The sequence below is a fragment of the Pleurodeles waltl genome, chromosome 6 (assembly GCF_031143425.1).
Source record: "Pleurodeles waltl isolate 20211129_DDA chromosome 6, aPleWal1.hap1.20221129, whole genome shotgun sequence".
NCBI classification, from domain to species: Eukaryota; Metazoa; Chordata; class Amphibia; order Caudata; family Salamandridae; genus Pleurodeles; species Pleurodeles waltl.
In genome coordinates, this window is record NC_090445.1 from 146,029,907 (window position 1) to 146,101,995 (window position 72,089).

Genomic DNA, 72,089 nt, shown 5'->3' on the forward strand with positions numbered 1-72,089 from the left:
ATGCAGGAGGGTTGGTGGATTGGTCTGGCTATAGGCAGGACACTGCGGCCAAACCATGCTCCGCACCACCAAAGGCCGTGCGAGGTGTTGCTTATATTTACGTCTGCGCATGCTAAAAAACACAGAAATTCACAAAAAAAAGATTACAAGGATGGTATAGTTAAGTTCTGAATTTTTCTCACACAAAACATAGAAATCCAGTAATTATAACTCGCACCCTAAGGTAACTATAGCGCGAGTTAAAGTTACTTGAGTTAACAATAACCATAATTGCTGAATTTCTATGGTTTCGTGCAAGGAAATTCAGAACCTAACTATAACGTCCCTGTAACCTTTGTTTTTTTTTAGTGGGGAAAAAAATAATATATATATATATATATATATATGTATATATATATATATATATATATATATTTATACATATATATATATATAGATAGATATAGATATAGATATATTTTATTTTATATATATATACATATAGATATATATATATTTCAGAGTGCACCAATAGTCTTTTTTAAAGATTGTAAATGGGTATCATTTCTGTGCATTCCAGTGATAGATCTGGCATTCAGTGCTCAGTTGCCCACTTGACCTTTAGCTCTGTTTTCATTTCCCTCCATCTTTTTTCATGCCTCTGCCTAAAAGAATCCCTCTTCGCCTGTCCTTGTGGAAGGTTCTTGGTCAGCACTGGAATCAGAGAACAATAAGCAGTCTGAAAACTTGATAAATCTGGGGTGGCATCTGTCCGTAAATATGACCATAGGAACCCAGTGATTTTTAGTTTGGCATAAAAATTCAGGTTGCAGATAGGGTAAGGTCCTTTATATTTTAACATTGGCTATGTCTTTCTGCAGTATTTGGTCTTCTCAGCCTGTTTTCACTAGCAGAGCCATTCCATCAATTAGGGCTGTGCTGTGCTCTTTTTGTCCCTTCAAATCAGTTAATTGCTTCTAGTTCCTTATTACTGATCCTGTCTGTAGATTTCGTTGATCGGAACATCATATTTCTGGAACATTTTGCCCTTGTACTGCTGACGTCTGTTTTGTATTCAGGAGCTTCATTCAATGAGAGTTACAGATAAGTTTTATCTTTAGGCCTTGAAGAATGGTATTTGACTTTAAATGCTCCAGTAAGACTTCGCCATGTTCAACACTTCTTTCTTAAGTCTAATTAGTCTCTCTGTTTGTGTTTGGTGTTGGATACTTGTGCTTGTATTACATTTGGAAGATCTGAGTAATAAACTACTTATGTCATCTTCCTGAAAACATTTTTGATTCTGTCATGACACCACAGGGATGTAGATGCTTTAAGGTCTGTTGTGTTCTATCGCATTGAGCACACACTGAAATATTAGAAAATAAATATGCAGCCTTGTTGTCGGAACAACTTCCACTTACAAAAAATAAACTATCTGAGTATTTATGATTGTACACAAAGGAAGTGTGAATGCCAACATATAGCACCATCAGACTACATCAGTTTTGCAAATAAACCATATGCACATGTGCACACTCTAACATACAATGATTATTACAGGCTTGGTCCATTTCAGACCTCTGGGGTGGGGACCTACTATTATGAAAAAGACACACAATACCACAAAAGGTCATAGATGCACATTGCTTTAGAGAGAGTAAGCAGAGGGACAAATTGTAGTGCTTATGTACTCAATCCTTACATATGATTTGCGCTATTATTAATTGCAACACGACCATTAATTCTTTGTATTCTTTTTCTCTTTCTGAGACTCTCTGTCACCTCTCTGTTCTGTGTGTACCTGTGTAAACCGCATCAAACTATATACATAAACCATTTAACACGAGTTTAAAATGCGCTTGATTGTGCCAAAAGTCTATTTTTCTGGCATTCTGCATGTGAACATCCACATTTTAGAGGGCTTTTTAAACATGTGTATATAGTTTAATAGGCCAGTCTCCTATGTGACACAGATCTTTACTCACTCTATAATTTATTATTATTATTTGCAAAGAGCAACAATCAAGAAACAGCACATATCTGGCGCAATGGCATAAACATTGACGGTCCCAAACCCCAGCCTTCACTAAATGCCAAATACCTTGAATTCACCCTGGACATCAAGCTCCTCCTCAATTAAAAAAACAAAGATGGGCTGGTTCCAGCCCTCTCTTCTAATGAAAGTAAAACCATGTTTTCCTGAAAGCAAACTCAGCTCTGCTGTTCAAACCTTCATACTCCTGCATCTAGATGGTGGTAACTTCCTGCTTTATGGCCTACCAGACATCACACTGACATGCTGTAAGGACGTCCGACATGCCACAGTATGTCTCATCCAAAGCCTGAAGAAATATGATCACATCGCCTCCACCCTGATGGAACTCCATTGTTAGCCCACACTTTCTTCAAAATCAGCTGCATCACAACCAACTTCTCTGCCTATCTTACAGACAAACACTATCTCTGGTGCTCGCAGCAGTCCACAGCAAGGAACCATCAGACCAAGAAGTCTAAAAAACAAAAAAAACAAGGCAGCTAGCCTTTTCCATCTATGCAGTCAAGATCTGGAACAACATCCCTGTATCACAATGCTGCTCCTATTTAGGAGAGTTGAAAATGCTACCCTTTAACGCACTCTGCATCACTATGCATTAACAGCCCATTAACAAGCTACCACTCCTATCTTTTGTTGATTGTATGCTTGCCGTTGATCTTGCAGAGTGGTTTACTGCCTCTTGGCTACATTTATGTGACAGATACCACCTAGATACATACATGCATACATACATACATACATACATACATACGTACATACATACATACTTTCTCAAACAATGGTAGAAAAAGAATTGTAAGAGCAATAAGGGTAAGAAAAGTTACTATGACTTAAGATCCTAAACTCATATGTGAACATATACTACATAATCTTCTGCGTTGATAAGTTTCATGAGTTTCCTGTCTTATTTCGGTTTGTGCATACACCATCCTGGTACACATAATTTCCCCAATTTAGAGTTTCTGATTACCTTAGGCCATTGAGATATGTGGCATGGCTTTTAATAGATGTTTAAATAATGTTGCATACCTCACAAGCTTTTCAGTATGTAAACCTGGTTGTTAATGCATGAAATGCATTAAGGTGCCTGTCAGTAGTTTAGGGCTGAGTAGACAGGTATTTTCCTTACTATCGTTAGTCTCTGGGCTTTACCCAATAAAACAAATTAGGTATGATCAATTTTCACATATTTTTCTCTTGCTCACTTTAATAAGCCAGAGAGATCACTTTACATTTCACAGGACCTGGTTATTGTTTCTACAAATGTTAGCAATCAGGTCATAGGCCCTGTAGAGATATAATAGTAACAGCTTCTGTGTGCCTCTTGCAATCGGAACAAAAGCATTGTTTACAGTCCTATGTAATAAATACCAGAGCCAAACATGAGCAATGCCCTCCTTGTTCCATAGGCCACCTGATATGATAAAAGTGTTAAAGATTTTGGTGTTTGATCGATTGGTTGCCAAATGGATGCTAGGAGGTTGGTCTCCAACTTCAGGCCTAATGTTGTAAAGCTATGTAGGGGCTTTACACAACTGAACTAGAGATTGAGGGTAGGTGTAACTCATGCAATTCCAAGTGTCATAATCACGCTGAATTACCTAAGAATTCCGTAAGATTACGCAGAATTATGCAAGAATAGTAATTCTGTATTTAGCGCTATTACATAGAGCAAATAGGCTTAAACCTTAATTGCATTGTATAGCCTGCCCCATTGAATAACTCAAGGCTCCTTTTTGAGCCTCACACTATTTAGTATATATGTTAGCTCGCTGGCTGACATAGTGGAGAAGCTTCACTTTTCCCTATATTCCTATGTGAATGATACACTAATTGTGATATCACGCCCCACTATGGACAATGGCACCTCTCCCAGCATGGTTCTTTGCCTCAAGGAGGTGGCAGACTGGATGTGGTTCAATTGCCTGAAATTAAATGGTACTAAGATGGTGGTCATAATACTGGGCAATCAACCCTATTTGTAGGGTCCCCATTGTTGGCCAGAGGGGATCAGTAACTTTACTACTTCTAGTCAGACAGTTAAGGACAAATGTTCCTGGCTCGATGACAGACTATGGCTTGGCATATATGCAATGTAGTGGCTTACTGCTTTGGTTTGTTTAGATGGCTCATTCAATCAAATCACCTGTGAAGGTATCCAGGCTCTTGGTACAAGTGCATCAGTAGAAGAGGCAGCTCTTGAGTCCTCTTCTGAAATCCTGGAGAAAGGGGGAGGTCCTGAGGTGGATGGGGAGGCTATTCCATGCTTTAGAGGCGAGGTACGAGTAGGATGGGCCTCCACTGTTGGAGCAGCAGATGCGGGGAGTGTAGGTGAGGGAGGGAGAGCAGGAGCACAAGGGCTTGGAGGGTAGGTGGAATCTCAGATGGTGGTTGAGGTATGGTTGTCCATGGTTGTAAAGGGCTTTGTAGGTGTGTGTCAGTATCATGAATTGCCATCTTTTGTGTATAGGGAGCCAGTGGAGTTTCCTCGGGGGAGGTGATATGCGTTTATCTGGTGAGGTTCAGGATGATTCTGGCCACTGTGTTTTGTAGGACTTGAAGTTTCTTTCTGAGGTGTAGTGTAATTCCAGCATAAAGTGTGTTACCGTGGTCCAGGTGGCTGGTGACGATGGCTTGTGTAGTGTTGCTTCTGGAGAAGATGGGGAGCAATTCGAAGAAATGACAGAGCTTGCATGGGATGAGGAAGCAGGTGGAGAATACTGCAGTGATCTGATTCCTCATAGTGACATTGTTGTTGAGGATGATGCCAGGGTTTCAGGCTTGATCCGTTGGAGTGTGGAGGGGCCCAGGTAGGCGGGCCACCAGGAGTCGTACCAAAGAGAGGCAGTGGTCCCTAAGATCATGACGTCTGTTTTGTCTGTTTGAGTTTGAGGCGGTGGTCTTGCATCCAGATGGTGATGCTAGTCATGCAGAGGTGAAAGTTAGCCATTGTGATTGCGGGCGCCTTTAGATAGTCAAAGGATGAGCTGGGTAGGTGATGATGTTGAGTCTGTGGTTTCTTATGTTGCTGGCCAAGGGGGGCATGTAGGTGTTGAACAGGGAAGGGCTGAGTGATGAGCCTTGAGGGACGCCATAGATGACATTCTTGGTCTTGTATGAGAAAGGTGGGAGGAGGACTCAGTTCTGCAGGAGAGGAAGGAGGTGATCCATTTGAGAAAGTTGACTTGGATGCCTGTCTGGTGGAACCTCTTGCTTAGAGTGTGGTGGTAGACTGTGTTGAATGCAGCAGAGAGGTCTAGAAGGATGAGGACAGCTGATTCTCCTTGGTCAAGGAGGCTTCTGGTGTCATCTATGGCGGCGGTAATTGTGGTTTCAGTGCTGTGGCTGGAGCAGAATCCTGATTGGGATGGGTCCAGGAGATTGTTGTTTTCTAGGTGGTCTGTGAGTTTCTGATTGATGGCTTTCTTGAGGACTTTGGCAGGAAAGAGGAGGAGAGAGATCCGTCAGTAGTTTTTAAGTTTCTTTGGGTCGGCAGAGGATTTTTTGAGAAGGGGCTTGATTCCGCGGTGTTTCCAGTCATTGGATTAGGCCGTTGAGGTGATGCATGTGTTGAGAATGTCCGTGAGTTTGCTGCTGATGGTGTTGCCACTGAGGTTGAACATGTGGTGAGGATAGGGGTCTGATGGGGATCCTGAATGGATGGAGCACATAACGTCGGTGGTGTTTTGGGTGGTGAGTTGGTTCCATCTGGTGATCTTGTGATTGACAGGGGTGTCTGTGAGGTCTAGAAGGCTGTTGGCGATGGTGGGTTGAGGTGCAAAGCTTCTGTAGATGGTGGATATCTTGTTGTGGAAGTAGTCGGCAGTGGAGTCACAGAGGTCTTCTGAGGGGTGATGCTGTTTTCAGCAGCAGAGGGTTGGAGAACTCTGTTCACCACCATGGTCATAATCTGGCAGTCCACCACCGACACGCCGTCGGCTGGACCGCCAATGTCATATTGAGGGCCATAATGTTTGGTGTCAATGGTGTGGGAGGCGATGAATTCGGGGGTGACATCACAGAGTCTGGGTCCTGAGGGTCTGTAGGCGGAGGTGCACTTGAGGGTGGTTTGTCGTCTACTCTGAGCTTGAAGTTGAGGTGTTCCATGATCAGTGTGTGATCTTCTGTTGTGATGGTGCATTGGATGGATTCCTCATGGATGATGGCAATTCCACCTCTGTGTTTGTTGGAGGGGTAGCAGTGGACAATCTTGTAGCCAAAGGGTGTGGCTGCAGCGATGTTGGGTGCAGAGGCAGCCGTGAGCCAGGTCTCTGTGAGGAAGATCATGTTTGGGGTGATGGTGGTGATGGTGTCCCAAATGTCAGTCATGTGCATGAGATTGGGCGTTGAGCAGGGGGCAGTGAGTAGGCGGGGGAGTGGTTGTTGCAAGAGAGGTGGTAGAGGTATTGTCTGCTGATGTGGCAGCAGGTGAAAGGTGCTGCTGTGGAGCAAGGTGAGGTGCAGCAGAAGTCCTTGTTGTTGAGTCTGGAGATGAAGGCAGTGTGCTCGGATGCGGAGTAAAGATGGGTAGTAGGGAGCCAGGGTTCCTGGGGTCCAGGCGCAGATGGGCACAGATGGGCTTGCCTTTGGCAGTGGCCTACATAAGTAGTCCTGGGAGGTGGAAGTGTGGGGATGGGATGCTGGAACAGACATGAGTGGGAAAGCAGACAAAGAAGCAGTAAACAAAAATACACCAAAGAGTTACAATCACCAAAGTACAATCACCAAAGTACACTTGTAAAGCTAAAAGATAGGCAGATGTGCCAGTGAAACTCAGAAGGAGGGAATTTGCCAAGGACAGTGGAGCGTCTCAAACTGAGGGCTCATGGACTGTAACAGAGACACCATCCTGGGGAGAAAAATCAGCAGAGGCAGTAGCAGAAGGGGGTGCGACAGCAAGACCAGGCAATACCAGGGGGTCAAGAAAGATCCTATGGTTCTTACCTTCGGGCACTGTAAAAATTGTTGTGCAGGCTTTAGGTACCTCTAGAGTGGACTATGGGAATGCGTTATATTTGGGTGCCACGCAGTCCTGGCTAAATCGGCTGCAGAATGTTCAGAAGGCTGCAGCTCGCTTACTTTGCCACACCCCACACAATGCCTCAGTCTCCCATCATCTTCTCCAACTCCATTGGCTTCCAAAATGTCGACGAACAAAGTTCAAGCTGCTATGTAATGTACAAAAAGCCATGCACCAGGCCAGCCCTTCATATATATGCTCTCTGATCCATCTTGTACCCCAAAGTGGGAACTCCGCTCTGGCAATTCCAACCTGGCCATGATCTTCCATATTGTTAGACTGGGAAAGCTAGGCAGTCAGTCCTTTGTTTTTTTGGGGGCCAAAGCTATGGAATGCTTTGCCACTCAATCTGCATCTATACAGTTCCTATGTTTTGTTTAGAAAGAAGCTTAAGACTTGGCTCTTCTGTAACCTAAATCTTGGCCTTTCTGTGTTCTGCTAGTTCTGAGAAACTGCCTCGAGGTAGTCATGTGCTTTACAAATGTTTGAATTTTAAATTTGAATTTAAATGTGCTCTTGTGGTAGGAATTTCCTCCAACTTACTTCCGGCATTTAACGCTATTTTGTCAGCAGAAAATGCACCCTTACTTCCAAAATGGACAACAAGGTGCATTTTGTGTTAAGAAATAACACTAAGAGCCAGATGTACAAAGCCTTTTTCTAGCCCAAACAGGCCGATTCTGTTTGCGACTAGAAAAATGCTTTTTGGGATGTACAAAGCCCAAACTGCGATTCGGTAAATTGTTACTGAATTGCAATTTGGGTTTTGCGATTCGGTATTAGGAAGGAGCGTGTCCACAGGGCGTCCCTTCCTAATACCGAATCTAAATGGTATGTATGATTGTTTTGTGTTGCAAAACAATCGCACTTAGCACCAATTTCAAATTGGTGCTATACCATTAGCAAAGGGGAATGGGTCCCTAAGGTACTCCTTCCTCTTTGTGAATGGATGTAAAAACGTTTTTTAAGAGCAGGCAGTGGCCCCGCGGATCACTGCCTACTCTTAAAAAATGAAACTGAAACATTTCAATTTTTTCTTTTTAAACGCAGCCTGTTTTCCTTTAAAAAAAGGATTGCAATATTGTACAATGACCTAGATATGGTGAACTAACGTATGAGTCTTGCTGCCACATCTCAGTTAGCATTTCAGTTCCTGCAGAATGTGCATCATTAACTGAGTTCTTTTCATGCTACTGTTTCTGATTACGCCAGGTACCAACATTAGAAATTATTCACAGTTGTCCTTTCATCCATTTTTTATTAATTAATTCATTATTATTTTTATTTTTATTGACTCCACTACCAGACCATTTTTTTACTGCAATACATCATCATGACACCTGGAAGGAGGAGTGAGAGACACCTTAAAGTTTCACGTTTCCCTGATAAGGTTCCACTTTCATTTGGGGACTTAAGAAATCTTCTGGGTGCCAACCCAATAATTTAAGAGACACAAAATCACTTAGGGGTGATAGAGATCCCTGCAGATCAAATATGATCTAAACATTAAGGCTCTTGTGTGATTTAAAAGTTTGATATAATTCTAAAAACGATTGAGGAGCTGCATGGGACATCATCAACCACACGTTTTCGAGAGATCTCTAAACAAAAATAATCTCAGATCAGCATGTTGATTGTTGAACATCCTTGAGATCCTCAATTCTGTTCCTCCTCCGATCAGGACAGACCGCTTCTATACAGGTTTCACTAAAGACTGGCTTCAAATCCTCCAGTCTCCTATTCCGCTAACATTTTGAAGTGTGATCTTTATCTGTAATGTGTGCGCCTCAATGATATGCATATTTGAATATTATTCTTATTTTTATATACAATTTAGTACTAGCTCCTAACTTTATTCTACCCCCTCCCCACATCATTTCATATCTACGTTCAGGTTTGTCAATTGTAAAGTGCTATGACCATAATTTGGTATCCCTTCCCCTTTATAACCTGTTAATACATACATAAACACATTCTCAGAGTCCTAGTAACCGAGATGATGTCTATCAGAGAGAAGCTATTCATAATCGTCTGCTAATTTCCAATGCAGACAATTAGCAAATTGAGTCACATGTTTATACCGCTAGCTTGCACAATTTGCAACACTATTGTCTAATTTGGAAATGTTTTCCTCTGAACTGAAGGTGGGCTGGCACTGCAATGGCAGATCAATAGCCCTCCATTACTGTGTTGGTTCAAGTTTTAAAGGTGGAAATTGTTCATTACTAAGAAGCTACAATATTTCCTATTAGAAAGAAGCAGAGTTTCAACATTCACCAGGCAGTTTATGAGAAGGTGGGTAATGTTACAATGATATTACTGTGAACTCTGAGGTGAAAGCATCCACATTTACTCGTCTATTTTGTGTTACTATTATTAGTACTGCATTACTAGTGTTTTGTGTTACTGTGTATAGTCTCCAAAATCATCATCCCCTGCTTTCAACTGCTATGGAGGAGCATAGGAGTAATGGGGGAGCCATACATAACATAGCCTCTTCTCCCTGACCCAGATGTGGAAAAGAATACCTTACCTGCCCCAATTAGCCAACCTCACCACCTTTTCTGGTTTCCTTCCACTCCTGCAGCTGTGCTTCTGCTCTCAGTCAAAGCATGCAAGCAACTTTGCACTGACATGCTGTCAGAGAGCCCTGTCAGCCTGCCCCTGAAGGTCTTTATGATATAGCAACAGTGGGTAGCAAGTTCTGTTATTAACTATTGATACGTCACAACAGTGAGTTACCAGATTTAAGCCTATATTTAAGGAAACTTAGCGCTGCCTTTGCGCTATAAATTTTGACTCAAAAGTGGCGCTAACCTAGTGCCATACTTATATCTTCTCACTAGACCTGTCTAGTGACAAAATATCAGAGTTTGTGACATTTTTCTGGGAGCGCCACCTCACTTTGTGGTGCTTAGCGACAAGGAAATTCAAGGTAGGCATTCCCTCTCAAAAAATGACGCGGACCCTCCAGCGCCATATTTACTGTCCGACGCAAAAACTACGCCCACCATATTTTGACATACCAGACCACCAGGATTTCCGGGGTTTTAGCACCACCACCAAAAGCCTAGCGGAAACACATCATATGAAAGGAGACACTCACCTCCATGAACACAGAGGAGTGAGAGGCCGCCATAGAACCCGAACTGGAAGTCATCCTGATGCTGGACCACTCGTGGCCATCCAGGAGCACCAACGAAGACGACGACGACTGTGAGTACAGCTTCCTAGCACACAAGGGAGGGAGGGGAGACACACACACACACAAGACACACCACACACACATGCCACACACCCAGAATAATCTTCAGAGTAAACCAACAGCAACATAACCCAGGAGCAAAGAAAGCCAGGACACACACCTGTAGTCAAACCACTGTAATTAGGTGGGAACAGCAACCCCAATTGTAACTAGAGAAAAAAAGAAATATACATATGTACAGAAAGGGTCATTGGCTGGTCCAAAGTTATAAATGGCCACAGGGCAACGTCCAAGGCCCAAATTGACTGCTAACAGCCTAAGCACACCACTGAGCAGGGGCATCATGGAGATGGTAGGCAGGCCCCTCAGGGGGCAGGGCTGGGTGGGGGGGATGCAGGGACATTTTCTTGTGAGGTGGGTCCTTGGGCTTGGGCTTGGGTTTGGGAGGGGGTGGGTCCTTGCCCTTCTGTGTAGGAGGTGGAGGAGTGGCTTTGGGATGGGGGAGCAGAAGTGCCACTCTTGTTCCCCTTAGTGGCGGGTGAACTCTTAGGGGGAGGAATAGTACTCAAATGGAAGCTGAAGGAACAGGGCTGGGGGGTCTTTCTTCTTATGAGCAGGACGGAGGTGGTGGGGTAGGGAAGAGGTCAAGGTGATAAAGGAATCTAGGACCGTTGATGCAGTGCATGCAGGTGTGAGTGGTGATGTGACTGTGAGGGAGGAGGAGGATGGGGAGACAGTGGAGGCAGTGGCTGTTGTTGTGTGTTCATCTGTGTGTTGGCTGTGTGTGTACCTGTGGAGTGAAGTGTGGCATGCTAGCTACCTAGCAATACCTAAAATGAGGGAGGTCAGACTCCGAAGGGCACCCCTCCGTCTTTGGGAGGCTGTCCCTAGCTGGGCCTCTGTAGCCTTCCGGGCCCAGCATCTCAGCTCCTCCCACCATTTTCTGCAGTGGGTGCTCAGCAGACTATGGACCCCCAGGGTCCACACATCCTTGGCGTTGGCAACGCCACAACCCCTTCTTCTGATGGGTGCTGGCCTGCAGAGGAAACACAAACAGAAGGACACCATGAACCATACAATCCAGCCTGTCACACAGATGGCCTACCTACTGCATTTCCCCCTAATCAAGCACACACTTGACCCATACCTCTGACTTCTCATTGCCTGCAGCCATACTCCACCCAAATGACACACTGCTAGCACACACATACATCTACATGCAGCCATGTCGCATGCAACAGACCCATGATGTACTCACCTGTCGGTCTGGAGGCCAATACAACTGCCCATACAGGGGTAGGACCCCATCCACAAGCCTCTCCAACTCCTCTGATGTGAAGGCAGGGGCCCTTTCCCCTTTAGCACGAGCCATGGCAGTATCCAGGCACAGGTCACAGCAGCACACGCAGTGGAGATGTCGTTGAGTGGAAAGTCAGGAATCAAGTGAAGTGGTAGAAAGAAAATTGGCGGTCACGTCCGCAGCAGTGAACACAGTCACCGCCGGTGTTGATCATCCTTGGTTCCTCTACTCCATAGAGCCTCATGTTAGCCAGTGAGGAATTGCACGACGGTGCAGATTGCCTTCCACCACGACAACTAATGCTGACGGAGTGAGGTCACTTCCACCTATCTCTGCATACAGGACAGGCGGTTGCCATTACCTACTTCTAGTACCCATGATTTAAATTTATATGTGCGTTATTGGTGTTGACTGTACACACCTAGACAATTCTAGTGTCCTACATACATACATGCTCTGTGTACTCTGATGTTGTGTTTCCGTAGGTCCTGTTGTCGCACCCATTTTACGTTTGGCTCACTTAGATACCAACCACTGTGGAGGAATAGGAGGAGGAGGCAAGCACCCATGTACAGACCCCTTTATGGACTTGGCTATACTGGAGGACTGTCACATCATACTCACCTGTTGTCTGGACAGGGCCACAATCACAGAGCTGTGTGCATAATTGGAGCCTGATCTGCTACCTGCTGTCTGTTGCACCACAGTAAATCCCCCTCTTGTGAAGGTACTGTCAGTGCTCCATTTCCTGGCAACTGGTTCTTTCCAAGTGACTGTGGGCTTGGCTGCAGGAATGTCACAGCTAATGTTCTTGGTTGTGCTTGGAAGGGTTTTGGCTGCCTTGCTCAAACACATGAGCAGCTACATTGCATTCCCCCAGGTTGATGATTTTCCCACTGTGAAGGCTAGATTCTACACAATGGGACACATACTACATGTTATAGGGGCCATTAACGGGACCCATATTGCCTTAATCCCTCCCAGGACAAATGAGCAGGTGTACAGGAATAGGAAGAATTTCCACTCCCTCAATGTCCAGGTGGTGTGCCTTGCTGACCAGTACATCTTCCACTTCACTGCGAAGTATCCTGGATTTGTGCATGATGCCTTTGTCTTGAGGAATAGCAGCACCCCACAGGTGATGGCACGACTACAGAGGCACAGGTTGTGGCTTATAGGTGAGCTAGAGTCCCCAACCAATGGATGTCAGTGTATGCTCACTGGAGTCATACCCCATGCCATTGTGCATGGCTAATGTGTGTCCCTCACTAATTCCAGGTGAATCCGGCTACCCAAACCTATCCTGGCTGTTAACCCCTCTTAGGAATCCGAGAACAGGGGCTGAAAATCGATATAATGATGCTCATGGCCATACCAGGAGGATTGTGGAATGCACTTTCATTCTCCTGAAATCCAGGTTCAGGTGCCTCCATTTGACAGGTGGATCCCTATGCTACTCCCTTGAGAAGGTCTGCCAGATTGTGGTGGTCTGCTGCATGCTGCACAATTTTGCCCTATCTGCAGGAGGAGAGGGGTGACAATGCACCTGTGGCAGCAGTGGACACTGAGGACAGTGAGGAGGAGAAAGAGGAGGAGGATGTGGACAACAGGACACATATAATTTAGCAGTACTTCTAATGACACTCAGGTAAGACTGTTGATCTATACATGTCTCCATTTTAATAAAGTGCTGTGTGGTTGTAGTGTTGTGCCAGTCACTACCTTTGCATCACAATTGACTGTCAGCTATGCCTTCCCTTATTGCAGATGTTGGTGCGGTTACAACAGTGAACTGATGTGATGACTACAGACTGCTATGACACATTTGTTGGATGGATTCACACATTACAGTACATTTGCACAGGATCATGCGGTTCAATGCAGTTCAATACATTGCACATTTCTTTCTGATAAAGCACTATTACTCAAGTTGTGTTCAAGGGTGTTTATTTGAATAAAAATAATCAATGGAAAGTGCAATAGAGTGGGGTGATGGCTGGGAAAAGTCCAGTGTAGTGGGCCAGTCTGTTAGTCTGTTTGTAGCACAGGTCTAGTGTACAAGAGGCCATAGGAATAGGAGCAATGATAGTCCAAACTGAACAACGTGACTCAGTAGAACACAAGGGGGACATTCTGGAGGGGCTCATTTCCTTGCGGTGGTCTTGGTCTTGGCAGCCGTCTCTGGTGTCTGTCTGGGTTGCAGGGGACGTTTGCCAGGTGGTTCACCTTCTGTAGGGGAAGGGGTGTTGGTGGCCTGTGAGTCCTGTGGCAGGGCCTCCTGCCCACTAGCTGCAGCAGATGTGGAGGGCTGGTCAGTACACTGTGTCGTGGTAGGGGCTCGCTGGTGTGCTGTGTACTCCCACATGATGTTCACCATGTCAGTCACACCCCTGCAATGGAGGCCATGGTCGTATTCAAGGCCTGCATTTGTTGCATGACCTCCTGGTGGTGTTCCCCCTGCAGCCGCTGGTTCTCCTGCATGATGTTGAATTCCTGAACCATCCTGTCCTGGGATTGTTGGTATGCCCCCAGGACATTTGTGAGTGCCTCCTGGGCACTCGGATGCCTGGGCCTGTCCTCCCCCTGGCGCACAGCTGTCCTCCAACAGTGCCTGGCCCCCTGTATCTGTGTCCCCTGAATGGTGTGCCCACTCCCACTGACACCAGGCCCTTCGTCTGGCCTGTGTGGTGTCGACTCGGATAAGGGTACAGGTGGGCACACTACTGATTGACGTGTCCTGTGGACAGAGGTTTGGGGGCGTTAGCTGGGTGCTGTGGTGTTTGTGTCTTGGGGGGACCCTGTGGTGGACTGGCTGTGTGTACTGCCATTTGATGAATTTTGTTTTGACCAATGACTTTGTGTTTCACCACTGCGAATATTAGTTGCTCAATGTTCACCAGTAGCACATGGTATGTTTTGTTCAGTTGAGCCGCCTATTGGCTTTGACATGGCATTAGCCATTACTTTCTGTATCCAGTTTCGCCGCCTATCGGCTTTGACATTGCATTAGCCATTACATTATGTATTCTGCCTATTGGCTTTGACATGTTGTATCCAGTCTAGCCGCCTATTGGCTTGGACATGATGTATTCAGTTTAGCTGCCTATTGACTTTGACATGCTATTAGATATTCTGCCTATTGGCTTTGACATGATAGTATATATTGCATTTTATATTCAGCTCAGTTGCCTATGGGCTTTGACATGATATTATACATTGCATTTTATATTCAGCTCAGCTGCCTATTGGCTTTGACATGATATTATACATTGCATTTTGTATTCAGCTCAGCTGCCTATTGGCTTTGACATGATATTATACATTGCATTTTGTATTCAGCTTAGATGCTTATTGGCTTTGACATGACACTAGACATTGCATTTGATATTTAGGTTAGCTGCCTATTGCCTTTAACGTGGAGTTAGACATTGCAGTTGAGAATCCAAGCTGTATTTTTCCAAGCTGTGTTTTTGCACAAGATGAACCAAGATGTTTTTCTCACAGTAGACTAGACCTGATAAGAGAGGGTACATGGGTTGTTTTTCTCCGCTTGAGCTTGGGAACAGGAGTAGTCTCGGAGACCTGGCCAGTCTCCAAAAGGCTTGCTCAGTTTTCCCAGGTCTGAGAGGAGGGGGCACACCTTTGTAACGAATGTAACAGGCTGCAGAAATTCAGATTCGGATCTGCCGGACCTCGTGCTGGAGCTTGGCGCCAGCTGGCAGCAATCCCGTGTGGGTAGATGAATCTCTTTCTCGCGGCTGACCGGGGGTCATCAGCTTGCAGACCTTAGAAAGATGAAGCTGTAAATAGTTTCCCACACGGTGAAGTATTTGTTTTGCTTTGCATTCAATATCTTATAAATATAACCTGCTGTGTATATTGCAAACTGATATATTTTGTTTGATTAACGCGGGCTTGAAAGCTACTAATTCGTCATTCATAAATATTGTGGTTGGGGAAGAATTAACAACAATAAAAGTCTTCTTTGACCTCAGAAGTGCATTTCTGGTGTGTTATGTTAGTACTTAGAAACTAGATAAGAGGAAAGCACTACACTGTGGGATGTGGTAGCTGACTGACCAGTGGTCCAGGGAGTTCATCCAGATCAAGACCTCCAGAGTTTCTGTCATCACTGAGGGCATCTTCTGGTTGGGAACTGGGTTACGGTGGCACCTCCTCTCCGCTGACATTGGCTGGGGTACCTTTCGGTATGTGAGTGATTTGTTAGGGTAATTGTCTTGCATTTCTACCTTTCCCAATTATAATGGTGTTGTCATCCCACCTTTGGTAGTGTATGGTGATGGACTGTGGGACACGTAGTTCTCCATGCTGTCAATGCATTGCTGGTGGGTGTGCATGCAGAGCTGGGAGGGATGTGCTTGCAGTGTGTATGGCAATCAGTGGTAGACATTTAGATGTGGTAATTGGGGTGGTGCACTGTGTGGGATGGAGTGGGGTGAAGGGAGTCAGGGTGAAGGGGTGAGATGGCATGCAGGTGTGGGGTTGTGGTAGGTCGGTAATGGTGACTCACCAGTGTCCAGTCCTCCGGCTACCCCAGTGAGAGCCTCAGGATGCAGTATTGGCAAGACTTGCTCCTCCCAGGCTGTCAGCTGTGAGGGAGGAGGTGGGATCCACCGCCAGTCCTCCTGATGGTGAGCTGGATGCAATGGAGCGCACCTTCCCCATAGGTCATTCCACCTCTTCCGAATGTCAGCCTTAGTGCGTGGATGCTGTCCCACGGCGTTCACCCTGTCCACAATCCTCTGCCATAGCTCCATCTTCCTGGCAATAGAGATCTGCTGTACCTGTGTTCCAAACTGCTGTGGCTCTAACCTGACTATTTCCTCCACCATCACCTACATCTCCTCATCAGTGAAACGGGGATGCCTTTGTGGGGACTTGGGTGCTGTGTGGTGTGTGTTGTGCAGAGGGTGTTGAGTGATGAGGTGGATGTGTGGTGCATGACGGATGAATGGGTAGTTGTATATGTGTGCAGTTAACTCTGGGATTGGCGTGACAAGGTGTAGCGGTGTTGTCGTGCTTGCAAAGGTTTGTGAGTGATGTGGGGATGTGTTTTATAGTGCTGTTGGTGAGTGTGTAGGGTGTGTGTATTTGTGACAGGTGTGGGTTTTTTGTTCTGGACAATGTTGTCTTGTTTTGTTTTTGGGCAGCCATTGCAGCCGAGGCAGTGAGCACTGCCAATGGTTTACCGCCATTGAAAATCCGCTGTGGTGATTCGTGGGTCATTATTTGGAGGACATTGTTTTGGTGGCGTAACGGTATGGGTGCTAGTTCCAACAGTTTATCGCGTTTGTTGGGTCTGGCAGATTTGTGGTTGCGGCTGGTTCCTGTCAGTTTGGTGTGTGTATGTCATAATCTGGCGGATGGGTGTTTGCCTCTGTGGTGGTATTTGGTAGCCGTCACCGCGGCAGTATTCGGAATTTACCACCAATGTCATAATGAGGGCTTAAGAGTCGCACTGCATACGTAGTGCAACATGGTAACATGGTGGCTTGAGTATGGCCTTGTAGGGCTACCATAGTTTCAATACAAATGACAGTATTGTTCTGTAAGGAGGTGGTATGTTCCACTTACATCAGGATGCAGCCTCAAATATGGACAACACAACACATAATTTGCATGAACCAACTGTCAGTCCATATTTAATATGACAATCACCAGGTTCCTGATCCATAACCCTTGATAGTGATAACCACCATGTTAGAAATGGGGCCTCCAGTTGGAAGTCAGTTTGAACTTTGTTCCTAGCAGGGACCCTCCCTCTAGTCAGGGTAAGGGAGTTACACTTCTAAGGCAACCCCTGCTCACCCCATTGGTAGCTTGGCAAAAGAAGTCAGGCTTATCTCAAAGGCAATGTGTAAAGTATTTGTACCAACACACACAATAATACAGTGAAAACACTACAAAATGGACACCACACCAGTTTGGAAAAATAGTCAATATTCATCTGAACCAAACAAGACCAAAACGACAAAGATCCAACATACACAAATCAAGATATGAATTTTCAAATTAAAAAGAGTCTTACTCCGTAGAAATCAATGGAAACGTTGATTTTTGACAAAGTACCTGGTTTGCATAAAAAATAAAGCCCCATGGGCAAGCGTGCATCGGAAAAGTCAACGATGCGTCAATTCCTTACTCGCAAGTGAGGCCATGGGTCATTTCTTCTCTGGTCGGGTAGGCGATACATAGTTCTTCTCCCCGGATGCATCGATTTCCCGACAGGGCACTTCGGATCCACGCAGGTTCACAATGACTTTGATGCCCAGCAATGATGTGTGAGAAATGCGGTCACAAGTGGGTGTTGAGTTGTTTCTCTAGCAACGATGCGCCGATCTCCCAGCCGCAATGGAGGTTGGGTGTCGATTTCTGCCGTAAAGCAGGTGGCACGCCATTTTTCAGCTGCGTTGCAGTTGGTGCATCCACATTTTCCCCGCACAGCTTTCTGTGTGTGGATTTCTGTCCTTTTTCTACCAGGTTCACCTTTCAAGGGCCCAGGGACTGGATAGAGCACCACTTGGCATGGCAGGAGTCTCAGCAGAGAGTCCAGGTGCTGGCAGAGGAAGTCTTTGATGACCCTGAGACTTTAAAACAGGAGACAAGCTCAGTTCAAGCACTTGGAGATTCTTCAAAAGCAGGAATATACCACAAAGTCCAGTCTTTATCTCCTTTCACAGGCAGAAACAGTAACTGCAGGATAGCCCAACAAAGCACAGTCACAGGCAGGGGCAGCACTCCTCCTCAGCTCTCCTTCTTGGCACAGGTTCCTCTTGGTTCTGTCCCATAGGTTCTCATTATCCTAATGAGACTACTGGTTTCGGGTGACAGATTCACCTCTACTGTGGGGGACTAAGTCTAATCCCGCACCATGTGATGCTTGTCGGCCTAATCTGGGTTTTTTCTGGCTAACTCGCAGTGCCTCATCTCCACCCAGGAGCAGGGATGATTCGGATAACCGGGCGCATGACATACATATCTCCTCAGGGAAATTGTGGTCACTCAGATCTCAACCGTTTCTTTCAGATACGTTAGTCTCACATATCCAAAGATGGTCAGAGGCAGAGCATAGTTCAATAAGGCTTTATTGAAGTAACTGTATCTTAGATAGTAAAGCATGTATTGCACTAACTAGGACGATGAACCTCAATAAGATTAAAATTGTGACAAGGAGAGTAAAACACAAAAATAACCCTACCATACTGTCACTATGGTTTATAGAGATAGTTCCTACCTAAGCTATAGTAGAGCACAGCATGTTAAGCTCCAATTCTGCCTTCCAGGTTCCCCCTGGGAAGACATCATTCCTCATATCTGAGCAGGAGGCCTGTATTCTAGATAGACACTGTTCCCATATGGGCCAGGAAGCAGGTAGTCTACACAAGCAGCTGCAGCGAAGCAATCAGCATACAGTTGTAGTCATCTGGCTAGAATCTCCCTCTAATGTACATCAGTCAAAGTAGTGTTTTTATAATAAAATATCTGATGTTCCAAGAAAGTATCCCCATGTAAGGGTGTGTATGTTTCTGTGAACATTGGAGGCAAAGCGTACCACTTTTGCCGGCAACCTATCTTACTGCAGCCTTGAGAAAAGCACAGAGTGAGAGAAATGTCTTTTTTAAGAATGCAGAGCTGACCTAGGTGAAGAACAGCTAGATAGAGAAAATAAAACAATACCGCAAATGTGGGTAATGTTAAAATAGTATAACAAAGCTGAATAAAATATATCTAGGTTAAAGTGCACAGCAGCAGCCCTAGTTTGCTAAAATAACGTGTATAAAATTATAGCTAAAATGGCTACACAACACCCTCCCTTTGCCGGTTCAAAGGTGGTTCAAAGCATAATGTAATATATAAAATCTACCAAAATTCACCTTAAAGCAGTAGTTCCCAAACTGTGGTCCGGGGACCCCTGGGGGTCCAGCAAAGCCTCCTCAGGTGGTCCGCGACTACTTAGAAAATTAAGTAATAATAGGTTAGGTCCCAAGCTTTCAGTAATGACTTAATGGGGGGGTCCCCAGATTCCAATAATGATTCAGTGGGGGTCCCCGGGTCCCAGTAATGATAAAGTGGGGGTCCACAGAAGTCAAAAGGTTGGGAACCACTGCCTTAAAGCATATATACAGGAATGTCAATGATGACAAGTTAAAAGACACTTGAGCATGTATGAAAAGGACAATTAAAAAAATTAACTTTGGCGTTGAGAAAGCTGAATTTCAAAAGTCAGAGTCATTTTTAAAGTTGCCAAATGAATCCTGGACAATTCAAGATAGGAAATCTTGCACTTCAGCAGGTGGTAAAGTAGGAAGTTCATTGCCAAGGGAAACCAAGGAGCATTTGTTTTCCAAAGCCTGAGCTCCAGCCACGGCAACAGCATCCTGTGGTGTGCCCCACAGTGACTTTAGAGCTGCATGATCCACAAAGAGCAACTCATAAACAGCTTCCCATAGCAAACGCACCCTCAACGCACATGTCTGGTAATGAGCCCTCAGCAAGAACATCAGCAGATCAGCATCCAATGAAAGCAAGCGCTGCGTATAAAGACAAACTTTCAGTGGACATTCAAGAGGGCACCAAAGGCACCTAAACATGGGCTGCACACAATACAAAACCGGTATGCATGACAGACCAGTCACACTCCAGTCGCTCCAGGAGTGGTGCTCCAAAGTACTGCATCATGCATTCATGACACAGTTGCACTGGTGGAAGCACTTTCAATCCTCCTTGTTGTAAAGGGACAGCCATTACGCAGAAAAAGTAGCAACAGCAAAATGCCACCTATTATAGCCAAAGTGATCAGAAATCCCCAGACAATACTTGAAAATATTGAGTGTATGGCTGAAGGTATTAATCCAAATATAGAGGAAACGGTGTGAACGAAACCAGAACCAACAGCCTTAAAGAAATGTGCGATTCCAGTAGTACTGGATGTGTTAAATATCCAACCCATGAGTTCACCAAAGTGTCTCGGAAAGTTAATACTTAAAAGGGACACTATCTCTTCGGATGAACTTGCAACCTGAAGCGTATAGGTCTCGCCTGCAGATATAAGCACCACATGTTTTTGATACAATAAAGCCTTGAGTCTGCTCAACTTGTCAAAATTCACATTTGAAGTAGCGATATGGGGCCAAATCTCAGCTACTTCCCTCTATAGTGTAGGAGAAAAAAGTACATTCCCGTAGCATGTAACAATTTGGGAGACAGAAACAACATTAACTATTGTAGCTCGCATCCCACAACAGCTCTCACTATTAAGGAGCACATAGCTGCCATTTGAGAGCACCTAGAATGCAGGTCTAATCAAGGGGACTGGGACTCCCTTCAGATAACAAGCCAAGCAAGCACAGCTGTTTACAAACCATTGAATGGCTGACAGACGTCTTGCATTCATTACTGCTAAGAAAGACCTCTTTCATGCCATTGAGACATTTGTAGGAGAAGGGCAGCTCCCACACCTCGTATATGTAACTATCTCCAAGCCTTTCATATCTTCCCACTGGAATGTGTTTTAAGCAGGACGTGAATTGAAGTGTTGAAATAGGCAGAGGCAGATTGATGACCCCATGTATTAATCACTCAGCAGATGGTATTTCAGCCACAGTAAAAGGAAACTATTCTAATTTCTCAATAATCAACATGAAATAAGTTGCTTCCTTTTTAGCTATTAGTTCTTGTTGTCACGTTAATCTAAATGTAGAAAATATGTCCCTCGCGTTGACATGTTACCAGGGAATGGGACCTGCTTTCAGTGTTTGTAGTGTCCAACCTAACTGCATAATGGATCTTAGTTGACTGTGTCCATGGTGTAAAGAGGACATGTCGCTCTGTACTAGGTGTATTGCAGAGGAAACAATGTTTCTTAAGGTGTATATCTGGTCAGACAGGGTATTAATCCCATTATCTATAACAGCTAATGCCTTCTGTAAATTTTCCTGATCTATTTGCCTTAACCAGGCAGCGGCTTCCAAATTTCGTTATAGACTGCATATAAGAAGCACTTTCTGTGTTGTTTTCTGGGGTCTAACACAAAATCCTGTAAATCAGTATTGTTAGACAGGAGACTGAGGTGTTCTTTAACAGCATCTAGTGAGGAACTCTTCAACCATTGCTGGCATAGTTTCCCTACACTGTATGTTGTCACTATACCCGCGTGTTCATATGACACATAGCGAGGGTCAGGCCTACTTGTTCTAAAATGCCCCATGGAGTTCACAAAACGTTTATAACACCCATTGGTATCTATTGGCCTCAATAACCAACCACCAGGATGTGAAAGTGAAGCATTAAACATGCCATTTTGGAGCCATTCATCAAGCTGATCTTCTGTTACATTGATAAACGTTTGCCATTTGTAACATTTTGCAGGGGCAGGCATGCTGGGCACATTCCAATCCTTAATTTTTGCTAAGCCTAAACAACTTGTCTGTTGTACAGTTTCATTTTAAAATATAATTTGAACAGGTATCAGGCATGCTCTAAATAAAGCTTCCTTTCCACTTATTTGCCAATTTTTTGTTCCCCACACACTTTTTAAATTAATCATATTTAACCAATATTCATAGCCTTTTATAGCCAACCGGGAAACAGAGGAATCCGAATAAATGAATTTTGCATCAGTCAATAATATATATACATTTTCCATCAATGGCAATTTGAAATAATATGACCGAGCATTTTTAGCACTGTGCCCAGAAAAATATGCACATTTCTCAGATTATGTTTTAGAAATCTCTTGTGGTAGAGTTGAAAAATGTTCCCATTGTGTGCAATTAAAAATAGTCTTTGGGGTACTTGCTCTGTGAATGAAATGGTGTCCATAATAGTTATGACAGAACATATCTCCATAATTATCTTTGGATTGATAAACGTCCTCAGGTCCAAATACAGTAAAATACTGCAAATCAGATATCATAGAATCAACTGTTTGCACATCCCTGTCATCAGAAACAACTCTGGGTATTATTACATCATTCATAGAAAGTTTAAACACATATAGAATTTGAATGACCACCGTCGGGCTGTATATATAAAATGTGACTTTATCCCAAACAATCCCTTCAGGAATTGGTACAGTGGAAATGTACACGAAAGACAAGTCTCTGCGGACTTTGTGAGAAGAAAAATAGGGTTTCAGGACCTCATCCACCAGTTCAACTGTTGATCATTCAGAAAGGTAATGACCATGTAATAGTAGAAAGAAAGTAAAAACAAAGCCAATCCAAGGGAGGAAAGCTAATATAGTCAAGGAAAGCCACAGATAGTTTATTGGAAGAATAAAGTAATTTCTTTTAAGCCAAATTTTCAGCTTATGTGTTTTTGACAGTTCATATGCAGAAGAGGCAGATGAGTCAGAGAAAGTGTCAGTGATGTCGGCAAAGTACCCAGAAGTAGTTTATGAAAAAACTGGAGCCGTATTTTGAAGTGGAGAACTGACAGAAGTATCCCTCGGTGGTTCGTGATAAATGATACCATCCATTTGTGTAGAATCTGAGAGTAATCGGTCAACATTTTCTGTGTTGCTTGTTGTAAAAGATGTTAGTGGAACTAATGAAAGATCATTTTCCACCCTCCCCAAGCTCGGAGAGTATTCAGCATTGCTGTTCAAAACTTATAAAGGGACATCTTGACCAGTAGTGAGAGGGATTCGGGTACTACTGGTTGTTCCTCTTGGTCTGCTGTGCAGGATCGGCCACATGGTGTAACTTGATATTGTCGATAGCTACAAAACGATTTTGTTTAGGACCAGGCAGCGGTGGTAGAACAACAGTTCTGGTACCGTGTATCTCCAGGACTTGAACCGGTGCACGATAGGAAGGACCAAAATCCTTTTTCACAGCAACTTTTTCACAAACTAGATCCCCAACCTTTGTAATCCAGCCGGTAGATGTTATTGGTACATCTTTAATTCCTAAGGAGACAGCACTGGCAGAATCATTGTCGTCACGGAACTGTTGTCATTCCTGCAAGACACTGACATGTTCATTTATGTCAAAAGGTGTTTCTGATGCCTCCACACCAGGAGCATCAAGATCTGGAACATACATTCGGGTTCCAAACAGACACTCGTATGAAGTACGACCCCCCCAGGGACCTTCTAGGCAGATTATTAAGTGCTCTCTCTGGACTCCATACAGATGCCTAAGCCAACTATGACCCATACCTAGTATTCTGGCTGTTAAGGATTGCTTTAAATCTCAGTTTTTTCGCTCCACAACACTATTTTCCTTGGGATGAAATGGAAATGAGTAATGGAGTTGGACCCCTAATGAAGCCATGGCATCCCTGAATGCTCTTGAGGCAAAAGCAGAACCCTGGTCTGAGTGAAAAGTCACAACTGCATATGTGCCGATAAAGACTTGCAAATCTTTAATAACCGTCCAAGCGTCAACCGAGCGTTGGGCCACACCCATAGAAATCTGTAGCAGGAGTCAACAGCGACTAAGATGTATTTGTAGGCACTGACAGGTGTCAAGGGACCGCAGTGGTCCAAGTACACACATTGTAATGGTTTGTTAGAAATTAGGAGGAGTGTCTGCGGTGAGTGTTTGACCGTGGACCCCTTAATTTGATGGCAGATATCACAACAAAGGACATATTGCTTGGTCTGTTTGTATAGACCTGACCACCAATAATGAGCTTGCAACATTGATATTGTAGCTGCCACACCAGCATGGGCAGAAGCAAGTCCCTCCTGCGCTGCTTTGATCAACTCTGGTCTTAGGTCTTTATAGGGAATCTCTCGAACTCCCACGCCTGGTATTTCTACTTCTGTGTCAAGCATGCCTCCCATCCAGTAGAAATATTTAGTGGGATATGCGTTAGGTAAACGTGTGCCATCAAAATAAGCTGTCACGGCTTGCCAGTATTTCATTGTCCGGATTCGTCCTAGAACGAGTTAATGCAGCAATAGATGCCATAGCTACTGCTGATTTGGCTGCTTCATCAGCCAGTGTATTGCCAGCAACGTGTATTCCAACACAATGGTGTCCAAGTGTATGTACAGCATGGACCTTTGGGTAGCATTTCCTTCAGATCCGCTACTTTCCCCCACAGAAGTCTGTGTTTGATGGTGTTACCTTTGAAATCTCTGAACCCATTCTGGTGCCAGTAATGCAGATATTCATTGAAGGACTGGACACAATAGTACGAATCATAGACAGTCAGCGTTAGCTGTTCAGGATCCGTATGTTCCAGTGCCATCACCAGAGCCTTTAGCTCTGCTAGTTGTGCAGTGCAATCCCCTAGGGTTTGCGAAAAGGTATGTTGTGGATAGAATTTACTACCCTCCATGTAGCCGCTTACGACTGAGCAAGCAGCAGAGTATTGATGCTTTGTGCCTATAGCAGGTTGTGCTGAGCCATCGGTGTACATAACTCTTTGATACTGATCAATAGGCAATGTAGTTGCCAGAACTGGGTATTCTAGTTTATATCACAAAAATTCTTGAGTTTGTAACTTTGGGTCAAAAATATAGTCAACATCAGTGGCTGTCAGAGATGTTGCCCATTGGATCCAACATGGATGCAGTGCTTTAGCGTATGGAATGCTGGCTTTGCTAACAGCCTCGAGGGCTGGGATTGGAGATACAATAATAATGTGTTTCCCCTGGGCTATTGGTCTCTCTTTAATGACAGCCACCTGAACAGCAGTCATAATTTTCTCAGTTGGAACAAAGCGTTGTTCTGCTGTAGAATACAAATGTGATTTGTATGCAATCAGGACTGCCTCACCCTCATTAAATGTTACATAGGTGAAACCGATAGCACCAGCAATTACTCTGATGACCAGATGTACTTTATTGTCCTTTGTGTGTAGGAGTTGTGCTGCAAGCATTTCTTGTTGCAATGTTCTGAGAATGCAAGTGTGTTCAACTGTTTAGAATTTACTGGAAATGTCAGGACATATAAAGTCATATAAGGGTTTGATGCGTGATGCATAATCTGGAATGTAAGTTCTGCCAAAATTTAGAAAACCCAATAGTGATTGGAGTTTTTTAATGGTATTTGGAGGTTGTAGCTGTGCACATTTGTCTAAGAATTGTGGCGCTAGGCTCTTTCCTTAACTTGATAATTCGTATCCCAGAAACAGGACACTAATGATGGATATTTTTTTAATTGAATTTATAGCCAAATTCATCGAATCCTACAACAATGCGGGCTACCCATTTTAGATGTTGCAGTAATTAATCGTCCGTAAGGTAGATATCATCTACATAGGACAATGCTTCAGGGTCAATGGCGTGCAATATTGAAGTTACACAAGCTGTGAATAGTCCTGGACTGTTCTTGTACCCCTGTGGTAAACAACAGAATTTTTGTGGGAGCTGAGCGTGCTAAAACTTGTTAAGTCTCTACTCTCAGGTGCTATATTTTGGCAGAAGAAGCCATTGGAAATATCCAATGTTGTTTTGTATTTTTTGTGCACTATATTGTTCATAAGTGCAGTGCTATGAGAATTTTGTATAGCATAAGTGCGTGTATGACTGTTTAAGTGTCTGCCGTCTAAGACTATTCTGTATGAATGGTTCAGTTTAGCTCTGGGGAATAAAGGATTATTCATTGGTGAGACATAGGGTTAAATTACGCCCTGATACTCTAGTTCTGTGATCATTTCCCTCACAGGTGCTTTAGCATCATATTTTATCAGGTATTGGGGTTGGGATTGGGATTGATTTTTAATTGGAATTACATGATAGGAGGAATCTTTATCCCATCCTACGTGGTTGCGGTATAATGCAGGTGCCTGCGCCAATGCCCAATCAATGGCGTAGGATTCTACGAGCTCTTCGGGAACAAGAAGCGAGAAAGAAGGTTTGATAACCTCTTCCCATATGGGCAAGTCTGGACAAATTCAGGTGGCCAATCCTTTTTGGCCAGTAAAATATCATAAATGTTGACAGCGTAGTCCCAAGAGATTGCGTCAATTGTGCGTTCAATGTCTCCTTCTAACTGTATTGTTACTTTGTACACCCTGTCAGACGCAGAGACCTGCATGTCCGCAGTTTCAACTTGTAGGAAGTCATCAGTTGCTTTCATCTCCAGATGCTCTTGAAGATTTCAGCAAACTATTGTGACCTCTGCTGCGCTGTCTAGCAGAGCTAGTGCCCATGTCTTGTTCTTCAATAGAGCCCTCTTCCTGAGTGGCATGACGAATTGAAACTGCTGCCACTTTTTCCTTTTAAATTGGGGTTTTTGTTGGGGAAGTTTCTCTTCTTTTTCAACAGAAACTTCTGTTGAGTGTTTCACGTACTGAGTTCTCCACTCTGACCGCCCACCTTTCTCACTGCGTTTTTCCAGTGAGTCCTGAAAGGAACGAGATTGGCGTGCATCAGTTTTTTGGTATTTGTCAGGCATTTTAGAATTATCTCAATTTCTGAGATTACATCTACTCTGAGGGGTTTCCGAATGTGGAGATTCTCCCCATTCTTTTCTAGGTGTTTTTGTTTTTTATCCCAGCGTTTTTTAAAACCCTTGGGGGCTTGCTTGGTAGAATCTTTATAAGATTTACTCTGAAATTGTGGTTTTATGGGTCTGGCCCCAGACTATCTCGACCAATACTAGAATAGATCCCCGCGATAATCTTTGGAAGTCCACGTTCTTGATCCTGTACAGGAACTTCCCAGAGCCGCATATGCACTGCTAGTGCAACTGCTTCCCCTTTAAGGTTAATTAATATAATGGAAGAAACAGTAGCAAAATTGCCCAAAAGTTGTATCCCCAAGACCAGGGCCGGGGCAGCCCCATATTCATCTTGAATTTGTTTTAACACTTCTGTAAAGTTGGCAAGTGTAGGTGTAACATGTGCGGTAGTATAGAGCGTAGCAAATACTGTGCCCCAGGTATTGCAGTTATCTACTATGGGAACCATCCCAAATGGCAAGCACATAGTTAATATTTTATGCTTATCCTGAGGTCCCGTATGGGGAAATACTGCTTCCAGTGCATTTGTTTTTTGAGCTAAGCAAAACGGAATGTGTTCCCGTTTGGCAGGTACCTTACCCATGACTGAATGTACATTCGTAGGATTAATACCTGGTGTTGCTGCATGTGGTTGGACTGGGGCAGCACGTGCTGGGTTTGTATTTAATGTTTGCATTACAAACTGTACTAATAGTCTGTATATTGCTGTACGCTCAATATATAAGCGGTGAACCTCAGCTACCGCCAAGGTTGCTGCATCAGGGTGCAATGTATATATGGGCAATGAAGGCCAGGTAGGACCATCATTACTTAGAGGACCTAATCTAACGTGTAGGATTGTATGTAATAGGGCGCCATCAAGCCAATTATTATGGTCTTGATAAGATAGAGGTATTTCTAAATATGCATAAGCTCTATATTGTGCAGGTATGTTTGCAGGTGTATAGTGGTGAATTGTTTTTGTGTTTCCATCAACTGCTGGAAATATGACCCAAGAATAGAATATTTCTGTTCTGTATGCTGCATGAGCTTCAACAACAAATGTAACTTGACCCCTTGGGCTGTTAGTCCATGTGCCAATAAATGTGCAGTAAGGGGTAGTCGCATATTAACTGCAATTGCTACCCGTTGCGGGTAAATATTGTTCAGAGATAAGCACACCAAATGGGGATTATCCTTTTAGGGATCAAACTCGAACAACCTACTGCGTTAGTTTGATACTTCCTTCTTAGCTGAGGAGGAAAAAAATCCTCAATACCACGGATATCTCCATATGTGGTGCTGAGGTGTCTTTTGCCAGTAGTGAGACCCGACAATTAGTGCCTGATCAAACGTTGGGCACCATGCCACCTAGGTTCTCATCATCTTAATGAGACTAGTGGATCAGGGTGGCAGAATCACCTGTACTGTGGGGACTGAGTCTAATCCCACACCATGTGTCGCCTGTCGGCCTAATCTGTTTTTTTTTCTGACTAACTAGCAGTGCCTCATCTCCACCGAAGAGCAGACATGACATACATGACTCCTCAAGGGAATCGTGGTCACAGAGATCTCATCTGTTTCTCTCATTAGTTTCACATATGCAAAGACGATCAGAGGCAGAGTATAGTTCAATACGGTTTTATTGAAGTAACTATATCTTAGATAGTAAAGCATGTTTTGCAATAACTAGGATGATGAAGCCCAATAGGATTAAAATTGTGACAAGGAGAGTAAAACACAAGAATAACCCTACCATACTGTCACTATGGTTTATAGAGATAGTTCCTAACTAAGCTATGTTAGAGCACACCATGTTAAGCTCTAATTCTGCCTTTCAGGTTCCCCTTGGGAAGACATCATCCTTCATACCTGAGCAGGAGGCCTGCAGTCTAGATAGACCAGGAAGCAGGTAGTCTACACAAGCAGCTGCTGTGAAGCAATCAGCAAACCTCATACAGTCATGGTCATCTGGCTGGAATCTCCCTCTAATGTACATGGGTCAAAGTAGTGTTTTTATACTAGAACAGCTGATGTTCCTAGAAAGGATTCCCACGTAACAGTGTGTATGTTTCTATGAACATTGGAGACAAAGCGTATCACTTTTACTGGCAACCTATCTTACTGCAGCCTTGAGAAAGCACAGAGTGAGAGATTTGTCTTGTTTAAGAATGCAGTGCTGACCTAGGCGAGGAGCTGCTAGATAGAGGAAAGAAAGCAAGACCGCAAATGTGCCTAATGTTAAAATAATATAACAAAGCTGAATAAAATATATCTAGGTTAAAGTGCACAATGCAGGCCTAGTTTGCTAAAATAACATGTATAAAGTTATAGTTAAAATTGCTACAAAAGAGTTCCAGAAGTGATCTGACAATCTGGGGTTTTAGGTCCACTACTTATACCCCTTTCTGCCTTTGAAGTAGGCAAACTTCAAAGGAGACTCTCTGTAGTTCACAAGATCCTGCCTTGCCCAGGCGTGGCCCCAGACATATACCAGTGGGTTGGAGACTTCATTGTGTTAGGGCAGGCACAGCCTATTCAGATGTAAGTGGCCACCCCTCCCTCCACTCTAGCCCAGATGGCTCATCAGGATTTGCAGGCTACACCCCAGCTCCCTTTGTGTCACTGTCTTCAGGAGATTCACAAACAGCCCAACGGTCAGTCTGACCCAGACTCCACAAACAGGCAGTCACAGAATGGTTTAAGCACGAAAATGCCTACTTTCTAAAAGTGCCATTTTCAAACTAACAATCTAAAAATCAATTTCACTAAAAGATGTATTTTTAAATTGTGAGTTCAGAGACCACAAACTCCATATCTCTATCTGCTCTCAATGGGAAACTGCACTTTTAAGGATATTTAAAGGCAGCCCTCATGTTAACCTATGAGAGAGATAGGCCTTGCAATGGTTAAAACCGAAATTAGCAGTATTTCACTGTTAGGACATATAAAACACATCAATACATGTTCCACCTTTAGCATACACTGCACCCTGCCCATGAGGCTACCTAGGGCCTACCTTAGAGGTGCCTTACATTTATAAAATGGGAAGGTTTGAGCCTGGCAAGTGGGTACACTTGCCAGATTGAAATGGCAGGTTGAAACTTCACACACAGACACTGCAATGACAGGTCTGAGCCATGTTAACAGGGCTACGCATATGGATGGCACAACCAGTGCTGCAGGCCCACTAGTAGCATTTGATTTACAGGCCCTGGGCACCTCTAGTGCACTTTACTAGGGAGTTACTAGTAAATCAAATATGCCAAGCAGGGATAAATCAATCACCAATACAATTTACAAAGAGAACATATGCACTTTAGCACTGGTTACCTAGTAAGTCCCTAATAACGTGCACTAGAGGTGCCCAGGGCCTGTAAATCAAATGCTCCTAGTGGGCCTGCAGCAATGATTGTCCCACCCACATAGGAAGCACTGTTCTCATGTCTCAGACCTGCCACTGCAGTGTCTGTGTGTGCAGTTTTAAACTGTAAATTCGACTTGGCAAGTGTCCCCACTTGCCAGACCTAACCCTTCCCTTTTCCTACATATAAGACACCCCTAAGGTAGGCCCTAGGCAGCCCCATGGGCAGGGTGCAGTGTATGGTTAAGGTAGGACATTTACTATTTTATTGTATATGTCCTGACAGTGAAATACTGCCAAATTCGGTTTTCACTGTTGCAATGCCTATCTCTCTCATAGGTTAACCTGGGGGCTGATTTTAAACATGATCAAAGCGTAGCTTCCCTTTGGGAGCAGATAGACGTGTGGAGTTTGGGACCTCTGAACTCACAATTTAAAAATGCATCTTTTAGTAAAGTTGTTTTTGAGATTGTGGGGGTCATTCTGACCCTGGGGGTCCATGACCGCCAGGGCCGGGGACCGCGGAAGCACCGCCAACAGGCTGGCGGTGCTTCCTGGGCCATTCTGACCGCCGCGGTCAGAAAAGGGCAACCGGCGGTTTCCCGACGGTTTAACCCTGGCCCAGGGAATCCTCCATGGCGGCGCTGCTTGCAGCGCCGCCATGGGGATTCCGACCCCCTTCCCGCCATCCTGTTACTGGCGGTTTTTACCGCCAGGAACAGGATGGGGGGAATGGGTGTCGTGGGGCCCCTGAGGGCCCCTGCACTGCCCATGCCACTGGCATGGGCAGTGCAGGGGCCCCCTAACAGGGCCCCATGAAGATTTTCAGTGTCTGCTTTGCAGACACTGAAAATCGCGACGGGTGCCACTGCACCCGTCGCACCCCTACAACTCCGCCGGCTCCATTCAGAGCCGGCTTCATTGTTGAGGGGGGTTTCCCGCTGGGCCGGCGGGCGGCCTTCTGGCGGTCGCCCGCCGGCCCAGCGTGAAAGCCAGAATGGCCGCCGCGGTCTTTTGACCGCGGTGCGGTCATTCGGCGGTTCCCTCCAGGCGGGCGGCTCCCGCCGCCCGCCGGGGTCAGAATGACCCCCTGTGTGTTTGAAAATGCCACTTTTAGTAAGTGGCCATTTTCTTGCTTGAGCCATTTTTGTGACTCTGCCTGTTTGTGGATTCCCTGTCTGGGTTAGTTCGACAGTTGGGCTGTTTGCACCTCTCTCCAGACAGTGACACAAAGCGGGCTGCGGTGTAGCTTGCATATTCCAATGAGCCATCTGTGCTACGAGGGAGAGGAGGAGTGGTCACTCACACCTCAAAGGACTGTGCCTGCCTTGGTGTGTCTGAGACCTTGTCTGGGCAAGGCAGGATTTCACAATCATGTGAGACGTTCCTTTGAAGTAAGCCTACTTCAAAGGCCAAAAGGGGTATAAGAAGAGGACCCAAAACCACATACTTTAGACACTTCCTGGGGTAGACACTCTACCTCACAGACACTGCTGGACAAGAAACCTACTGGTGAAGAATCCCTGAACCAGACCTTCCAAGAACTGCCTGGCTCCCCAAAGGACTCACTGGGACTGCTTTTCTGACAAGGACTGCTGCCTTGCTGTTGCCCTGCTGCCTTGCTCTTTCCTGGCTGTGCTGAGAAGTGCTTTCCAATGGCTTGCATAGAGCTTGCCTCCTTTTCCCTGAAGTCTCAGGACCAAAAAGACTTCACTCCTGCAACTGGACTCCTTGTGCGGTGAAAATTCGACACACAGCCAGCTAAAAACAACGCACAGCCTGCCCCACAGTAAGAAATTCACCACATGCCGAACTGGAACGATGCAGCGTGACTTCGCAAGGAGAAGATTTACGCTGTTCCTGCGTTGTGACCGGGACTTCGACGCACGGCACACCGGATCGACGCACAGCCAACCCGGGACGACGCAGCCCGACTTCCAGAGAGGAATCGACACCGCTCCTGCAGTGCGGGAGAAAAGTCCACGCAACGTCCACTGGATCGACTCAGTGTTTGTGACTTCAGTCCGCAAGCCCAGGATTCCACGCACAGACCCCGGGGCGCCAGAAACCCCCAAAGAGGAACCACATCTGCGCTCCAGATATCAACGCAAAGCCTTCCCGTGTGTGAAAAATAATGACGCAACGACGGTGGGCAAAGGGGCGAAACCGACGCACACCTCCCCGTTTTCCACACATCGCCTCCTCTGTGGTCCCTTGTGGAGATTTTAAACGCTCGCCAGGTACTTTGTGCTTGCAAGAGACCATTATTGTTTTTAAGAGACATTTACTTGTTTTTAAAAGACTTATGACACTTTATATAGACTTTACATCTTTGATCGTTTTTGACCTGCAATTATCCAGATAAATATTATCGATTTTTCTAAACACTGTGTGGTAAATGTTTGTGGTGCTATATTGTGTTCTTGTATGATTTATTGCTCAAATACTTTACACATTGCCTTCTAAGTTAAGCCTGACTGCTCAGTGCCAAGCTACCAGAGGGTGGGCACAGGATAATTTGGATTGTGTGTGACTTACCCTGACTAGAGTGAGGGTCCTTGCTTGGACAGGGGGTAATCTGACTGCCAATCAAAGACCCCATTTCTAACAGTTACCATGTGGTCACCTGACATTTATTCACAGTGGATGTCTAGGTCAGTACTTAACCCATTCATGTTTACAACAACAACAACAACAATGTAGTTGCCCATCACATACTATTCTGACAAAAGGCAGTGACAGATGACATCATCTGTCCCTTGGGTCAGAAAACATAAACAAGTTACACTAGAAATACATCCCCTAACCAAGCTGCATATGAAAAATACAAACAATGTATAACCATTTGTGTCAGACCATGCCAAATAATGAGACATGATCCTACACGAACAAGCAGCCGGTCCCCTGTACATGATAGGGCAAGCCTGACATCAAGTACATCAAAGGAAAAAAATAATGCCAAGCCATGGGATTACATTTGTGCAGGTGTCTGTCTGCCGGGGACTGTGCATTGTGCTGCTGAAGAGCTATAAAGATGAGAGGAGATACCTGCCCAACACCCCCTAACTCCCATGCTGAGGATACATTGACTCATGGCACAGCCAAGGCCCTGATTACATGTGCACAGTGGAGTGAGCGGAGTGGAGCACCATCAACCTGCATCAAAACATGCAACCACAGGTCTGTGTCGGCAAACAACGTCCCACAGGAACAATGATGACTAGGGTGCCATCATTGCTTGACTTCAACCCTGCTACACAGTTGTATGCCATTAGATGTAACAGTCATAACAAACATGTGGTCGATTGTATGTACCAAGTTTGTGGCTTGCACACATATGTCTGGATTCTTAGCACCCATGTACCACTTTAATGGTACAGGCCTGGTATTGTGAACTGGAGTATGCACAAAAGTCTATTTTCCACTAATGAACATGTATTTGTGTCACATGATCATACGTAAACTTAAATGACCTTCAGATATGTTCACATATAGGGAAACATAGGTGGCACTGACATGACTACATGGCCATGAAACTATGGCCAACATATGTCCATGCTGGAAGATAGATTTGTGTGGTTTCAAATCACATTAACCCACCACGTTGGGATTCACTACACGTATTACACTACACATGTCATTACACACACATGTCACATAACAGCATTCATTGACACATGTGAGTACACCATCTCCTGCATCATAGATGCATGGGGAACCATTTGTCACACATGTAGCATGCATGAACCCTGAACCATACAACACCATAGTGTGGACAACATGCACTCACATTGCCATGGATTAAGTGAAATCAAGGGTAGTCCACTGCATCCTTTTAGTATGAATCGTCAAGGGCATCACAAGAATGAACCTCTAAAGTGGTGTTGTTGAACGTACATTTGGAAATCAGACATGACAATGTGGTAGACCCACAATTATGTGTTACATCACATATGTACACTCCCAATATACATGTGGTAACATGTATGTAGAAAAAGACTACCAACACATGCACATATGCAAATGATATCAGTCATCACGTGCACCACACACACAAACATATGGTAACACTTTCCAGTGTTACTGTTACAGTATGAATGCACCTGCACACACACGTAGCCATACCATACTGACTAAATACATGCATAGCCCCTGTAACAAGGTATGTGAATCTTGGTGTACTGTCAGCCTTTCCAACAACATCCACGCATTCCCGTAATGCGTCAAAATGTTTGACACAAATGGCAATACTCCACACTACGTTATTTAAAAAAATGACGCCTGGCCCCTGAGCGTCAATCGCGAGTCAACAGGCCTTGCCAGCCTTCATGGAGAGGAATACCACGTGTGACCGTAATGCGTCAAAAACATTTACGCAAACACCAGTACTCCATACTTAGCTAATCAACTAAATGATGCCTGGCTCTTGCAGGTCGACAGGCCTTGTTAGCCTCAATGGGTAAAAAAAACCACACATGACTGTCATGCATCAAAAAAAATGACGCATACCAGAAAACGTGATGCACACACCCAGGTAGTGATGAAACAGGAATTCCTTGCTGCATACATAGTACAGTGATTCAGTTTCACTTTTATTTTACAGTCTTTGTGTCTGTGATTGAGAGAGGGTTTGTGGAGCTGGTGCTGGTCGAGGAGTGGTGTTTTTTGAGAGTTTTGTACTGTGTCCTGTTGCTGTCCTGTACATTTTGTAATTTTGCTTTGTCTTGTGTAGTGTTTTTGTCCTGCCATTGTTATTGTATTGTCAGGTGTTTGTCTTGGGATAGCGTAGTCTGTTGGGGTATTTGGGGTTAGGTGGAGTAGTGTTATTATTTTGGGGGTTATTGTAATTGCAGTGGAGGGAAACTGCAATTGGTCTCTGAAGGGGAGAGCACAAAGGATGAGTGGAGATGGAGTGGGAGGGTTCATCTGGGTGGTAAACACTACCTCCACATGATGTTGAGACTGGGTGGCTGGGTTATCCACAGCTAGCCAACAGAGGCATGGAAGCTGCATGGGGGCGACGTGCTCCACCACGTACACCGGAAATTTGGAGTTGTGCGCACCGACCACCAAACAAAGCACCGTTGGGCAGACCTAATAGCATGAGAGCGAGATCTCCTGGCTCACCTGGTGATTCGTATTGGTGGACCAGTTGGTAAGTACCACTTTTGCATTGCAACATCCTCATTTGCATGTGCATGACAGGGGGACATAAGGTTGGCTGCAGCATTTTTTGCCAAGGGTCAGGACAGGAAGTTTGTGCCTTAAGCAAATGGCCTTTAAGAGAGCTTAACTATGCACCGAGTACAGACTACTTGCACATTCCTCTTTGTGTACATTGTGTACCACATATACCCATAAAGCATCAAATATCAGACACACATGTGCAATGGTGCAAGGATACATGTTTCATAAGCACAAAAGTACATGTTCATCATGGTAATTACAAATGTGTAAATGGGGAAAGTAAAGTTGAAGTGATGGGAAACCTGATGCAGGAGTATTGTCAGTCATGGATGTGAATGCCGAGAGTCATGCACGTGCAGAGTGATGATATTTACACATATGTAAGTAGGAGGGAATGCCTCATGATGCTACATCTGTGTCTAAGTTTTGTTATAGGTAATGTTGCCAATTGAGGCAACTACTAGTAAACATATGTAAAAAAATATTTGCAAGTGCAAGCATTGTGGCAGTGTGAAAGGCTGGTGCCATATGATGGCAGAACCAGGCCAGAGGAATGGACCTGTGTATCTCTGCTGTAGGTGGCACCCAAAAAATTAAACTCAACATCAACTTGGCTACACTGTGCCTTCATTGGAGTAAACTTATATATCTGCCTAAGGCTGGTTGATTACATGACTGTTTCCGGGTCATCAAGTAGCCAATTTCCGCCTTGCATGTGTAGCATATTCATGTATGGTGCCAAACATGCCAAGTGCAACCATACTGGCCGGGTTCCCAACATCAGTGTCCTGACATACACCATGGGATGCCATATGTAACATATGGCAGGCACATGATGGAGGTATGTGTTGGTGCTATGTGTATGAAAATAGGCAATTATATGAGTGGTTGGCTGCTTCTTCACATAGATCAACTGCAAGAGTCAACATTTTATTCAATGGCCAGTATCCTGTTCTCCCTATAATAATATACAGATGTATCTGAAACATGTACATACTGTATGTATGGCAGCCAAATCTGTGCATGTTCCTGTGTGAATACTACGTGCCACATATGTGTGAAACAGGTGAAGCACAGTGCTGTGCCAACATCAGCAGCACTGTGCTGCGCTAAATTTGTAACACATCCCTGCCCCGTATTACCGAGAGTACAGGGCAGGCCTGCATCTGGGCTTGCACCAGCACATAACTTAGCAGCCTGCGCCAATGCAGCCATACTTGGACCACAGTGAAAGTGTGTCTGTGTTGAGGGGAGTGTCTATGTGCAGGTAGGTATCCCTTCCTGGACATAAACAGTCTACAATGGCAATCTGCTACTTCCGTGTGTGCTGCATAATGCAGCCCACATAGTGGTGACAAGACATCTGTTATGTTATTTTGTTAATGTGCAGGAAGGTACACCAATGTGCACATAAGTGAACATCCATGGCATTTTACCTCTAATATGTGTGCCTTCAAATGGGGCACACATATAAGAAGAAAGAAACAATGACGTTTCAATGCATTCCTCAACACTTTGCTATGCTTATACCACCCCTAGGCTGTTGTGAGTCCTTTGGTGCTGCCAACAAGTAAGATGTCTTCAACATCTGGGGCAGCGTCAAAAGCAATGGGTTTTACACTGGCCCAGCCACTGCAACAACCATTACATGCACACTGATGCAGAGTACTGTTATGCTGCCCCATATGTACATAGAGGCGTTCAGTCAATCAATCAATCAATCAATCAATCAATCGTGTGCTTGTTGAGCGCAACTACTCACCCACAAGGGTCTCAAGGTGCTGAGGGGGTGGCGTGTACGTCCATCAGTGAGGTGGTTCTTTGAAAAGCCATGTCTTCAGCTCCTTTGTGAAGCTGATGAGGGGGGTAGTTCATCTGAGGTGTAGCGGAAGGGCGTTCCAAGCTGTGGCTGCGAGGTAGGAGAAGGAGTGGCCCCTGTTCTTGTTTTCCTGATGCAGGGTACTTCTGAGAGAGAGAGCTGGGCTGAGCTTTGGGTCCTGTGGGGTATATGGAAGCTGAGTCGCCTGTTCAGGTAGGCTGGGCCGGTGTTGTGGAGAGCTTTGTGTGCGTGGGTGAGGATCTTGAAGGTGATTCTTTTTTCTATGGGAAGCCAGTGTAGTGTGCGCAGGTGTTGAGAGATGTGGCCGTGCTGGGGTAGGTCGAGTACCAGTCTGGCAGCGGCGTTCTGTATGTTCTGAAGTTTGCGGATGAGTTTAATGTTGATCCCGGCGTAGAGCGCGTTGACGTAGTCCAATCTGCTGGTAAGGGCATGAGTGACGGTCTTTCTGTGTTCAAGGGGGATCCACTTGAAGGTCTTCCGTAGGAGGCGGAGTGTGTGGAAGCAAGCGGATGTGACTGAGTTGATTTGGCGGTCCATGTTGAGTTTGGAGTCCAAGATGATCCCGAAGTTGCGGGCGTGGTTCGTGGGGTAGGCGGGCTTCCGAGGGTGAGTGGCCGCCATGAGTCATTCAACATGTCGGGTTGAGGGCCTATGATGAGTACTTCTGTCTTGTTTGCACTGAGTTGAAGGCAGCTGTTTTTCATCCAGTTGCCTTTTCTGAAGTTGTGTCTGGCTGTGTTGGTGTCATTGGATAGGGAGAAGATGAGTTGGGCGTCGTCGGCGTAGGAGATGATGTTGATTCCGTAGCTTCTGACGATAGTGGCCAGTGGGGCCATGTAGACATTAAATAGTGTGGAGCTGAGGTAGGATCCCTGGGGAACTCTGCAGGTGGTAGGAAGGGGACAAGTCTCACTCACTGAGTTCTGCCTGACAGGAAGGACTGGACCAGTCGAGGGCTTTGTTCCTAATGCTGGCTTCATGAAGTCTGTGTATCAGGGGTGTGATGGAAGACCGTGTCGAAGACCGCCGAGAGGTCTAGTAGGATGAGTGCCGCCATCTCTCCCTTTTCCAGCAGGGCACGGGTATCATCTGTTGCGGCCAGGAGGGCTTTTTGATGCTATGTTTTTTTTCTGAAATCAGATTGGGCGGCGCCCAGGGTGTTGTGGTCTTTGATAAAAGCAGCAAAATGTTTTTTTGATGGCTTTATCAATTACTTTTGATGGGAATGGGAGCAGGGAGATGGGCCTGAAGTTCTAAGCTCTGTGGGGTCTGCCGAGGGTTTCTTGAGGAGGGGGTTGATTTCGGCATGTTTCCAGTCATCAGGGAAGGAGACGTCAGCTAGGGAGATTGATGATGTGGGCAAGTTTGGGGGCGATGGTGTCATCGGCTCTTTGGTGGTGAGGGGGGGGTCCAGCTGGTGGTCGTTGGTTTATTGGTGTCGCGTTCCGGTCAAGGGGGGATTCTACACACTCTTGATGAAGCTGTCATAGATGGTCTTGATTTTGTGGTGGAAGTAAGTGTTTAGTCTGTCGCAGAGGTCCTGTGAAGGTGGGATGTCTGTTGTTTCATTATTGGGTTGGGCGAACTCCTTGATGATGTTGAAGAGGTGTTATGCTACAAACAACTGCATAACAGATCCTTGTACATATGGTGCAGTGAAAAGCACCACAGAGGCGTCAGGGAAAGTGATGCTCTGGTTGTGCCAAGGCCTCAATTATCTGTCCCTTTGTCTTACAGACAGAATAGTAATGTTTGGCAGTTGTTCAATCCTAACACAAAGTTGACTTGGTTGCTCAGCCCAACAAGTTGAATGTGTAACAGTTGTCAATGCACATAAATGTTTTAAAATCACTAAGCTATGTGTTCCTGTGATGTCTTGCAGGTGGACCTCCACCCTACACAATTGGAGAGGTGTCCTAGTTTGAAGACCCCGATGCAGCCAGTAAGTGTCACCTTGTGGGCACATGTGTCATTCCAGGGTTTTGTGTGAGAGGATATGATGTGTGCAATGCAATGTTGAAATGACATGTGTGACCAAAAAGATGACATCATCTGAGTTAGGATATAGACATCATGTCTGATGGAATGTTGAGGATGTAGAGTACATAGATTGTTGTACAAGTGCCAAACTGTGCTGCAATGGTATTGTGTGTGTTAGGAAAAGGGAAGCATGCCCACATACACAGTGATGCCAGTCAAGATATGTGTCAGAGGTGCTGTTCATCTGATTAGCCTGCCTGTTGCCAACATATTTGTCATAGCATTTTTTACAGCACTGTGTGCCACACATTGCTTTAAGTTGCTCAGGAAATGGTACAGATGATGTACATGTGTTGAGGTCTCAAGGGGCTTCTGCAGGAGACACTTGCACAACAGGTGCCTCACTACTCTTCAGGTATTAAGCGAGGCAGCAGCCATACAAGTACCCTTATTGTGCTGGCCAACAGACAGTTGAGTACACAATGAGAATACAACTTTGCTCCACATGGATGTGGGACATTTTTAAGGGTTGTAGCAAACTAGATGTGTGCAGATTTACCAACATGATCTACCCATCATAATAATTGTGAGTGAGCTTAGTCACATCACGTGTATAGAATGTGGATGCTGAGTGTTCACCTGGTATTTACGAGATGTTAGACATGCATGTGCACAGTTAGTTCAAAAAGAAGGAATACTTTACCTGCACCCAGTACAGTGCCACTCTTCCTGTGCCCCTTAGGGCACCCATACAGCCACCATGTGCGCGCTGCATAAGAGATTTTGCACACCAAACCACAGGGTAGGGGGCAATAGGTACATCATCTGTAGACAATATAGATGTTTTGTTCAGGCTTAGGGCAAATGATATGGGCACTAACCCTGAACTGTACATTGTGGCCCATTGTAAGCAAAGGTGTGCCCCCTTGTAACGGCTGCTCTGAGCAGGTGTTAACCCAATGACAGATGATTGATGCATTAGCATTCCTTAGAATTCCTGGTTCCAATTGTTCCTGTCCCCCGACTGGGTGAAACCCACCTTGCATCCATAATGCCTGCCCGAGGCTTGATATAGTGCAGGGATGTTGAAGTGGTGGAATGCATGCATTGGGCCACTTAGTGACTATGACTCAGGGATTTGGGACTTGTTGGGCCTCTTGATCCTCACTAGTATGATGACACAAAGGTTGTGCAAGGAGGCAGCAATGGTCAACAATGGATAGCCTTTAACCCAGTGACATATACATGACAACGTAGATGTCTGGTAGGAAGTTCAGTCTGGAATTGGAGATTGACATTGTTGTGGAATGTCTGGTGTAGAGCATGTGTCATCTGAGGATGCTGTTTATATTGCATGCTTGGTCTACTTCAACCATTACAGTATTTGATGCCATGTTCTCCTCACATGACCACAGCACAGAAGCGTGCTTTTGAAAAGAGGGCAAAGCATTTCCGCCACATCATGGAGGTACAGGCAGGGTACCCGAAGATGGCCAGGAGGTATTGGCGTGAAAAATCTTCAAGGGCTTGGCTTGCCTTCTAAAATGATGGACCTCCAAAACAGGCGTCAACTGAGCACAGCACATCGGGAACAATATCTGGGGTCAGGGAGGCCTCAGCTGGTCAAACCCCCTCAACATCATCAACACCTATGCCCAGTCAGCCACCTCACTAGCCACCTGCAGCAGCACCGTCCGCAAACTTTGAGCTTAAGAAGGACAATGCAAGGAATTACAGGTTATTGAGGTTCTGTAAGAAAAAGCTGAAGTAGCTCGGAACATGTTGCTGCACAGCCTCCCAGTTCCTTCCCTTCTCCCAATTTATATTGTTATCAGTTTTAGTGGATTTTAGGTGGGTAGTGATAGGTTAGTTAAATAGATTTAGGTTAGTTGTAGGATAGAGTAAGTATAGTTGAGGGGGTGGGCTTTAGGATTGTTTTTTTTTGGGAGGTTGGGCGGGGGTTATGTATGGGCTTCTATGTTTAAAAAAAATACAAACATCTGTAAAACAAATCACAAAAATATATATATTTGTTTAGGATATAGGTTAAGTTGGTATATGTGTAGCCTTAGTTATGTTGTCCTACTCGTATCTTGTCTCTTAAAAGGGGTAAGGGGACAATGTCTAGTGTCTGGCATTAAGGCCCGTATTTATACTCCGTTTGCGCCGAATTTGCGTCGTTTTTTTCGACGCAAATTCGGTGCAAAACTAACGCCATATTTATACTTTGGCGTTAGACGCGTCTAGCGCCAAAGTATCGGCAAAGAGCGTCATTTTTTAGCGTGAACGCCTTCCTTGCGTTAATGAGATGCAAGCAAATGCGTCGTATTTATACTCCCGGGCAAAAATCACGCCCGGGAGGTGGCGGGTCAAAAAAACCCGCATTTGCGCCACAATTTAACGCCTGGGTCAGGGTAGGCGTTAAGGGACCTGTGGGCTCAGAATGAGCCCACAGGTGCCCTCCCCTGCCCCCAGGGACCCCCCCTGCCACCCCTGCCCACCCCAGGAGGACACCCAAGGATGGAGGGACCCATCCCAGTGAAGTACAGGTAAGTTCAGGTAAGTATATATATTTTTTTTTTTTTTTTTTTTTTTTTTGTGGCATAGGGGGGCCTTATTTGTGCCCCCCACATGCCACTATGCCCAATAACCATGCCCAGGGGACACAAGTCCCCTGGGCATGGCCATTGGGCAAGGGGGCATGACTCCTGTCTTTACTAAGACAGGAGTCATGAAATGGCGCCTGGGCGTCGAATAAATGGCGCAAATCGGGTTAAGACGATTTTTTAGCGTCAACCTGACTTGCGCCATTTTAAGACGCCCTAACGTCATTTTTTCCCCACGCCGGCGCTGCCTGGTCTACGTGGTTTTTTTCCACGCACACCAGGCAGCGGCGGTCTGATTGCGCCGTCTAACGCCATTCCATAAATACGGCGCCCGCATGGCGCTTCAGAATGGCGTTAGACGGCGCAAATTTTTTTTACGCTAAACTGCGTTAGCGCAGTTTAGCGTCAAAAAGTATAAATATGGGCCTAAATGTTTAAGATACGTTTAGGTTAGGCTAGATAGGTGTAGAGGTAAGTTTAGATAAGTTAGTGTAGGTTAGTTCAGTGTAGGATAGTGTCTAGGCAATTAGGTCTCCATGTCGATTGAGTGTCTGGGTGTTCTCACGTGTGCACTGGTCAAGTTAGAGTAATGCCTTATGGGATGCTTTCTGTATTGCTTTATATGTATGACTATGTATATCCCCTATGACAAAGGAGCTGTCAGATTGGCTGCAATATGACATAAGCTACTCAAAACATGTGTCATCCCCAGTTCTTGACATTCATATTGTGTATGTATACAGAATCTTTGGCAGGTAAGTATGGAACTTCAACTGTCATCAGTGAGGTCTGTCAGAAGAAATCTTGGAAAGTGTGGCACATATTTCTGAAACATGTGGGGTATGTATCCTGGCACACTGAAAGCTGCCCGTCACTGATCAAATTTACCTCTTTTGTTCCACACATATTAGTCGTACTGGTGCTCTCATCAGGGAAAATTCCAGACACTTGCAGCCAGCTGTAGGTAAGTTGGGTTTTGAGACTCGCAAATTGCGAGTCAGAGCTACTCGCAATTTACGAGTTTTAAAACCCTATGCACAACAGTGTCCCTGACACTGTTTGTGACTCGCAAGGGGGTCACAAATGCCCACCTCATGAATATTCATGAGGTGGGTCGCAATTTGCGACCCCCTTGAGACTATCAGCACTCACAGGGATGACAGCAGACCACCATGTCTGTGACTACTTTTAAATAAAGCTGTTTTTTTTGTAATGCAGCCCGTTTTCCTTAAAGGAAAACAAGATGCATTACAAACAAAAAAATGAAACGTTTTTGTTTCATTTTTTCAGAGCAGGCAGTGGTCCATAGGACCACTGCCTGTTCTGGATTTTTTTTTTTAATGCCATTCACAAAGGGGAAGGGGTCCCATGGGGACCCCTTCCCTTTTGCGAATGGGTTAGCACCCATTTGAAATGGGTGCTAACTGCGATTGGTTTGCGACTGCATTCAGGGTCTCAAAGCAATCTGGCATTGCACTGCGACTCGCAATTAGGAAGTGGACTCCCCTTCCTAATTACTACTCGCAAACCCGTTTTGCGATTCGGTAACCAGGTTACTGAATCGCAAAACGGGTTTTGTGCAGTGCATAGTGCAGTTTGCACATCGCAAACAGTGAAAATCACTGTTTGCGACGTGCAAACTGTTTCCTACATCTGGCCCTTGGTTCTGACCCAATGATGCCATATGTCAACTTGCATAGATATCTGTTCATTTCATGCCTTTAAGGCTCTGTAAGGTGGTTGTAGCCCACAACACCATCAGTCACCTTTTTTCATTTTAGAGTACTAGTGTGTAGCATTGTGTCTGACAGTAATCCACACATGTAATTAGGTTCTGTTGTCATTGACATAGCTTCACACAGTGCATTCATTTAGTGAGTTAATGGATCACAGTAGAAGTTGTCATAATACATGGATATATGGGGATTTATTATGTGCAAGTGTATTTTCCAAAGCAATACAATGTCCAGTTCACAGACCCCATGAGAGATCCTGAGCCATTTGTTGTACGTTTAGAGCCCAGGGGTAAGGGACAAGTCATGAGATATGGGTAGGAGAAGTGTGCATTAGTGAGGAGGTGTTCAAATTGACAATAGGTAGTAATTGAGATAATGTCAGTCTATAGCAGATAAGTCAACAGTGGTTGAGTGAAGAGGGCACATTGACAGCTGTCACAACACTGGCATGATCTTAAGCACAGAACTAAGGAGATACAATCCATGTGGCACAAACTGGTGGTACTGGGTTGTTTTCCGTGTGAATGTTGTTCCATCCACATCTTCATCCTCTGATGTGTGTGGTGCCTCCTGTGCCATGGGAGGTGCTGTTGTTGATGTTGTGGGTGCCACACACACATCAGGGGATAGAGATGTGGAATCAAAGGTCCCGGCAGCTGCCATTTTTGGGAATACATAAGGCATCACTGCAGCAAGGAGGAACTGCTGATTTCTCAACACCACCGCAACATCACGGTGGTAAGCAGCCATGTTTTCCTTGAGGAAGGCCACTTCCCGCTGTATGGAGTCCAGGGTATTTTCTTTAGCCCCCAGCCTGTTGTCTATCATGCTGCTGCCACTTTGGGTGGGCAGTTGTTGAAGCCTATGCCTCATGACAGCAGCTATGTTGGCCAGAGACTGCTGGAGTCCATGTAGCCGGGAGTGGGTGTCTCTGATTGTAGCTTAGTTGTCCTTATTTGTACTGAGGCACCTCTGCACTCTCTCTAGGCTGCCTGTCATGGTCTCCATCCCTACCCGCACTTGCTTGTCCAGCTCCCACTGTACTTCTACCACGGTCCTCTGAAAGATGATATCTGGGTCGTCAGAGTCCAGGGCTGTGGCAGGACTGGTTGGTGATGTGTGTTGGTAGTTGGGTGGTTCATGTGGAGACCCCGCAATGCTGTGTGTCCTCCCTGTGACGTGAGGTGGTATAGGGAGGGAACTTAGGACATCCTGAGGAGTCTCTTCATTGATGGTTGGCAGCTGGTCATCTATGTCATCCATAAAATCCAGGGCAGGCAGATTGGCAGGAAGTAAAGTATCATCCCCTGCAATGAGATAGTGAAATGTTAATCTTTGATTGTAGTGGCTGTTGAGATGGATTATCATTTACTTGATACTGGAGGCTCAGTGACATGTTATAGACCCCAGGTTGTAGTTGTTCATTACGTGTTGCAATGTGCATCACACATGAGGCAACCTTTTAAGGTATTTCCAAGTTGTTAGGGAGTCCCCTGGTTCAACAGCATAGGACTCGACTCCATGTGACGCCGCATGTTTCCACTTGGCTGATCGGCGGGAACCTTGGTTTCTGCCGGTCATCCCAGTGGAAAACTCCTAATAGGGCAGGTGGGGAGACCGTCAGCTTTGAGACGGCCTCCTCACCACGGGTCTGGCAGTCGGATTTTCTGAACACCAAACTCGTAATCAGGTCCTTAGTAGTAAATGTGGGAGGGACTGGGAGAGTCGTGGAAAAATGGATAATCTCTACTACCAGCAGAAAAAGTACGGCTGTTGCTATTCACATACTATACTTAAAAAGTTACTTCTGCTACTAATGGTGACAAAAAAATAGCAAATGCTCTCCAGCTTGAGCCTTGGAATAAGTCTATTACCACATAAGTCCTCCGACAGGTACTGCAACACACTCATACAAAATAATGGAGTTAAGGACTTCTTGCAATGCACTACAGGAAATAATGTTTGAATAATAGAATTACTATGACTTTTATAGTCGTTTAAAAATCAATACATAACACTCTAAAAATAAATACAATTTGTAAGCTTTTATTAAAAATAAACGTGCAATTTATGTTAACTAAGCACAACTTTTAGTTCAATTTACTAACTGTTAATTACAAATAAAATTGCTAATTAGGGTTATTATTTTATTTTGTTTAAAAATTAATACTGATAAAATAAATTAATATATTTAAATAATGTTGAAGAGATAATATGATCTAGCAATTTATTGTATCAGTTCTAAATTATTTTCATTTATTTTACATTTATATTTTAAAATAACAGAAATAATTATTTGTGAAAATGATTAATAAACTTTAATAATTTTCTCTATTTTTTTCCATAGGGGAAATCTTCATCAAGGTGGCGGGAAATTACTCCTCCATGTATTAATTGCAAGTAGTAACTTTACACTCATAAAGTTTGCTTCACCCCCTCGTTTCAGTGGATGGAGACATGTAACTCTATGAAGTAAGTATACACTGGTGAATAGCCAAGTAATAAATGTACTCCAAAGTGTAAGAGTAAATGTACATGTGTAGATTTACTTATGTGTAAATTTCCCTTTTATCATTCTAAATTTACCTTTGTGAATAGACCCCTAAGCATTTATTTCTAACCCACTCAATAGTACTCTTTTTATCTACCTCACAAGAGTTTGAAGTGACCATGCAAGGATTCACACTTATTCATTGCTACTTCCATGTAAATGTTTAAAGGATGCATGGTTCTCACTAAACTATATGCCTGGATTAGATTTTATATATGAAGTTACACAGATTAGTAAATCTTCAATCGACCACATCCACTACATCGACCTAGCCACTACGTGACAGGGTAACCATACATAAGTAGATTCAGAAGCAAGACTACTAATTACTTACTTACCTGTGATGTAGTGGTTAGGTTGATTTAGGGGCTACAATATTATTGTAGTTTGATGTTATAAACCCTGATCTGGTATCATGCAGTCAACAGGATATCTGCACAAAATGCAGCAATCCACTGTGCTATAGTGCCCACTGCGCTGTATTAGAATATCATGTTTTAAATATGCTGCTGCAAAATTATTTTAGCCAGAGCAACAGGTATACAAATATTACAAAGGTAAATACATTTTTTACTATGTATCCCAATTCATGTTTGTATCACAGACACTGTTTTCAATGCAGAAGTTAATTTACGCTCTATTGCCAAAGCAGCAGTTTTCTAGAAGGGCATTTTGAATTTAGAAGATTCTTAGCTTGGTGCATTTTTAAGATCTGCTACCTTAAGGAACAACATAGATATCTACCTTGACAAATACATAACTACTAAACGCAGAATGGGTATTTCCGTAGGCCCTGCATAGTGAAAACAGTGTAACCCTAATCTATAGACATGTTTTAAAACATAACTGGGATGTGCAGAATTAAAATAAGCATTTATTTCATTACTAGAAATTTGTACATGGTGATATATTCTGCTTGTGCAATATTGTACATGTTTTATTCAAACTATTTTACTTTGGGTGGTACAAAAACAGTGATAATAAAATACCATGCAAAATAAAGGCATTAATTATTGTTGAAAACCCTTTTGAATATGAACTGATGAAAGTCTGTCTGATAGAATATAGATTGCAAAAATATTGTGTGGATAAAATATTGAGTCAAAAATGTAGAGGACCAAAATATTGACAAAGTAAGAACAAATAGATAAATATAGATGTATTATTTTTAACTACACGTCTTCATACCTTGAAGATGTGTAAACCTGGCGTAAAGTATAGTAACTCTTTGCTTTTCCATAGAAACTTACCTTCACAATATTTTTGTCCTCGATATTCTTGACACTCCATTTTGTCATGCAACATTTTTTCTTCAATATTTTGTCTAAACATCCTGATGATCATTAATAGATGGCTTTATTAACCCATTCGCATGAGGTGCCAAGAACGTAACCGCTACGTCCTGGGCCCGGCTCAGCACCCCCACTGCAGGGATGGAAGGGAAATCGCTTGGGCAAGGGCCGCTCCCCAGGGGGCCAAATTATTTTTAGGCCATTTTTGCGGACACCAGGGATAATTTATTTTTCTTTATTTTTATTTTTTATATATGGGGAGCGACCCCTTACGCAAGGGTAGCTCTCCTGAGGGGCAAATTGTATTTAGGCCATTTCTGCCCCCCCTGGGGGGCAGAAACCACTAGGCACTGGGGATTTTTTTTGCGCCAATTTCACACAAGGGGAGCGACCCCTTGGGGAAGGGTTGCTCCCCTGGGGGGAGCAAATTTATTTTAAGCCATTTCTGTTACCCTTGGGGGCAGATCGGCCTATTTCTATTAGGCCGATCTGCCCCCGGGGGGTAGATACCCCTTAGGCACCCAGGATTGGTGTGTGTTGATGTGTGTGTTTTGTTTGGGGGGGCAGCCCCTTGGGCAAGGGTCACTCCCCATGGGGGCACATTACTGTTGGGCATATCTGCCCCCCTTGGGGGCAGATCGGCCTATTTTTGGAAGGCCCATCTGCCCCCAAAGAGGGCAGAAAGCCCACCAGAGACCAGGGAAGATTTTTTTTCAAAATAAGATGGTAGGGGTATGGCCATACCCCCACCCAATTAAATGGGTCCAAAGTTGTTCTGTCCACCAGTAGGCAGATGGGGCAATTACCCCAATCCACACCCCAGGGGGGCAGAAAGTCTACTAGATGCCAGGGAATTAAAAAAAAAAAATAGTGGGGTGGTGGCTACCAACCAGTATGGGCCTTGTTATGCCCCCACCCCAACTGAAGGGGGTAACAGTCTTTCATCTCTCCCCCGCACACTAAAACATCCCACGGCAAGCAAGAGGGCATTTGATTATTTGGGGTTTTGGCTTTACATTTGGGCCATGAGAGCTTGGCTAACTCTCAAAATCGTCCCACTTGGAATGGTGAGGGCTGCACTTTTTGAACTTTTGGACGCTGCCATGTAGAAAAATCCACAAGACCTAGACACATCTGAAAACTAAACATCTGGTAGATTCCAGGGTGGTGTGATTCACATGCACCACCACACCATTTTCTTACCCACAATGCCCTGCAAACCTCCAACTTTACTGGAAATCATACATTTTTCCCACATTTTTGTGATGGAACCTTCCGGAATCTGCAGGAATCCACAAAATTCCTACCACCCAGCATTGTCTCATCTACAATGATAAAAATTCTGCTGCACTTGTCAGCCTAAATTTTTTTTTTTCAAACTGCCCTTTTGGAACAGCTTTGGTTCCCCCTCAATTTCAACAGCTTTTTGGCTCTTCCCTGTCACAGGCACTTGGCCCACCTACACAAGTGAGGTATCATTTTTACCGGGAGACTGAGGGGAACGTTGGGTGGTAGGAAAGTTGTCCTGGTGCGGTGATCCCACACAGAAATGTGGGAAAAATGTGATTTGTTAGCTAAATTTGAGGTTTGCTGGATTAGAAAACATTGGGGGATCCACGCAAGTCACACCTCCCTGGACTCCCTCAGGTGTCTAGTTTTCAGAAATGTCTGGGTTTGGTAGGTTTCCCTAGATGGCTGCTGAGCCCAGGTCCAAAAACGTAGGTGCCCCCCACCCCCACAAAAACAGGTAGTTTTGTATTTGATAATTTTGATGTGTCCACATAGTGTTTTAGGGCATTTCCTTTCACAGGCACTAGGCCTACCCACACAAGTGAGGTACCATTTTCATCTGGAGACTTGGGAGAACGCTGGGTGGAAGGGAATTTGTGGCTTCTCTCAGATTCCAGAACTTTCTGTCACCAAAATGTTTGGAAAAAGTGTTTTTGTGGCCAAATTTTGAGGTTTGCAAAGGATTCTGGGTAACAGAACCTGGTGAGAGCCGCACAAGTCACCCTATCTTGGATTCCCCTAGGTGTCTAGTTTTAAAAATTGTGCAGGTTTGGTAGGTTTCATTAGGTGCCGGCTGAGCTATAGGCCAAAATCCACAGCTAGGCACTTTGCAAAAAACACGTAAGATTTCAATGTAAAAATGTGATGTGTCCATGTTCCGTTTCCTGTCGCAAGCATTAGGCCTACCCACACAAGTGAGGTACCATTTTTTTCGGGAGACTTAGGGGAACACAGAATAGTTAAACAAGTGTTATTGCCCCTTGTCTTTCTTTAAATGTTTTCCTTCCAAATGTAAGACAGTGTGTAAAAATATGTATATTTGATAAATGCCCTGTAATTTACATGTTAGTATGGGCACCCCAGAATTCAGAGATGTGCAAATAACCACTGCTTCTCAACACCTTATCTTGTGCCCATTTTGGAAATACAAAGGTTTTCTTGATACCTAGTTTTCACTCTTTATATTTCAACAAATGAATTGCTGCATACCCGGTATAGAATGAAAACCCACTGCAAGGTGCAGCTCATTTATTGTCTTTGGGTACCTAGGGTCCTTGATGAACCTACAAGCCCTATATATCCCTGCAACCAGAAGAGGCCAGCAGACATAACAGTGTATTGCTTTCAAAAATCTGACGTTGCAGGAAAAAGTTACAGAGTAAAATGTGGAGAAAAATTGCTGTTTTTTTCACCTCGATTTCAATTTTTTTTTTATTTCAGCTGTTATTTTCTGTAGGAAACCCTTGTAGGATCTACACAAATTAACCCTTGCTAAATTCAGAATTTTGTCTACTTTTTAGAAATGTTTAGCTGTCAGGGATCCAGCATTGGTTTCACACCCATTTCTGTCACTAACTGGAAGGAGGCTGAAAGTACAAAAAATAGTACAAATGAGGTATGTCCCACTAAAATTGTGTTGAAAAATTGGGTTTTCTGATTCAAGTCTGCCTGTTCCTGAAAGCTGGGAAGATGGTGATTTTAGCACTGCAAACCCTTTGTTGGTGCCATTTTCAGGGACAAAACCACAAGCCTTCTTCTGCAGCCCTTTTTTCCCATTTTGAAAAATCGAAATTTTCACTGTATTTTGGCTAATTTCTTGGTCTCCTTCAGGGGAACCCACAAAGTCTGGGTACCTCTAGAATGTTGGAAAAAGGAAGCAAATTTGGCGTGGGTAGTTTATGTGGACAAAATGTTATGAGGGCCTAAGCACGAACTGCCCCAAGCAGCCAAAAAAAGGCTTGGCAACTGAGGGGGGAAAGGCCTGGCAGCGAAGTGATTAAGAAGCCTATGTATGTATAATAGCATTTGGATTTCTTTGGTGTCAACGCTTCTTACCCTTTCGAAATAACTTGAAAATAATTGCATAGAATTTGCATCATTCTTTGCCTTAAATCACTTTATAACTTGTAGGCCGCATATTTTGCCTTGGCTGTTACTTTGGCTTTCTTTGCTTAAATAATTTGCCATTCCTCTTTGTTGCTGCATAACTTGCTGCATAATTCTAGTAACATTCATTATACCCTGGAGGTTGTCAGAAACACTTAGATCTTTGCAGAAAGTGTTTTGACTCAATAGATTATTTTATCAGCAGAGCCGATACATTTGTCCAGCAGATCTGTACATCTTTTGAGCTCACTGTTCAATTCTCTGAACTTGGCTATTTGAGACTAGTAGGAGGGTCATGGATGAATCTTGTTCCAACTAATGAAAACTTGTTTTTTTCCATAGGTGACCAAAATAGGCTCCTTTATAGGTAGTAATGATAACTCCTATTGATATTGCTCTTGGATTGAAGGACTGGTGTCAAGTGGCGTTTAAAAACAGTAGTAAGTGTGTGTGTGTGTCTGTGTGTATGGTTGTGTGTGCGTGCGTGCCTCAAGGAAAAGGGTAGTTCAAAAGGGGTCTGTCGCTTTCACTTGGGGTTTAACTCTGGATTTAGCTTTAAGGGAAGGTGTTATCCCAACTTTGCACTGTTGTTGAAAGCTATTTGACATGGATGCTAAGATATATTTGTCATACTTTCATGCACTTAAGTTAATGCAAGGGCTAAACCCACTTTAAAGCACCAGAATAAGACAGAAGGTGGAACAGAATTCCATGGAGATGTCAAACTTGAAGAAACATGTATTGGAGTCGGGAAGCTATCTGGATCAAACAGGATGCCTTCATGAACGAATGCTACACTGGGTTGTGCGATGTTATGTTACCATCATATGTATAGCACACATCGAGCACTGTTGTGTTCGCCTGGTGTTTGTGGGGTCGGTGGCTGGAGTTGTTCTGGGCTATAACAATATAAATAGGGGCTGGTTAGCAATAGCATTTATGAGAACAGAAAGTAGTGCTACGGACGAAAGAAAACAGGAAGCTTTTGGAGATGATCATTTAATGTTATGCGATATTCTTGTCATTAGACTGAAGACATCTGTGAATGTATAACTTAAACACAACACATTTAATAATATGGACGACCCAGGCTACAGGCTACTGAAGATGATCCTAAGAGGCTTCTACACAAATTAAATCACGAAAACCCGAGAAAGACGCAGTTATCGCCACCACAAATCATTGAACCAGTTTCTACACAGAACTGGCAGCACAAATGCTAATACATTTTACACAGACACTTTCTACCCCCACCCAATCAATACAAGTTCAACAAACACTTACAAAATCAAAATCCAAAACTCAAACCTTGCCAAGGATATCTATGTGTGCTTCGGAAAATAGGCATCAAGATGAAACCCTTGGCACTTATCAACCCTCTTCCTGGATCCCAAGAATGCTCCTCATCTATTTCAGATAAAAGAATGCAACAATATCACTTGCACGCCCAAAAACAAACCACAAACCTCCCAGACCAAAGACAAGGCACAACGTCTAACGCCTAGATGCTCAACTTCACAGTTTTTCTCTTGTAGTGACATCATTTACTTGGCAGCTCATGACGTGGGGAAAAAATAGATCAGTCAGTCATGACAACATGTATTAGGGGAGTGTGGAATTTGTAAGAAAAATTATAGCAGAGCTCAGTCGATCTCCCGTGACAACACCCACCACTTTCTGGTGCCAACTCTCACTTTCGTTGCCAAGTTCTCTTAGCACTTGATTCTGTGTTTGTGAGGGGAGACTCATAATTAGAAGAAGAAAAATGATCATTCAGTTTAAATATTACCTTTCGCAACGCAGAATACGACCGGGGATTACATTCTGTCACTGTAACACCTTATTGTAATTGGTGATAGGTATTGAACACTACGATGTGACTCCTACATTCTCTTTTGTAACTTCTGTGTAAGAAACGTCAAATTAAAATCATATTAATTCCTGGAAAATGAGTTATATCTTCTTTTCGATTAAAGGGAGTTTAGATGAAGCAGAGCAGCATCATTTAGGACAGCTTGATGACAGCATCAGCTTCCACATATGTGCTATACCTGGGTAAATCAGCCCATCTCCCCAATTACCACTTTGACTCTGCCCAACCCACTCCAATATGCAATCTTTGCTCAATTGCTTATAGGCAGGTCAGCAAGGATAGCAGAAGATTTGTTGAAATACTTTAACAGCTAGAACATGATTCTATATACCACCGGCCCAACCATGAGGTTAAATACAAAGTTGTTAGAAATAGGGCCTCTAGTTGGGAGTCAGTTACCACACTGTCTAAGAAGGGACCCCTACTCTAGTCAGGGTAAGGGCGATACACAGCTCATATAACCCATTGCTCACCTCTTGGTAGCTTGGCACAAGCAGTCAGGCTTATCTCAGAGGCAATGTGTAAAGTATTTGTACCAATCACACACAGCAACACAGTGAAAACACCATAAAAGGACTCCACACCAGTTTAGAAAAGTAGCCAATATTTATCTAAATTAAACAAGACCAAAACGACAAAAATACAACATGCACTAGTAGAAATATGAATTTGAAAAGATTAAGGCCCTCATTACAACCCTGGCGGTCATGTGTTAAAGCGGCGGTAATACCGCCAACAGGCCGGCGGTGACAAAAATGGAACCATGACCACGGCGGAAACCTCCAACAGATACAGCCACTTAAACACGCTGACCACCATGGCAGTAGCAACAAACACCGTGGCGGTAACCACCAACAGCCAGGCGGAAGACAATATACCGCCCATCCCATTACAACCCGCCCATCCACCAGCTTTTCCGGGGCAGGACCAATGCCATCAAAAGCACAGCGGAAACAGTACTTTGAAGGGAAACCACTCACCTCTCAACACTCAAGGAAGAACCAGGACGCCATGGAGCCAGAGCTGCATGTCTTCCTCATGCTGGTGTATCTGCTCATATACCAGGAGTACCAACGGCAGCGACGACAACCACGGTGAGTACTGCACCTAGCACATAGGGGAGGGGGGGGGGAAAAAGAAAGTGACACACACATGCAACACGCAACACCCCCACCCCCAACACCATACACACAATCACATGCAACAGCATTACATATACACCCCGTAACCCTCAGGAATAACGCAAGGACAAAAGTAATTGAGTCAAGTGAGTGTTATATTAGAAATAGTTAGAAATACGTTAATAATTCAAAAAAAGTATTTACAAAATATACAATATGTAAAAAAGGCGGGACAATGTCCACTCAAAATGTCCGTGGCCCACTGGGCCAAAACACATAGGCCAAGCCCACACTTGACTCCTGCCTCAATATGGAGAGAACACTGCAGGGGCATCAGGTCGAAAACACACAGGCACCTCAGGGGGACGGAGGTGGGGGGGCACCTCAGCCGGAAGATGGTACAACACCACTGCTCATGGAGGGGGCTCCATGCCCACTGCGATGTCCTGGGTAGTGCAAAGCCACAATCTCTCAAGTCTCTCAAGTGGGTGGTTTGCCCACTGCTTGGTCCTGGGGAGTGCAAAGCCACAGTCTCTCAAGTGGCTTAGTTTGCCCACTGCCTGCTCCTGGGGAGTGCAAAGCCACAGTCTCTCAAGTCGGTGGTTTGCCCACTGCTTGCTCCTGGGGAGTGCAAAGCCACAGTCTCTCAAATCTCTCAAGTGGGTGAGGTGCCTACTGCTTGGTCCTGGGGAGTGCAAAGCCACAGTCTCTCTAGTGTGTGCTGGTTTTCCACTGGTTATGGAGGGGGCTTGGTGCCCAGTGTGCTTTATCCTGCCAAGGATAGGGTGAGTGGATGCCTTCTTCCACTGGTTCTGGAGGGGGCTTGGTGCCCAGTGTGCTTAATCCTGCCAAGGATAGTGTGAGTGGATGCCTTCTTCCACTGGTTCTGGAGGGGGCTTGGTGCCCAGTGTGCTTCATCTGCCAAGGATAGGGTGAGTGGATTCCTTCTTCCACTGGTTCTGGAGGAGGCTTGGAGCCCAGTGATGCAGCACATGGGGTGTGCAAGGTCACAGTCACTCACCTGGGTGTCCGATCCACATGATTTTCTGTGGGCAGGATGCATGACATACCATGGATGCATGACTTCAGTCCATCCGCTGACGGGGATGGCTGTACAGTGGTTGCAGTGCTGGTGCATGTGGCGGTGCCGCCAGTGGTGGGGGGAGGCTCCAGCCCTAACCCTGCAGCCTCGGACGGCTGCCCACTAGTGCTGCTGCTGCTGTTTTCGGTGGTGCTTGCGACGGTGCGGGTGTCAGTGTTGGCTGCGGTGCAGCTGGCGGTGGTGGCCGTGGTGCAGGTGGTGGTGCTGCCTGTAGAGGGGGGAGACTCCAGCCCTTCCCTTGCAGCCTCAGATGGCTGCCTACTGGGGCTGCTGGTGGCAGTGCTGCTGTCCGCGGTGCAGGTGGCAGTGCTGTCCACGGTGCAGGTGGCGGTGCTGCCAGTGGAGGGGGGAGGCTTCAGTCCTTCCCCTGCAGCCTCGGACGGCTGAAGTACCCTGGCTGGTGTTCTGTGCCCCTTCCTGCGCTTGGCAGATGGTGGTGCCTCCTTGCTTCTGCCAGCTGAAGTCTTTGCCTTGGCCTTGCTGGCTGGTTGTGCCTCCTTCTCCTTGCAGGATGCTCTCCCCTTTTTGCCCTTTCCTGGTGGCGCAACCGTCTTGTCCTTGGCAGGTGTTGGTGGCACAATGGCTGGGCTGACGGGTGCCTCCTTAGAGCCTCTCTGAGCTGCAGAAACCACAACGGACGTGGACTTGATGGCTGAGAAGCTGGGCTGGGTCCTGGCCACCCTAGCCCGAGGTGAAGGTTGTGAGGGGGAGGGGTAGGGAATAGGTCAATGCTGGCTAGGAAATGCTTCTTAGAGACACTAGGGCGGGAAGAGGGTGAAGGTTTGGGAGTGGAGGAAGAGGGAGTGGTTGTAGGAGATGTCAGTCTGCTGTGTTTGGGTGCAGGTGCATGAGCTAGATGCTGTTGTGAGGTGGATGGCTGTTGGGTGGGTGTGTGCTTGCGTTTGTGTACTTTGGGAGGAGGGGTCACAGACACAGTGGGAGAGGACACAGGGGACGTGTGCATGGATGTTGGGGTGGTGACTGACAGTGAGGGGCGTGTAGTGATAGGCGTGCTGGTGATGGAGGTAGTGGATGAGGATGTAGTGAATGCAGGTGGGAGGGAGGTGGACGACGAGGAGGAAGGGGACACAGTGGAGGCAGTGGATATTAGTGTGTCTGCATCTGGATGGTGCTTGTGTCAGGGCCTGTGGGTGATGTGTGGTGCTTGTGTTTCCCTGAGCCACTTCTGTGTATTGATTTGGGTGAATGGTGGTCTGAAGGTGTGCTTGAGATAGGTTGGGGTTGAGGGGACTGGGACTGGGTACAGGAAGTTGGAGGGGGAGGCTGGAGACAGGCACAATGGCTGCCATCAGTGCTGAGGACAGAGCCTGAAATCTTCTCTGTTGGGCCGCCACACCAGAGTGAATGCCCTCCAGGTATGCATTTGTTTGTTGCAAATTCCTCTCAACACCCTGGATGGCATTCAGAATGGTTGACTGCTCAACAGTGAGGGATCTCAGGAGGTCAATAGCCTCCTCACTGAGGTCAGCAGGGCTGACTGGGGCAGGTCCTGAGGTGCCTGGGGCGAAGGAGATGCCCACCCTCCTAGGTGAGCGGGCACAGGAAACACGCTGAGGGGCTGCTGGGAGGGCGGTGCTGGTACAGGGGGTGGCGGATGTACCTGTTGTTGGGGTGGGCAAAGAGGTGTCAGCCACCTCCAGGGAGCTTCCATCGGAGGAGGAGTCGCTGTCTGTAGTGTCCCCTCCTGTCTCCGTTGTGGTGCTCCCCTCGCCCTCCGTCCCACTGGTGCCCTCACTGTCGGTGGATTCGGCCTCCAGGCCCATGTGGGATGCAGCTCCCTCCATCGCCGGTGTCTTAGCTCCTCCGCCAGATGATGCTAATGCACACAAGGACAGGGTGACAAAACAAGAAGGGGGGGAGAGACAGAGGATAAACTTGGTCAATGCCAGCAACACCACTACCGTTGGTGTACACAACACACAGGGAGCTGCCCTATGCACTAGGCCATGCACTACCACTTACACAGCTAGTCACCAGCCCATGGGGTACAATGCCTAACGCCATTAGCTGCACACCTGAAACCCACTGGACCCTGCCCAGTAGTAGCTGGCCACTAACACTATTGGGGTTGGAGTGCTTCAGAGCCTGCCCAACAAGGGACGTACTCTGCCATGTTCGCCCTGGCCTAGGGGCACCTACGGCCCACATGCCCCACCCAGGTAAAACCTTAACATGTGCAAAGTCTTGATTTTGAATTTGTACTCATCCCCTTGTGGCTGCTGTTATGCCTTCAGGCACCCATCCAACTCCGGATAGGCCACCGCCAGGATGCAGAACATCAGGGGGGTAGGGTACGACGGGCACCCCTTCCTCCTTGGGAGGCCAGGCCCAGCTGGGCCTCCACCATCTTTCTTGCCCAGCGACGCAGGTCCTCCCACCGTTGCAGCAGTGGGTGCTCAGCCTGACAATGACCACCAGGGTCCACACCTCCTTGGCGATGGCATGCCAAATACCCTTTTTCTGATGGGCGCTGACCTGCAGGGAAATATGCATAGAAAAAGGGACTACTAATACTGTCCGGACTGTTACACTCAAGTCCCACAATATCCCTCCCATCCCCTCACACACAGACATTGACCACCAGACATGCAGCTCTCTACCCAGGACCCCTCAGCACCCCCCTACACAAAGCATACACACACAGCACTCCATACATTCATGGTCCACGCATCATTCTCACAGTGTACTCACCTGTTTGTCTGCAGGACCATATAGTGAAGTATACTGGGGTAGGGCCCCATCCACCAGTCTCTCCAACTCCTCCGAAGTGAAGGCGGGTGCCCTTATCCCAGACACTCGATCCATTGTCGCTTCCAGACACAGGTCACAGCAGCACTTGCAGTATAGGTCCTCTCCTGTTGAAGGTCAGATAGCAAGTGATTGAACAGGTAGAAAATGGTGATCACATCCGCGGCGGTGCATTCCGTCACCACCGGCATACATCGCCATTGGCTCCTGGAACCCATGGGACTCAATGATAACCAATGCGTAGTTGCGCAGCGGTCGTCGACCACGGACCGCAATGGCGCACAACGCCAGCGGAATTACCTCATTTGCACTTGTCTCTCCTCAGAGGGGGCACTTCAGGGGGGCACAAGCCTTGGCACCTAACTGCGTTACAGCAGACATTGGCACATCAACTGACTTTCAAATTCACATACCGTTTCTGTAAAGGAAGAAATGCATTTTTATTGCAACGTATGTGTGAATATGACCCTCTGCTCACCGTTTTCCACACTAGAGTTCAACCGGTGAGGATGAATAGGAGATAGAGACAACCCCTGTGTGCAGACCCCTGGTGGACCTGGCAACTCTGGAGGACAGGCACATAATTCTTACCTACAGGCTTGATCGGGCCACAATCCAATAACTGTGTGCCCAATTGGAGCCAGACCTGATTTCAGCTATCCGCCACCCCACAGGTATCCCCTCTCTAGTGCAGGTCCTGTCAGTGCTCCATTTCCTGGCAAGTGGTTCCTTCCAAACAACAGTGGCCATGGCATCAGGGATGTCTCAGCCAATGTTCTCTAACGTGTTGACCAGAGTGTTGTCTACTCTGCTGAAACACATGCACAGCTACATTGTATCCCCCCAGGAGGAGGATTTGTCCACAATGAAGGCTGACTTTTATGCCCTGGGACATGTCCCCAACATCATTGGTGCCACTGATGATACCCATGTAGCATTTGTCCACCCCTGGAGAAATGAACAAGTGTTCAGGAATAGAAAAAGCTATCACTCTCTGAATGTGCAGATGGTGTGTTTGGCCGACTAGTACATCTCCCATGTGAATGCCAAGTATCCTGGCTCTGTGCATGACGCCTTTATCTTGAGGAATAGCAGCATCCCATATGTGATGGCTCAACTCCAGATGCACTGGGTGTGGCCAATAGGTGAGCCCAAGGTCCCCACCCAGTATATGTTGGTGTATGGGTATGGGGTTGTGTGTGGCTAACAGGTATCCATCGATATTTGCAGGTGACTCTGGTTACCCCAACCTCTTATGGCTACTGACCCCAGTGAGGGATGCCAGGAAAAGGGCAGAGGAAAGTTACAATGAGGCAAAGGGGGGAACAAGGAGGATAATTGAGAGAACCTTCGGCCTACTCACCCAAGAAGGTGTGCCAAATCATTGTTGCATGTTGCACAATCTGGCCTTGAGACGCCAGGTGCCTTTTCTGTAGGAGGATGAGCCTGGTGATGGTCTTGTGGCAGCGGTGGAGCCTGTGGACATTGAGGAAGGGGAGGCAGAAGATGAAGATGTGGACAACAGAAGTTCTCTCATACAGCAGTACTTCAAGTGACACACAGGTAAGACAGTGTAACTTCACTTTACATTGCAGTTTTGTGTTGGACATTGTACATGGCAGCCTAATTTTCCATATTGTACGACCACTTACTGTACCCTCTGGCATCTCTATTTTCAGATCTCTGTGCCCCACTCTGGCTCCTGGTGTATTTAGTGCTGCCCACTACAGGTCATACCAATGTATATATAACTTTAATATGAATTACAATGTTTACAGATTGTTGAACTAATATATATTTCAATCAATTGACAGACTCCAGACTTGTATTTCTTCCAAGGGTGTTTATTTAAGTGCTAAGAGGTGGAGGGGAATGTGAAATGGGCTGGAGGGATGGTGGAGGTATGTCGAGTTAGAGTCCAGTCTCTTTGTATCACAGGTGCATTGTCCAAGGGGGCATGGGAAGGGGAGTAATGGCAGTTCAAGGTGGACAGGGTGACATAGTGGGACAGAAGGGTGACATTCAGGAGAGTCCTATTTCCTGGCGGGGGTCTTGGCAATGTTCTCTGGCTGCTGCCTGGATCACAGGGGCCATTTGCAGGGTGGTTCTCCTTCTGCAGGGGGTGAGGTGCTGGTGGCCTGTTGTTCCAGTGGAGGGGCCGCCTGTCCACTAGCGCCGGCAGAGGTGGAGGGCTGTTCTTCTTATGTGTGCCTAGTGTCAGGGGCCCGTTGTTGTGCCACTGCCTCCGTCATGGTGTTGGCCATGTCAGCCATCATCCCTGCAATGGTGACCAGGATGGTGTGGATGTGTTTGAGGTCCTCCCTGATCCCCAGGTCCTGTCCCTCCTGCAGCCGCTGGGTCTCCTGCAACTTGGCCAGTATCTGGCCCAAAGTCTCCTGGGAATGGTGGTATGCTCTCAGGATCCCTGCAAGTGCCTCGTGGAGAGTGGGCTCCCTGGGCCTGTCCTCCCCCTGTCGCACAGCAGTCCTCCCAGCTTCCCTGTTGTGCTGTGCCTCTGTCCCCTGAACCGTGTGCCCACTGCCACTGACCCCAGGTCCCTGATTGTCATGGGTTTGTGGGGTTGCCTGGGGTCCCTGTAGTGGTGGACACACTGCTGATTGACGTGTCCTGGGGACAGTGGTATGGGCCCACTGGGTGGGAGCTGTGATAGTGTTTTTTGAGAGGGGAGGGTCTGTGGTGGTATGGGACTGTGGCAGGGTAACCAACTGTCCAGAGGTCCCTGATGGGCCAGGTTGGTCATCGTGATCCAGGTGTGCAGAGCAGCTGTCATCACTTTGGGCCTCTTCTGCGGGAGGACTGGATGTTCCTGGCACCTCCTCTCCGGTGACGTTGAGTGGGGGTCCTGGTGGGAGGTAAATGCAGTGTTACTGTATCTGTGTGTGCCATCTTGTGCATGGGTGTGCTTCCCTGTATGGTTGTGATGGCCCTGTCAGCTTTGGATTGTGTGAGTAGTGATTTTGTGGGCTAGGTGATTCTTTCTAATGGGCATGCTTTAGTGATGGATGTCCATGCAAGTCTGTGATGGGTGTCCATGCATTGGTGCTGCATGCAGGGCTTGGTATTGGGATGGGTGGGTTGTGATAGTGGGGTATATGTGAGATGGTGGAGTGATTGGGGTGGGGGTAGGGGAAGGAGTTTGTGATGGCATGCAGGTAGGGTGCGGGATATAGTAGTAAAGATTTGACTTACCAGAGTCCAGTCCTCGTCCTACTCCTGCGAGGACCTCAAGATGCATTATCGCCAATACTCGCTCCTCCCATGCTGTTAGTTTGTGGGGGAGGAGGTCCACCACCAGTCCTCTGTACAGCTACCTGGTGTCTTGCAACCACGGAACGCACCTTCCCCCGTAGGTCCTTCCACCTCTTCCTGATGTCATCCCTTGTTCTGGGGTGCTGTCCCACGGCGTTGACCCTGTCCACGATTCTCCGCCTTAGCTCCATCTTCCTTGCAATGGACATCTGCTGTGCCTGTGATCCGAATAGCTGTGGCTCTAACCAGATGATTTCCTCCACCATGACCCTTAGCTCCTCCACTGAAAACCTGGGTTGTCTTTGGGGTGCCATGGTTGTGGTGTGAGTGGTAAGTGTGAGGGTGTGTGGAGTGCTGTGTTGGGGTGTGTGATGTAAGGTGCATGGATGGTGTATGGGTGATGGTGTTCTGTGGCTCAGATTGAGTGGGTGCTCCTGGCTTGTCTCTCTCTCTGTTAGCAATCTTTTTTTTAGTTGAAAGGGTTGTGGGTAATGTGGGTGTGTGTTTTATACTGTTGTGGGTGTGTGGTTGTGGTGTGTGTATGTGTGTCAGGTGTGTGTAGTTTGAATTGTCGAATGTGGTGTTGTTTTGTAAGTGTGTGTGTATTTTGAGCATGGCGGTGTGTACCGCCAATGGTTTACTGCAGTTGAAAGATCGCCGCTGTGATTCGTGGGACCTGATACTGTGGGCGTGTTTCTGTTGGCGTAACGGTGTGGGTTTTGGTACCATCAGTTTATCACTGACCTTTGGCCTGGCGGTCTGTGTAGTGGCGGATTTCTCTGCGTGGGTCATAATACCTGTAGCGGTATACCACCGCGGTCACGGTATGTTGGCGGCAGTCAGCACGGCAGTAGACGGCATTTACTGCCAATGTTGTAATGAGGGCCTAAATCCTCATAAAGCACTGAAAAAACACAATAGCTCCAACTGGGGATCAAGTTGACGAAGTTGTTCCCAACAGTCCGACACCACTCACGGGGAGGGTGGTGCAGGTCACTGAGTCCACAAACCCCCAGGTACAGTACCTTTGGTAATGATGAAAACAAGCCGGTGCACGGAGCCGGGTAGATGTGGCGTCTATGGATCCGGTGCAGTGTCGGTTCCTTACTGCAGAGCAGGGGAGGTGATGCGGCATCTGTGTGAAGTGTCGGTCCCTGAAGATCCAGGGTGGTAGATCAATCTGGTGGGTCAAGACGCGGGTGTCGCACTCCAGCAGGAACCACGGCTTGGGGCGCAGGCAGAGTTGGGCAGCAGTCCTGGAGTCATCCTGAGTCGGTGGATTAGTATTTTGGTACTGGTATTTTGTGACCGAACCCATGTACTAATGGGTCCGTTTACAAAATACAGAATCATAGTGGGTTGATCTATCTCATGAATATCAAAGAGGTAGAACTTAAATTGTGACCTACTATGATTTTCTGTGATCAGAGAGGCATATTTACAATGAATTGACATAGGGCAGTGCCGCAAGTATTTTTGCTGCGCTGCCCTACGCAATTTCGAAAGGGCAGGTATGCACCGTATTTACGAGATACAGTGCATTCCTGTGCTTCAGCCAGCGCACGATTTGCTGTCTAGCACCAATGCAAGCACCATTGCACCATGATGCCAAGATGTCTGTGCTGTTGGCAGGATTGTTTTTGTGCAGGAAGGGACAACTTCATGCACTAAAATATTCCCTGAAAGTGTTTTTCTCTTTCTTTGTGCTACATTCCTCCTCATTATGCCTCACCTGGGAAGGCGTACAGTTTTGATGTATTCCTAGGTTTACAGGTCCTTATAAATCTGGAAATGCGTCAAAACCAATGGGTGTTGCATGGGACGACCTCCGCAACCCCATGAAATGCCCTTGACTCAATCTAAGGCTACGCAGCACAAGCTTCTGCATTGCTTTACACCATATCTACGAGGCCATGAAAAGCTACACAAAGTGGCTTTGCGTGGCCTTGTAGATATGGGTATGCACTCTGTGCTACCAAAGCATCATAACAAATGACACACCGGCGGTGCAAGGAGCTTGTAAATAAGCCCCAGATTGATAGTGAGCAGTTTGGCATCAGCCGGCCACCATGTTTGTGATTGGTTTTAAATAAATAAACTATTTTGGGAAAATGCAGCCCTTATTCCTTAAAAAAAATGGAATGTGTTTAAAAAAAAAAAGAAAGGTTTTACTTTTTTTTTTTGATTATGCAGTAGACGTGGTTCCAACTGCCAAGGAGCATGGCCACATCCTATTACAGCTTGCCTGCAAAGTGGGCAGTGGTACATTAAAACACCATTGTGTGGTATGTATGAAGTATACAACTATAAATAGGTGCGCAAAGTACAACCAACGCCGACAAGACACTCTGGCAAGAAGTTTAATCATTACATATGTTATGGACTGGCAGTGGAGTCTGTCAGGAGTCACAGAAAACCTACTTTCCAGAACTGTCCTAGGAATGACAGTGGAAGCCGCATGAAAGAGCGATATGACAGAAGACCCACTGTAATGGAAATGCGATCAAAAAGGTACCAGAAATTTGGAGCAATCAAGAGAGCACTGATAACCAGTACCAGAGAAGGAGATGAATAGACGTGGTGACCTCTTATACCAGCACTGGAGCGAAGCAGGGAAGATGGAAGTACAGAGATGCAGACACTGCTTAGGGTGATCGAGTATCCTTAACACTACTTATGTTAAAGATGTACTTATACCACTCAGTTGATTAACAGTGTTGCCTTCCAACCAAGAAAACGTAGAAAGAAGACTTTACTTCAATAAGGTGGCGAACATCTTTAATCTTTATGAAGAACAAGATCATTTTGTTTCTTTCACTCAAACTAGCAAAAAAGGAGGGATGAGGGAAGTATGACGAGGTTGGCGAAGCTCAAGGAGGGTCAAACAATTGTTTACTGCATAATAATTGTAGCAAATACTTCTATATATTACCATGAAAAGATGAGCAGGCATTTTTAACATGGACAAGATTGTCTTGCTCACTCAACTTAGGACGCATCATCAATCTTCTGGCAATCCACTAAAGGACAGATATACCAAAACAGCACCCGGTGACACCTCAATAATATTAAGAAGCTTTGTACTGAGACTTTAATGACAATCAGAAACACAAGTGATCACCTTTAACCACTACTATCCATGCTAGAGATTCTGAAACTTCTGGAAGGGCCAATATATGACAGCTCAGTACTTTTTGTAGGGGCACGCCAATATAATATTGCATTAATCTCATAAAGCGAAATACCCTACAGTCAAGATGATGCCTAACTTTACAATTGGTGTGTTCACCTTTCCCACAAGTGGCCTGCCAACAAATCTTCTGTAATCATACTTCACAGGGAAGTTTGTTATAAAAGTACAAGTGATTGTACAGGCTACATCTTGAATGAGCTAAACATCTCTCACATGTCTCCTGAGTGTTAACCTGCCTCTCCTTTATGTTGCAAGTACCTATTTATTTTTGCACATTAAGGTAACTTGCAGTTGAAAATCTAAATGCACAACAACCCAGATGGGATGTAGAAGAACCCTTTTAATTTGTAAATAAGCCACATGCAACTACTCAGAGGGATTGAAGGCAGCATCCACTATTATGACACAATGAACAGTCATGGTGGATACATCTCTTCTGCTCCCCACCTTAGCAATAGTCACTCTATTAAAAGAATTGGCTGAGATCGAAATAACCATTGGATCTCTGAATGTAGCTGCAATGAAAACTGCAATGATGTAGAATTATTAAAGGGTGGCATCGGCTCCTTCAGCTATAGGGTTGCCGTTATGTACTCCAAAACGCAGGAGGTCGAAAAATAATTAGATGAGCCACTGGAATTGAGCCCAGAGATCTGGGCACTGAAACAAGAGAACAGATGTGGAAGATCAAAGCCAACAGGACAATGTTCGAATCACAGGGGTGCCTGAAAAACTGGAAGGGGAGGACATGTCAGATTTTCTCTGCAGGTTTCTTCTCCACCACTTGTAAATCACATTCAATCCTTGATTAGAACTACAGTGGGCCCACATGTTGAGGATCTGAACCATTTCAACAATAAATGCTCCAGTACTGGCTTGTTTCTTGCACCATAAGCAACCTTGGAAAATCATTAACACAGCAAGAAAGCATGGCCCCCTACACATAGAAGAACCAATAAATCCCCCAATGGCAGTCCCTAAACCTCCATATTACAATGCAAACAGGCAGGCCCACTGCCCCCAAGCGAAAAAGGCAGACCAACTGCAGCGCAGTGGCTTGTACCTAGGCGATTTGATCTGCAGCGTTGTCACCGTTGCGGCCAACCGCCAAGCTTACTGCAAACACACAGTCGTCATGGTGGTCTCCTTGTGGCAGTCATCGAATGGTAGTAGACTACCATAGTGCACGTCCAGCAAAGTAACAGACGTGCTCATTGGATGAATTAAAAAACAAGATAGCTGACACACATTGGTCCCCTGGACACACCTGCACATCACAATACAAAACACACCACAAACCTTTGCATTTCCACAAGGAGCCAAATATCTGTCATATATTAGGTACCCCTTTTTTCACCACCCCATAGAACACCCTGCACATACTTTGTCCATTCAATCCCTATTGCACTTCCCTGTCACCCACTTCCCTGTCACCCACTTTAGTTGTTCACCATGTCACGTTCCAAAACTCCCTGTTCTTCAGAAGATGAATTGAAAGTCATGGTGGATGAAATCAAAATAGTAGAGCCACAATTGTTTGAAGCCTAAGATCAGTATACTACTCTCAGTAGGAAAATAGAAATGTGGACCAGGATAGTTGACAGAATGAATGCTGTAGCACCACCCTGCGCACAAAGGAGGAAGTTAAGAAGACATGGAATGACCTCAGGGGCAAGGTCTGTTCCCTGGTCTCCAGGCAGCAGCCAGAGGCTAAGAAGACTAGTGGTGGCCCTCCCAGTGCCCCATTTAGAGTCGTTCCCTGGGAGGAGGTCTTGGCCATCCTGCATCCTGAGGGCTTGACAGGAATAACTGGGGGAGTGGAGTCTAGTAAGTTACAATACAAAAACTGTCACTAAACTCACCTTTTGCCACTGCTTTGTACATGTACCTCACCAACATTCAATACCCAGAGTATCTGTGTTTTAACACTGTTAATGTGTATTAATAGACCCAACATCACAGCTATCAAGGCTCATCACAATCCATATGTCCAAATGGTGCCTGTAAATCTCACCATATCAAACAAACATTACAAGATTCATGGTATGTCCCAAAATGTAAATGTATGCTCAAACCTAAACGTAGCCTGTGTACAGATATGTAATACCTAACATTTGTCAAGTGTTAGGGAGTAGAGGGAGTGGCCTGACTGGAAATCCCAGGAGGCTTTGTGTCAGTAACGCCAGCCACCAGCCCAGTATTCACTTGTCCCACTACATCTGTTAGTGAACTTTCAAATGAAGTTTTCTCACCTGGGAATATACCATTTGTCAAGTGTTGGGAAGTAGAAGGAATGACCTGACTGCAAAGCCCAATAGGCCTTGTGTCTGTAACTCCAACCATCAGCCCAGTTTGCACTTGTCCAAATACCCTTGTTTGGTAACTCTCAATTGCAGTGTACTCATCTGGGAGGATACCAGTTTTATATTATGTGTAGTAGGGAGAGTAATCTGACTGCAACTCCCAGGAGGTCTTGTGTCAGTAACTCCATACACTAGCCCAGTGTTCAGTTGCCCCAATAGATCTGTTAGTGAACTCTCACATGAAGTTTACTCACCTGGGAGTGTACCATTTGTCAACTGTTGGGAACCAGAGGCAGTGACCTGACTGAAAAGCCCAGTAGGACATGTTTCTGTAACCCCAACCAACAGCCCTGTGTTCACTTGCCAAATTACCCCTCTGCCTTAACTCTCAATTGAAGTCTACTCACCTGGGAGGATATCATTCATACAGTGTGTGTAATAGAGTGAGTCACCTGACTGCAACACCCAGGGGGCCTTGTGTCAGTACCTCCAAACACCAACCCAGGGTTCACTTGCCCCAATACATCTGTTAGTAAGCTCTCAAATTAAGTTTTCTCACCTGGTAGTATACCATTGTTCAAGTGTTGGGAAGTAGAGGGAATGACCTGACTGCAAAGCCTAATAGGCCTTGTTTCTGTAATTCCATCCCAGTGTGCACTTGTCCAAATACCCTTGTTTGGTAACTTTCAGTTGAAGTGTACTCATCTGGGAGGATACACGTTGTAAAGTGTGTGTACTAGGGAGAGTGACCAGACTGCAACTCCCAGGAGGCCTTGTGTCAGTAACTCCAAACACCAGCCCAGTGATCACTTGCCCCAATACCTATGTTAGTGAACTCTCAAATGACGTTTTCTCACCTGGGAGTGTAACATTTGTCAACTGCTGGGAACAAGAGGGAGTGACCTGACTGCAAAGCCCAATAGGACATGTTTCTGTAACTCCAACCACCAGCCCTTTGTTCGCTTGTCCAATTACCCCTGTGTCTCAACTCTCAATTGAAGTCTACTTACCTAGGAGGATATAATTTATACAGTGTGTGTAGTAGTGAGTCACCTGACTGCAACACAAAGGGGGCCTTGTGTCAGTAACTCCAAACACCAGACCAGTGTTCAATTGCCCCAATACATCTGTTAATAAACTCTCTAATTAGGTTTTCTCACCTGGGAGTATACCATTTGTCAAGTGTTGGGAAGTAGAGGGAATGACCTGACTGAAAAGCCCAATAGACTTTGTTTCTATAACTTCAACCACCAGCCCAGTGTGCACTTGTCCAAATACCCTTGTTTGGTAACTTTCAGTTGAAGTGTACTCATCTGGGAGTATGCCAGTTGTATAGTGTCTGTAGTAGAGAGAATGACCTGACTGCAACTCCCAGGAGGCCTTGTGTCTGTAACTCCAACCATCAGCCCAGTTTGCCCTTGTTTGTTAACTCTCAATTGAAGTGTACTCATCTGGGAGGATACCAGTTTTATACTATGGGGGTTATTCTAACTTTGGAGGAGTGTTAATCCGTCCCAAAAGTGACGGTAAAGTGACGGATATACCACTAGCCGTATTACGAGTTCCATAGGATATAATGGACTCGTAATACGGCTGGTGGTAAATCTGTCACTTTTCCGTCACTTTTGGGACGGATTAACACCTCCTCCAAAGTTAGAATAACCCCCTATGTGTAATAGGGAGAATGACTACATCTGTTAGTGAACCCTCAAATGAAGTTTACTCACCTGGGAGTATACCATTTGTCAAGTGTTAGGAAATAGAGGGAGTGACCTGACTGCTAAGCCCAATAGGCCCTATTTCTGTAACTCCACCACAAACCCTGTGTTCACTTGCCCAGTTACCCCTGTGTCTTAACTCTCAATTGAAGTGTACTCACCTGGGAGGATACCTTTTGTACAGTGTGTGTAGTAGAGGGAGTGACCAGACTGCAACTCCCAGGAGGCCTTGTGCTTGTAACTCCAACCGTCAGCCTAGTGTGCACTTGCCTAAATACCCTTGTTTGGTAACTCTCAGTTGAAGCGTACTCACCTGGGAGGATATCATCTATACAGTATGTGTAGTAGGGAGAGTGACCTGACTGCAACTCCCAGGAGGCCTTGTGTCAGTGACTCCACACACCAGCCCAGTGTTCACCTGTACCAATACATCTTTTAGTGAACCTTAAAAAATAGTGTTCACTTGCCGAATTACCTCTGTGTCTTAACTCTCAAATGAAGTGTACTCACCTGAGAGGATACCATTTGTATGGTATCCGTAGTAGAGAGAGTGACCTGACTGCAACTCCCAGGAGGCCTTGTGTCTGTAACTCCAACCATCAGCCCAGTTTGCCCTTGTTTGTTAACTCTCAATTGAAGTGTACTCATCTGGGAGGATACCAGTTGTATACTATGTGTAATAGGGAGAATGACTACATCTGTTAGTGAACCCTCAAATAATGTTTACTCATATTGGAGTATACCATTTGTCAAGTGTTGAGAAATAAAGGGAGCGACCTGTCTGCAAAGCCCAATAGGCTTTGCTTTTATAATTCCAACCACCAGCCCAGTGTGCACTTGTCCAAATACCCTTGTTTGGTAACTTTCAGTTGAAGTGTACTCACCTAGGAGGATACCAGTTGTATAGTGTCTGTAGTACAGAGAGTGACATGACTGCAACTCCCAGGAGGCCTTGTGTCTGCAACTCCAACTACCAGCCCAGTGTGCACTTGCCCAAATACCCTTGTTTGGTAACTCTCAAATGAAGTGTACTTATCTGGGTGGATACCAGTTGTATAGTGTGTGTACTAGGGAGAGTGACCAGACTGAAACTCCCAGTAGGCCTTGTGTCAGTAACTCCAAACACCAGCCCAGTGTTCACTTGTACCAATACACCTGTTAGTGAACCCTCAAATGATGTTTACGCACCTGGGAGTATACCATTTGTCAAGTGTTGAGAAATAGAGGGAGTGACAGGACTACAAAGCCCAGAAGGCACTGTTTCTGTAACTCCAACCACGAGCCCAGTGTTCACTTGCCGAATTACCTCTGTGTCTTAACTCTCAAATGAAGTGTACTCACCTGAGAGGATACCATTTGTATGTTGTCTGTAGTAGAGAGAGTGACCTGACTGCAACTCCTAGGAGGCCTTCTGTCAGTAACTCCTAACACCAGCCCAGTGGTCACTTGTCCAAATACCCCTGTTTGGCAACTCACAATTGTAGTTTACTCACCTAGGAGTGACCAAGATACAGATCATGCTCAACTCAGAGACATGTCTGTCTGTCTAGCTCCATCTTGACCTTCTAACCCAAGATGAAACTATTTAGGACAGTGATAACACCTTACCCATTGTGTACAACAAGTATTTCTAAGATATCAAACTGCATCACTAGATTGGTATCGGCAGCAGACACTTTGACACAGCATGGTGCACATGGTGATGCCAGTCTATATTCAACAACAAAGTCCTCTGTTTGCATGTATCTCACTCAACTAGGCCTCCTATTGGTCAAATGCACATGCTGCCTCTCTACTGTGTTGGTTTTACTGGTGGTACAATGTAATTTTCAGTCCATCTTCCAAAGTGCAACTGATCTGCACAACTCCTCAGCTGCTTGAGCCAAATAGTTTAGGCATGCTTCACACATCGTATCAAATAACCCAATACCATGGTGATTTGGCACAATAGGATTACCTACAACTTAACTGTGTCCAATGTCTCTACTTACTGTAACACAAAACCTTTGGAGGTAGATGTCACACTTTAACCAGTAACAATGTACGTTCTTCATCAACAGGACTAGCTGCCACTGGGCACACGGAGGCCACAGAACTGACTACCACTACCCCACTGGATAAAGCCCTCAGTGACTACAACACTCCTGGACTTGTGGGTGTGGAGGTAGGTCCTGGACCATCTGGGCAACCTGGTCAGATGGCGACGGCGAGCCTCACTGTGGTCATAAAGTCACCTGCCATCCCTGTTGCTTCAACATCCCAGTCAACGATTCACCCCCAACCTGCGTACCTAGCACAGTTTCCACCATCTAGTGCCCTCCAGTCCTGGATAGCTTGTCACTCCGGGAACTGAAGGTTCAGGTCAAAGTTGGAGAGGGCACCCTGTGCCAAGGGCATAGGCTTGTGGGGGTAGGGTGTGTGGAAGGGATGCAGTGGGCCATTGGAGTGAGGCCACTGGGTCTCCTGTCGGCAGGGGCACCATCAGCAACGTCTTGGGGGTCTGGCACGAGTCCCAAGGCGTGATGATGAGCCAGTTGTTGACTGAACTTCAGGAAATTAAGCAGCTTCAGAGGGACATGCATAGGGACATGTGTGAACAAATGGAGGCCCACACTTCCAACATGGCCTCCCTAACAGGAGTTCTCAGGGACATTCATATAACCCTGAGCAGGGTCTTTCCAACCCAATCTTTGTCTTCCTTTGAGACAACAACATCAGGCCCATGTACATCAGCGCCAGCCACAGAAAGGAAGGCCCTGCTAGAAACATAACCACCCACAAACACCCCTGCCTCTCTAACAGCTAATCCCCCTCCCTCAGAAGCAGAGATGTATAGAAAAGAATCTAGGAGACAGTCATAGCTTCTCAATAAAATCACCCCTCACTAACTCATTGTCTGCTGTTTTGAATTTCACATTTTGCCACGTAGATAAGTCAGACCATGTGAACCATAAAATGATGATCCAAAGTACTTGTTCAAGATGGGATATGTTGCATGGACACAGTGTCCAGCTCAAGATTACAGCCATTCCACCCAAACGCATACATACAAGTTTCTGGTCAAGGATGAAATGTTATTACATTGTTCAGCACATAGGCTGTCAAGATGTCTGAAACATTGCAAATCATACATGATTGAATCATACTGAGTAAATGAACATATTTAGAGATACAGACGTCCAGACCATGGAAGGAAGGGATCTGTCAGATATTGTCCTGTAGAATAGGCAAACATTAAAGTTGTTGGTGTCATCAGCTGGAGCCATATCACCTACCACACAAAAGTAATTCAACTTCACATAATGCAAGACTCAGACAGATAGCAGTATAACAGTTTCTGATCACAAGGTCATTACAATCCAGTGCTCTTGCATCTGGTGGTATGACACAAACATATGTCAGTGATTTGGCACAGATACATTGGCCTACAATGATGAAACTCATCAACAGCTACATACAGGTCATACACAAAGAGTGTTTAGCCAATGTGAAGGGTAACTGACATGATTGTGGCCTACAACAGCATATTTTCTGACCACATGATGACACACATGATGCATCAGGGCTAAACAAGTCCAATGGGGTCTTATAAACTTCCATCCTATCACTGTGCAAACTGTCTTGGCATAGGTCTCTTACACCCAAAGTCAGTGACCTACATTCCCTAGAACAATCCATGTCTACTTAGTATGTAAGAACAGCATAACATACCTGCCGATGTCACAGCTCTGAAATGCCCACATGAAGATGTTGTGAAGGTACCGGAACAAAGAACTTAGAGTATAGGCATGAAACAATACATA